The 72,089-nt window shown below is 46.9% G+C and overlaps 1 protein-coding gene across 1 annotated transcript; it reads right to left on the reverse strand.

Annotated features, from left to right (window-relative positions):
- Nucleotides 1-3,319: 3,319 nt before the first annotated feature.
- Nucleotides 3,320-29,280, reverse strand: PRDM11 (PR/SET domain 11). Its single transcript, XM_009953556.2, has 7 exons — nt 29,165-29,280; nt 28,478-28,581; nt 27,323-27,585; nt 26,267-26,334; nt 10,091-10,278; nt 6,333-6,983; nt 3,320-5,484 (listed from the first exon to the last, which is right to left on the reverse strand). The coding sequence occupies exons 1-7, from the start codon at nt 29,278-29,280 to the stop codon at nt 3,320-3,322; spliced, it is 3,555 nt and encodes a 1,184-aa protein (XP_009951858.1).
- Between the last annotated feature and the right edge of the window lie 42,809 nt (nt 29,281-72,089).

The following is a 72,089-nucleotide window of genomic DNA, read 5'->3' on the forward strand; positions in this document are numbered from 1 at the left end:
ATTAGAGGAATCATTTCTGAACGACCCTCTGACAGCTCTTACCTTGCCGACGAGGCAAGGCACCATTTTCTCCCCAGTGGCAAAAGTAAAGAGGCTCAGAGCAGGAGTTGTAAACAGACATCTCAGGCAGCTCAGCAAAGCCCTGGGGGAGCTCTCCTGCCTGCAAAGGTGTCTGGAGAGTGCCTGCAAGTGTCCCTTTCCTCCATGTAGGCCAGGCACACTGATGGGGTTCTGTTGCAGAGCCACATGCCAAGGAGCTTTCACTGCTTCAAACAGAAAGGCAGGGGATATCGCCCCCCACCCCCCCAAGAGCTATGGAGATGAGCAAAGGAAAGAGAAAATGAAAGAAAAATAAAAGGGGAGGAGGGAAACTGTCTTCACAGTCTCTCCAACAGCCACAGCAGCTTGCATCAAATATCTTTGTTACTTTTGCTTCTGCTGCCATGTGCATGCTCGACAAGGAAGACTCTCCCTGCCCTGCCCATTCCCCTCCAGTGAATCAATTCACTGCTTGTCTCTAACACCTACGTTCATCTTGCCCATCTCCAGGTCAGAGACGAACAGAGCAGCAATTCTTCTATCTTTTTTATCTTTTTTTTTTTTTTTTTTAATATCTCCTCAAGTGTTAACTAAGGAGGGAGCCTGCCACCGCCCTGGCAGGGAGTGGCCGCGAGGGCTCTGTGGCAGCACTCCAAGCAGAGCTGACTCGCCAGGCCCAGAGGGCTATGAGCATCTTGGGCGGAGAGATCCCTGTTCGGACGCTCAGGCAAACAACTGCCCAAGTCTGCACAACTGGCGGAGGGTTTCCAGTTTAATTTTTACTCCTCTAGATGAACGAGTCAATTTGATCACATCACCTATTGGGAAAGACAGGAAAAAAATGCAAACAGAGCCGGTTTTTTGCTTGCTAGTTGTTGCACATGGGTGCCCCTGCGCTGTGACGGCGCAATGCCCTGACATAGCTCACGACGTTTCCGCGAGGACCGCAGGGAGAAGCGCCTGGTGCCTGCGTCCCCGCTGGCACCCTGAGCCAGCCCGTGGCCTGTGCATGCCATCTGAGGTAAGGCGGCGGGGATGGGGAGTACATGCCACGGGGGATATGCCACCTGCCCAGCCCTTGCCGCTACATTCGCCGGGTCCATGCTACTCCCCCCAGACCCTTGAGCCGAAAAGCCCCGTTTTACAGTGAAGGGGGCAGAGTCAAGACGCAAGGACTGGCCACCACTAGTGCTTTGGACTCTGACCAACACTGGTCTAGCTATTCCCATGGGGTCTGAAAGCTGAGCCAGTACATAGCGGCTTGGCTGCACTCCTCTGCCTGGTGCTGGCTGCGCAGTTCTGCTGAGGGCCAAGCAGTTAGTTACAGGAGGTGAGCCAGACCTAGGCAGAAGTGCGTGTTTTCCTGGGGAAGACAGTGCGTGAACCCTGGCAGTGAAAGTGACTCCGAGAGAGATCGGTTCCAAACATGCTACATCTCCATTGAAAACAAACAAAAAAGTTTAAAAAATAAAATAATATTTTATATATATATATATATTTATATAAATGAAAAGCTATCAACTAGCAGCAACGATTCTAGAGATATCTTAGCACCAAGACCAAGGGCAGGGGGGTAACAGGAGAAAGGAAAGGTTCAGTGTTGCTGATACCACCATCATGTTTCCAAACAACACAGCTTGGCACAAAGCTCATCCCTCTGGGAAGTGAGAATATGTCAGCTCGGACACCTTCTGGACAACAGGTTCTCACTCCCGCGATGGTCTGGTCAAGTTGGTGCTGTCCATGCCACATCAGCAGGGCAAGGCACTAGCATCTGTGGAGTTTTTGCACCTTGTTTGTGGTTTTTTTTTTTTTTTTGTTTGGTTGGTTGGGTTTTTTTGCTTTTCTAACCTGAAGTGATATTGTGTGAATGCCTGGAGCTCATTTACTTTAAAAGAATAAAACAAAGAAGAATCCCAAGACCACAGAACAATCTTGTGATGGAAGATGCAAGTCTCCCATTCACATTTCATCTGGACTCCACAACCCTTCAAGAAAGGAAGAAATATTTTGCAGGAAGAAGCAGAGCAGCCCTTCTTCCTGCTGTCACCAGTCTGCTGTGCTGTGGAACATGTTACCTTGGTCACAAGAGAATACGTGAACCTTTGTACAACACCATCACATGAATATAATCCAAGATAATCTTGCATTGATAGCTCCTGCCAGCAAACTGCAGCAGGTTTTTCTTTCAGTCATTCCAAACAAAACAAAACAAAACAAAACAAAAACCCCACAACAATCTAGGATTATAAAGACATAGTATAAATAATGTAAATTAGAATATAATTTTTTAAGCCTTTGAATCTCCGCCCAGAGCTGGCTCTTGACTCATTGGCTGTCTTAGCTTCCACAGCAGCCCTGGTTTTGAATGAATAGTTGTGTATATATATATATATATATATATTTATCTCCTACAATATAAAAATATAAATGCAAAAATTTCCCCCTGCCTTCTCTATTTTGCTATTTTATAGTCTGCACATGACATCATGTTATAATATATGTATGATAGACAGGTACTACGGTTATCATAAAAAGAGCTGAAAGCCAAGTCTTACTCTACACCCCAAAAGCAGGGAGAACTGAGAAAGGGGCATCACAGTTTAGTGGAGGCATTTGTTTGTAAATAAGAAGAAAAACCCAAAATCATGCCCCCAGCCTTTCCCTCCTGCCAGTAATCTCTGTGAGTGAAGGAAGCTCCCACTTGAGCAAAGAGAACTGGGTGGAGGCGGAGAGCTGGGGGCAACATAAACGCACAGGATGCTCTGTTGGAAATCAGAAATCTGACGGTCGTCAACAAAAGGCTCAAATGGCTCAATAACTGAACAACAGAAAGAGAGGCAGAAATTAAAACCAAGCAGAAGAAAGCCAACCAACCAACCCCAAAACAAAACAACACAAAAAGCAACACAACAAACCGACAACACACATACAAGGGAAATCGCTGGGAGGATGAGGCTGACAAAGACCCATCGTCTAGCTTATAGATCATTAGGTTTGAACATATAGAGTATGGCCCCAGCACATGCTTCTAAAGAATGAAATGTTGCCACCTACACTGCAGCTGCCATGGTTGGAGACACCAGTAAATGTCTAAACATTGTCTCAATCTTTAAAATTCTGCTTAGCTTCTATCAGACGCACATCGTCTTAACTTTTAAATTTTCAGTGTGGGTTTTTTCTTAATATATATAATATATATATTTTATATAATATATCAAAGTTGAGAGTATAGATTAAAAAAATTATTCAACAGCTTTCTGATCTGAGGCATTCCTTCCTAAATATCGGGGTAAAACTCAGAGCCATGGTCCATGCTCTGCAACATCGGCTTCTGATCAAGAGATGACATCCTGCTCAGCATTTCAGCTGACAGCGCATAACTATTGCCCGACTTTTCCTCGAACCAACTATCTAGTGCCCTTTTGCAATCGAAGTTGGCAATGGGTGGCCCGTTGACAGCAATTGTCAAAAGATCACTGAGCTGCTCCAGCGTTAGCCGAGAGCGGTTGTTTTTGCGCACTCTCTGCAGGGCATTGCGCCCCTTCTCACAGCAGGCTGATGAGGTGGGAAGGACTTTGAGGATCTGAACTATTTTATTTAAGAGGGGGAATCTCTGTTTGTATTTACAAATGTGACTGAGCAAGTCTTTAAAACCGTTTTTGGTATAATAATCCACCTTGAGTTCTCGCCATTCCATCAGCAGACTCCCTCGGGTGTCCATCCCCTCTCTGCAAACCTCTCTGGAAAATGATGGGACAGTCTCCAGGTGTTCAAATATTTGTACCATATCCTCCTTCCCATAGCTCATGAGCTCATCAGTGCTTCTGGGCCAAGCTGCAAGGTCAAATACCTGACAGGCCTTCACAAATGTCCGGCTACGGGAATCAAACCTTTGGGCTAGGATCACCTGGGTCTTCTGGCAGATCTTTTCTCTTATCGACTGGAATTTGGCTTCAGCCACCCGTAGGTTTTTCACAGCAATGCCATTAAAGCTTTCACGGAAGTTTTCCTCAAACTCCTGCAAGTACTCCCCAGGCGAGTCTGCTAGCCGGCTGATCTCCTGGATGGCCTCCTCTATTTTATCGTCCACCTGTGACACAAGAAGGTACTCCCCTTGGAAGACGTAGGCGAGGCGCGAAAGCACAGCAATCACATCCAGCAGGAAGTAGATGAGTTTAATTGACTGGTAGTCCATCAGGAACTGCAGGAGGGCCAAGGCAATGGCAGAAGCATCTGCCCTTTGGGTCTGGCCGCTGACATCTTTGAGATGGGCCACAACCTCAAGGTAATCCTTGATTAGAGCGTTGAGCACATTCTGCTCCCCAATGATCCACTTCACTGCTCGAATGTCCCCCAAGAACTCGGTCTCCTCACACAGAGTGGCAGCAGTGACCCTCAACTCACACATGAGTCGAGGAGAGTAACGATAGAAACTGAGCAGTTGCTTCAAATTGTTTTCTAGCTCCTCCAGGCACGGCAGTTCCTTCCCACTAATTGCATCCAAAATTTCCAAGTGGGGCCTGTGCACCATAAAGGGCAGGCAGAGAAGCCAGGGCAAGGTCTTTCTGATTGTCATGAACAAGTTGGCTCTCAGGCTGGCAGTAATGTTAGCACCATCGACTCCCAAGCCAATAGTTGGCTTTTCATCCTGCAATCGTATTCCCAGGCTGGAAAAAGCCCTGTCTAACGCTTGCAGGTAACTGTCTGTTGTAGAAAAGCCCAGTTCCTGAAGAGACAGGAATTCGGTGGCCGGAGGCCCATCGCTGCTTGTGTACTGCACATAAACTGCAACTGTGTCTGCAAGCAAGTCATCGCTCTGCCCGTCCAGAATGATGCTGAGGAAGGGAGACTGTCGGATGCGTTCGACCAGGTCCTCTCGAAGAGCCCGGGCAATATGGTGGATTAAGATTTGGCAGTCTCCCTCATTCATGTATTGATCGACCACCTTGAGTTCACACTTTCTCAGTAGTTCTGCCAGAGGCCGAAAGTCATAGTAGGGTCTGCCCTCCAGGGCCAAGTGGTAGGCTGTATTGAAGAGCAGCGTCATATTTCGGCACATCTCTTCTGTCTTCTCTGGGTGCATCCTGAGCTTGTAAAGCTGCAGGCACTTCTTGTGGAGGTTGCTCTGGCTGTGAAGCTTTATCGTGTGTATCTTGAACTGCTTTGAGCCAATGATGAAGGCTGAAGTCCGAGAGGATTGCACTGTATACTGCCTACAGACATGGCACCACATTTCATTCAATGTCGGGGAGTACCGCAGAAACCAAAACTTTTTAAGCCACTCTTGCTTGAACCGCCTTATCCTCCGGCCCGTTGCAGAAGACATTTTGGAAGGCTCATCTGTAGCAGCAATCATGTCATTGGAAACTGATTCATCAGCAGAATCCACCTCTTGGTCATCATCCTCCATGATGGTGGGAACAGAGATGATACTTTCTGAAGCTGTAAGGAAAAAAAAAAAAAAAGAAAAAAATACGGTATTTGCAAGGCTGCTGAGCTAGAGAAGGACCCTGGTGACAGCAGAGCATTGCCTGATGAGCTGGACACAACCTGCCCTCTCCTGTCCACAATGTAGGGGTAGAATGGGTCACTATGGGTAGAATTTGAATCATGGCTGGGAAGGGAAAATAAATCAATGTTTCTGCATACAGATTTTGTCTCCAACATGCCACAATGGACAGCAAGAAAGGACACTACATTCTCGCCACTTGCACAATACTTGTGACCCAAATATTCCCTTTGGTGAAGGCTCCTGGCTGCTCGACAGTACGTTCCTGGAGGAAACAAAACGTATCTTCAGAAAGGAACACATGGTTGTGTTAAGGCAGTGGAGGAAACATAGAGGGCCTTCCAACAAGGGACACAGCGGGACGTCATTTCATACACAAAGAGCGCACATTTCAGCATTACCAGAGTCATTCAGACTTCCTTGGTAGCATGTGAGGCACTGCGGAGGGGCTTCCGCTGAAAGAGAATGCATCAAAAATACAGCAAACAAACTGTCTGCAATGGAATGTCTTTTTTATTGGCAGTGCATTATTGATTACAACGGCAACAGATAGAGCAAGTTGTCATACAGAGTCTTTCCCAGACAGTGTTTTCCACTGTGCCCACAGCTGAGTCAGCTCCTGGCCCACCCAGTCACAAAACCTGACAACGAACCTTCCATGGAACCACGTATTCACCTGAATACTCAGAGTAAAATGCTTTAGATGAGTACACAGCACACAGGCATCTCACTACTCTCCTTAGGCAGGGTTTGGAGAACGCTGTTACTTGGCAAGGCTTACCTGTGGGATCTGAGAACTCTTGGAGCTCGGGTACCTGGGGCGGTAGCACGGGTGGCTCGGGTAACTTCCCAGATCTCAGCATGTCTAACTCGGCCTGCAGCTCCCGGATCTTCTTCTTCAGCCGGATGCAGTTGGGGCAGAAGGAGGTGGTGGGGATTTCGTGGGAGTTGCCTTGTGCAGAGGCCAGTGACAGCTCAGTCGGGCTGTCTGCTGTGAGTGACAGGGGCTCTTCTTCCTCATCTTCAAGGATGCCCACCTCTTTGGCTGAGCTGAAAGAGGAACCATGGGGGACCTTCCATTCCCCCTCGCTCCGGTTTCTGCTGAGGTTCAGGGAGCCATGTTGCATGGCACTGCCACACCTCTCAAAGATGTCTTCAGCCTGGTATTTAGAAGCTTTTCTGATGGAAAGTGGCGTACTCGGTGCTAGCTGATTCTCTTCAAATTTGGCAGACTCCAAGGAAGCCTCCAGGACGTCTTTGAAGATGAGGTCAATCTTTTTTTTCTTGGTTTGGGGGTGAGATTCCCCTTCGTCACAACTGCGCTTGTAGGGGCTCTTCCCTTGCTTTAAGGTGGCGAGCTGCAGTGGCCCCCTCACGTCCTCTTGAATTTCCACATTCTTTTCTGACTTTTCCCTCTGCAACTTTTTGTCTCCTGGAAAGGAAAATGAGGGGTGGGGATTATCACTGGGAACCGAGCAACATCCCTCAATCTAAAACTCAAACGAAAAAGAACAAAAACGCAGGCTGAATCCCTGCAGGTCTGCATGTTGCGTTACAAACCAGGGAACTGACACAACTCAGTGGAAACCGAGGCTCGCGAGAGGAGGAGCCCCGCTAATGGGTACGTCTGCAAAAACAGAGACAGTCCTGGGTAGCCACAGCAGAGTAGGACCCACATACTTTAAAGAGAAGAGAAACTACAGGCAGTTTGTTTAACCTAAAGGTACAACCAACCTGCACTAGAAGGAGACTATGAGGTGAATGACTGGTCATGGTGGAACGGAACACCCAGAGCCCAAGCGCCGTTTTGGCTGGCTGGAAGACCTGTGTCTGTTTTGACTTGGTAAAAGGTATCAAGTGTACAGCAGTGCAGCAAGAGATTCGGACCGTTTCATGATAACCCCAGCATCTGTGCGTGCCACCGCACAACATTTGCAAGCCCCTTTACTCTCTTTCAGTTTGGAGGCTGCTCCAGAAATGCAAAGGTAAAGGAGTAAAAATAACTTGCACTCTTAAACCCCAAGGTACTCATTGTCAACTGAGCTATAACAGGTGAATGCCCTCCAAGGATGGGACATCTAGCTTGTCCTGGTAGAGTCTAAGAGTGTGGCCATTCAGTGATTTAAAAAAAAAATCAATAATAAAAGCAACCTCATACAAATTATTATTTGCTTAAAATAAAGGGAATAGCCAGATTTCCTTACCTGGAAATTCAAAAGACGATAGGTTTGGTTCAATTTCCATCATTCTTCTATCTTGTAAATAACTTCAAGCATTGATGGCTTCCCAAACAAGACGCTGCTTTATGCTGATTTTTGGTTTTGTTTGCTTTTAAATTGTATTCATGCTTTCATAAAGAGTTACGGAGCAAAAGCTACCATTCCCTCTCTAAGGAGAGCAATGCTAAGAATGCAGAAAAGATGCAAGACTCAAAACAGTTAGAGTAAGGCACTGTAAAAAGGGCTGGCCCAAATGGCAGGGATTTTGCACTGGGTTTGGGTGCTGGCTGACAAACCCAGCCACTTCTTGAGTGAAGCTGTAACAATAGATCTCATTTTCAACACATTGATGAGAACTTCTACAGGCAAAGCTTTGAGTCTCTGCCCTAGTATTTCCCCTGTTACCGACTGTAATGACCACTGGCAGAGCCAGGGATTTAGAGACCAGATTCTTCTTTTTTCTCTGTGATTTTTTCCCCCAACCAACCAAGTGGTTCAGCCCTATGGAAAAGCTAGAAATCACAAGACGATCCCTCATTTTATTGGTCTCAACTCCATTGATGAGGTGGGTCAGAGACTACTGACAGAAACAAAACCTGGTAACCATGTTCTTTTTCTGCGAGTTAATAAAGCGTGCCACTTCACTCCACAGGCTCATCTGCAGGGGATTTGAAATCTTTTAAATAGAAAGTGACTCAATAGATTTTGGTGCTGCTCCCTGACCACCTCCCAGTGCCCTCCCAGCTGAGGCTGCAATGTCTTTCACAAGCCCAGCAACAGCCCAAGAGATGCTCTGTTTTAACGATGTCTCTGTGCTTCTTTTGTGAACACAGGCTGAGCCCAGCTCACTGCAGGGTGAGCTCATCAAGACATTGGGGGGTTTCTAGGATGGTCTCCGCAGCCACGTGGGTTTCTACCTGCATATGTGGTAGGCTATGGTGGGTCCTGAGAAGCGCAGAGGTGGATCTTCACCGCACTCGCAGCACAGGGCAGGCTGTGAGTTACCATTTCAGCTCACACAAACCATGACAAACCATGACTAAAGGCATGTCTGTATGGTGGGGCAATCACTTGTGGTCTTGGTGTCCCTCCAGAGCAGCTGCTCCAAGGGCACAGTCTCTCTTGATGTACTTTCAGAAAGTACTAAACCATCTGGGCAACTAATGTGTACACGGGATGTGGCAAAATCACTGCAGCCTGTACCTAATCACTCAGTGATGTTCATCAACATAAAAAAGCACATTCATACTGATGTTAATTCAGAAGTGGGAATTGCCCAAGTACAGCCATCAAGAGGTAACACTGCAGTGCACAGTAACTCCAAGGTGATGGAGGATAACCGGCTTTTTCAGGACATCTTGTCCATCCCATGATTAAAGAGGAGACACCTTTTACCAAGTCAAGGCAGCAATAGCAGCTGTATAATAAAATACATGGGAACCTTAATTAGAAAGTTATATTTAGTGTGGCTGCCGCTCTGAGGCCCCGCCATTCTGTGGCTAGGCCTAGAAAGAAATGCCCTTAATTAACTCCAGGTCTCAACATTGTATAAGTGAACAGATGCATTAAGAATTTTTTTGCCTTCCTCTAAAGCTTCTTGTATTGCTGACATTACCCTGACCTTAAAGGACTGCTGGGTTTATTCCAACATGGCTACTCTTAGGATAATAATTTTTATCCAGGGAAGAATCAGTCTGACAAGTACACAGCCTCCTGTACGTTGTACACACACTCTAAGGTTGTGAGACTAAGGAGTCTCTAGCTGATGTCGCGCTGATCCCAAATTATCTTTCTGAAGAAAGAGGAGATAAATTAAGCGAGGAAAATGGACATACAAACACACTAAGGAAATCTCTTTCATATGCACACAAAACCAGCTGGAGCTTCCTCAAACAGGCTGCTCACAGGAGCCAGAAAAACCAGCATGTTCAGAAGTCAAACCTACTGCCTGTCTGCTGGACCATCAGCTCGGCAATCTTCAGGCCAGAAAGTCTTGTCACAGAGGAGCTCTGTGATCCCTGGGCTTTGCACCAGGCCCTTGCAGCACACACATGACACAACACAACACATGACACGACACAACACGACACGTGACACAACACAGCACAAATCTTTCTTTCATGATCTCCATGACAGTGGTTCTATTACTCTTCTCATCCACCCATGCCACACACAGCTCTCACCCAGAGGTGCTTTGCTTTAAGAAATGCATCTTTCCTCGCACATCCAGTGCATCACCTACTTCATCCACAGCACTCGGTCCAACAACTGTGGCAGCCCAAGGGGATTGGGGAAGAAGGTGGAAAGGGAGGGGACTCACCGCTTGTGAGATTTCTGTTGATGGTCTCCTGGGACATAGTATGCAGCCGCTTCATGTAATCCTCACTGTACCAGACCCGCAGCTTCTCTCCAGGGCGGATGTCACGGCAGGCACGGAAGTAAATCCTCTCACTGTGCTGGAAAGCCATCAGGTTCTGCTCTCTCTCCTCCCGGGAGATGATCACATACCTGAGGGCAAGGTGATAGAGCAGCTGTGAAGAACAAACTTCTCTCCTGTGCCCCCCCCTTGCACCAGAATGACAATCACGATGAAGCCAGAATGACCTTCAGAGAGAGCCATCAACACAGCCAGACTGGAAAGCATGGAGTTCTAAGGAATGGTGTGCAAATCACCAGAGATACAGCACAATGAGCATAGACACCCAGGGAACACTAAGCCAGTGGGTCCATTTCTGCTGGGGAAGGGATGACAACAATGTACATCCAACCTGAAGGAGTATCTCTGCCAGTAAGAGTGACACAGACTCTCACAGGCAGAAATACCTTTGCCCAGTGATGGAAACAAGGACTTCTGGACTCCCCCCCACCACTTCACATCCCAGAGCCTCCTCCCTTGCTCTCAGGAATGTCCAGAACACGGCAGGGTCCCTCTGCCTGTCTCTTTCCCCAAAACACTGTCTTCCTTTTTAGTAGATACAGATGTCCTTGCTTCTCTCCTTTCAGACCAGTAGACTTGAGATACTCAGGACAGAAATATGTGTGCAGGGATATTCGCTGACAGTCGAAAAGGAAATCAAAGACATGCCAGTACTGGAAGTTTTGCAGTTGGGCATTAAGCGGGATGTGACATAAAAATACAAACAGTCCTGCAAGTCCCAGGAAAACCCAGTATCACGTGCGGATCTCCTGGCAGTGCTGACAGAAAAATCACTTTATGGGCATGTGATTTATTTTCCTTATTTAAACCAGCTAAATTTCAGTTCATCAGAAATGTACTATTTCCCACTTCAAGAAACTGGCCCTCTGTGCAACTTGGTAAGACAGAGTTCTACAGCTAGAATCATACTATTTGCTCTCACACTCCTCATGTTCTTGCCAGAGGTCATGAAAAAGGCTTGGTAATACCGGTTCCAGCTGCTGCCAACAAGAGCCTGTAACACCCATGCAGGACCAGAAGAAGAATCTGTCGTGGTACGCAAAGACCCAAAAGCAGATCTGAATGGTTCACAGCTAAAAGCTTTTTCTTCTCTTATGCCATTTGCCTCTATTATTCAGCACTCTCTGTTGCAGTAACACTAATGAAGGTGAGCGGCAAATGGCTCCTCTGACATCTGCTGCTACTAGTCCTCGCCTAAATGTTCCCTTATAGCTCACAGGTATTTCTCTGGCTTAAGAAATCTGTCAATTTTTCCTTGAACGCTCTTCCCTTCTCCGGCCATGTGCATGCACAGACAAAGACACAAGCCAACCTGCACGTGATCACACCAACCCACACAGACGAGGTCACAAACTTGGTGAAACTTCCCACAAAACACAGAAAACAAGTCTGCAGTGTCTCAGACTGCCCGGGGCTCCAGTGATTCTGGTTTTAACGTTAAGCTACTGTGCATGTGCCTGCAATCAGCTGTATTTTTCCTAATGTGTGCTACCCAGGATGCTCTGCAATCTTCAGTAATTGTTTAAACAGCGGCTCAGGGCTCTGGCACTGCCAAACTTAGCTGAATATTGGCTTTTGTTAACTCTTATTTTATTTTTGATCACAAAATGAGGGAACTTTTAAACCACATTTGTGCAGTTGAGAAGGAACGGTTGCCTGGACCAGTGCAGTGGGAAGGAGGTCATGCCAGGGCACACAGCTAGCACTGCCAGGCTGGCAGTTCTCGGTGTCAGTGATCACTCCACAAAAGATGCATCAGGCATTCAGATGGCTGTGCGCTACACAAGCCTTGAGATGCAGCAACAGTGCTGTGGTCCATCTGATGCCCTACAGCATGGGACATCCTAGTGGATGCTCTCCCCAGTCCAAGCAAAATGCCAGGATGCTTCCCAGAGCAATGACAAGATCAGGCTGCCCCTGCGAAGGACCCTGATTATCTGCAAAGGAGCTTACAGCTCCTTAATACAACATACAGGACCCACATCCCCACAGCCAGTGGCACAGGAATTCTCAGGGCAGTGGCAGGTCAGGCTGGTGCATTCCCAGCAAACTGCATTTGACAGTGAGATTTAGAAAATTCTCTAAACCACAACTTCATGTGGGAAGGTGAGAGCCTGGTTAACTGTTCCCACCACGGCTCACTTTTATTACCAAGTATTTTATTAAGCATGAGCATGCTTCTCCTGTTTGTGCTTCTCCTGTCTCTAAACCCCTCCAAGTTTCTTCCCGAGAGCGTCCTTCAGCTCTGCTATCCGAGTCCTGCAGCTCCTGCTGCTCCTGCAGCAGTGAGGAGCTGGAAGGACAGCACAGGCAGGAGGGTGCAAGGTGCAGGAGGGCTGCAGCCCTGCATCACGATGCCCAGCTGCCCACTCCCACCCAGCATGCAGACTGCTGCAGCCCTGCAGCATGCTGCCCAACCGCCCACTCCCACCCAGTATCCTGCAGTGACCAGTGCTGACAATTTCACCAGGAAGTATGAAAAAAGCCCTTAACACAGTGGTGGAATAATCTAGTCACAACATGTTTCTTCACAGCTACTGGCAGTTAGTAACCGGCTTATGCTCTGAGAGGGAGCTTTAAATTTGTGATACTTCCCTGAAGTAATGTAAATTGGGATGAGATAGCCCACATAAATAAACCGCTTTTGAACAAGCGCTGCTCAGCCCCGGCTCCAGCAAAAGCGACTCCAGGGGCAGAACTGACACAGGTTACAAAGCATTGCCTGAAACTCCAAATTCCACCTGTCAGTCCAAGACAACTCATGCTGCTGTACACCACGGGTTAGAGGCAGGCAATTTCCCAGGCACAGGGGAAGTCGCTCCACAAAACAGCAGCCTGCTTGGCGAGGCAGGGGCACAAGCTGCCTGCTGAGGAGAGGAGAGACTGTACCCATCTGCCTTCATTGACATACCTTCCTGAGGCTGAAGCACTCATGTCCTGAGCAACCCTTCCTGCAAAGGCTGGAAAGTGCCCAGTCCCCCTCCTGATGCCAAACGCTCAAGCTGAATTGAGGCAAGAAGGCTACCTTGGTTTAGATGCCCAGGACAGGCATGGCTAGGCTGACCCAAGTTCTGTGCGCAGACAGGCATGACCCCGCTCACATAGCAGGTTTCCCAAGGGACCATGATCCCCAGAGGAAGAGCAGGGATGGGAATGCTGTTGGGACAGACCCAGCCACACAGAGCTGCTCCTGTTTCTGCAGACAGGCATTGCCACTGGCTGCAAATACGTCATTTCACGTCCTGCTTAGTCCCTGGGATAAGCCAGGCTCAAGAAGACCACAGATTCTGCCCAGGCTACTCAGGACCAGCCAGTGCACCAATGGAGACCATTTATTACCCATTTGTAGCTATTGGGGCTTGGATCAACCCCATGGCTGTTGAAGGCACAGCTCCTTGCTCCGCAGGGCCACCTTTCCCATAGCCTTTCTAGCTAGCAGCAAAAAACCACCCTCGTCTCCCTTACTTTAAGCCACAGCCCACTAAGGACACCAAGCTGCCAAGTTTTGGGATTGCCCAGTGAGCATGCGCAGAAAAACATCAAGGTAGTTTCTGGCAGCTGGGATCATTTCTCCCCACAAGGGGAAGGGAGCAGCCAGGAAGGACAGCAAGGAAGGAGAGCCCTGCAGCTGGAGGGAGGCTCAGGCTTCTGCCCCCCCACTCCCCAGGATTTGCCCTGTGCCTGCCCTCTGCCCACTGGCCCCTTCATTGCTCACCCTCCATCTGGCCCCAGGGCTGCTCTGCTGATGCCCTGGCAGGGCAAAGCATCACAGGGAAAATGCCACTGGCATTTCCCAAATGAACAGCAGGTGCAGAGCCAGGGCAGGTGATCCTGCACAAGAGAGCTGCCGCCAGCCCCAACAGACACCATGGGGTGACATACCCGCAAACCCTACCTCAGCTCTCTGACACAGAGTGCCTTCAGGAGACCCAGCACCTGTGACAAGCTTGCTACCAGTTCAGGCAAAAACTGTATGAGAGAAAGAAATGACTCAACAGCAGCTGTGTTAAAAGTGTTCTACATTTATTGCATTCTTAACAAAAATATTTTCTTAAAGAGAGAACTTTTTCAGCATATACAAGACATGGAGATACTGGGGTTAAGCACAGCAGTTTGCTTTGACACAGGCACTTACTTCAACAGCCAGTTAACACGATGGATGCAGGAGGAAGTATCCTTTGCGAGCCAGTACAGAAAAGCCACTCCACCGAGGGGTCTACACAGGGCAGGAGACATGTCCCCAGATCAGGGCCAATCTGTAATAATCCCCAGAGGAAACTAGGGGAGACATCAGGTATTTATAGTACAAGGTCCTCTCTCCTGACCAGAGCCCAGCCTTTGGGGGTTTGCATTGAAAGCTGTGCATCCTGCACCAGGATCCCTCTCTGAACGCGTCTGGGTGGGCAAACTGATGGCAACAATGATGCCAACTCCCTCCAGTGCCCAGCACCTGCAGGAGTCTCCTCCTCTGCAGACCTGAGGGTTCCCGGAAGGGCTCCCCCTGGACAACATCAGAGGAGCTAATCCTATCAGTATATCCATGGGAGAACATCAGTAGGGATCAAATATTATAAAAAAATAAAATACTTCTAATATATAGCAGCAGCACTATATTGACTCAGCCTTTAAAACGTATCACCATTTTTTCAGTTCTCTGTGATTCATAAATTAGATCCACTTCTATTAGATTTCCCAATCTTCCCTTCAACAGAAGGGAGACTGACCCTTTACAGAATACAAATGTTACAACAGAAGTAAAATGACATCCCCAGAGGAAGGTCAGTGAGCACTGCCCTGGTCTGGCACCAGCACTATGAGGAATATCCTCTGCATGAAACCAGCATGGGTCATTCCTCAGAAACGAGTTTTTTCTCCTTGACAGACCTCTACTTCCTTGAGCAAGTGCCTTTTACCACATCGCTAAAAATAAATTACTTGAATTAGAATTACAGAACAATTAAAAAGAAAACAGGAAAAGCACGTCAGGAATGCCTGACACAGCAGACAGAGTGAATTTTCCAGAAGAGAAGCTAGTGCACTGTACTTTCCAAGGACAGGCCAGACAGATTAAAGAAGATCCTTCAATAACACATAAAGCAAGCCATCCTTCTGCTATACTGCACTGCCTATGTCCAATTCCCGCTGAAGTTTATACAACTTTTTGGCCAAGTCTGTAGCCAAGACATGGCATGATGATGCACACTCATACTATCTTGACTAGTTTCCCGCAACCCACCTCCACATACAATAGGACCACCTGGAGAGCTGCAGTGTGCTAACTGCACGTGGGTAACACCTTGGCCCTTTTCCCTGCCGAAGCATATCATAATGGTCCAGATTTTTCCAGAGATGGAGGTAGCATGGCATGTGCAGATGTTCAAATCAAGAAGACAGACATGTTGTAAAAAAGCTGCCACATGTTATCACAACCTGAGATGACATTATTAAAGTCTAATTTCAGAATCGGGGCTGTACATGGGAACCTCATGCAGCACTAAAGCAATTTTGATCTTGTAACACAGTTCATTCTTGCATCCGTATGGGGAAAGAAAGCAGTACAAGACCAACATGTCTAGGATTTTAACCTACATAGCTGTGAATTTAGATTGTAAACTCTTCACGATAGGTGAACACAGTACAGATCCCACCCTAAATGCTAAGTGCAAAGTAACCGGACTGAAGTTGACAATTACAGTGATGCAAAATGAAACTGTTCTGAGGTGAGAAGCAGGACCTGTATCTTTCCTTGTTTCTGTGCAGTCTTTCATATTTTGAAGAGGGTGAGGTGGTTCAAAACTGAAGACTATAACATACAAGAAAATAATATGATATGACTCTTTTTAAATGTTGTTGTGTTATAAAATAATTGTATTTTAACTGCAATTGTGAAAGGTAGGTAGGGGTTTCAGACTGGAGTAGGTAAAGATTAACCTCTTTGCTAGCACATGCCATAGCAGTCCTCAGCAGTCTAAAACCACACAGTGCTCAGAACCCTCCTCAGCATCGTGCCTTCTTCCCTTCCCTGCATAAGCTCTGCTTTTACATCCCTCTCCCCAAACCTGTGCGTAAGTCACAGTAAGCCCTGGATTGCCCATTATTGCTGAACACAAGATAAAAATAACGAGTGATAAGAGTCTTTAGAGCCACAAGGACGTATCTCTGCACAGTGCACATACTAATTTCCAGGAAGATGATGGGAAGGCAGTAGTAGGGTAATTGTGGGTTGATTGCAAAGGGAGCTCTGCAGTATGCTGTCTCAGTAAACAGTATTTCACAGGCACAAGAAGAGATCAAGATAATGATTCCTATTGCATCTCTTTGCTTATAGAGCATTCAAAGCATGGGGAAGCCAGTGAAAACTCCTAATCTCTACGGACAGAAGATGTCCTGCTTCTCAAGCTCTACAGAAGATGTCCTGCTTCTCAGGCTCTACAGGATTTGAGATTCCTCTTAGTAGGCCAGCTGCCATAATTCACACTGCTCTGTTAGCTAGCAAGGGGGTAGACAGATTGGGGTGGCTGTTGACCTTCCTCAGAGAGTACTGATATGGATGGAGAGGCTATGTGAGCATGCAGCAGCTCAGGAAGGGGCACTCTTCTTTACTTTGTATGAAGCAGATTAAAAATGGTGTTTTCTCTTTCGTGACCTGGTAGTCCGTGCAGGAGGAGTCTGTTTTGGGGGGTTTTGGTTCGACTCTGCACTGCGCTCAGGGAGCTGTTTTGAGCAAGCTGCTTGCAGAAGAGACCCCTGCATGACACTAGGACCCTGTATCCTATGGAAAGCCTGGACCCCATCACGGATTTCCGACAGGGTCTGGCACATCTGGCCAACCTGGCTGGTGAGGTCAGCCATCCTCTGACTGATGACATGCATGCTGTCTGCCATGTCTCTGTGAATAGCCACCAGCTCCTGGCAGAACTGCCTGAACAGGTCTGTTTGTTGAGTGTGGGAATGGAGAAGCTGGCGATCGAAGCTGGAGAGGGACGGGCTCTTTGTGCGGGGGTGCGGGGGTCTGCAGGACGAGGTGGTGCGCGAGGATGGACGGTGCAGTTCCTGCCTTTGGCTGGTAGCTTCCGAGTGCTCTGATGAGGAAGAAGTGCAGAGGAAGGAGGGCCCGGAGAGCTGGTTGACTCCTGCACTGGCCCTCTGCAGCGATGAGAAGTGGTGTTCCTGAGAAGTGCCTGGCATCTCTTCGTCTTCGTCAGCTTAAACAGAAAAGGAAGCATGAATTATTAATGCGAAATCCCGCACAACTCTGACTTCTGTTTCATGGTATCTCAAAGCACACGGAAAAGGTGGTTTTCCCTCCCCTCAGTCTGCCAGTTGAGACAAGCCTGTAGCTCTTGATGCATAACTCAACATGCACGTGCTGCAATGTTAGCATCTCAGTGACAAGCTTAGCCGTAAGAGGCTTGAAGAGTGGGCAAAACCCATCAACCGAGGAGGAATCCAAGCTTCCATGGTATCCTGTACACAGCATTGTTCATTACTAGAATATACATCCATTTCAGACAGTAGCAATGACTCCCCTTCCCCAAAACTCTTAGTAGCTAGAACACTCCAACATTTGGAGGGCCTTTAGTCCAGTCTCAGAACATCCTGACACATTCAGTTCCTCGTGCCAAAACCCTGCTCCCATGTAATTTCTTGCATCCTCTGCACTGAGAAAAGCACAAAGTATTTGCTGGTCATAAAGTCTGTACAGCAAAACCACTATGTGGCTTGGCATCACTAAGCCAACTAGGCAGTCAGGGGTAGCAGCAACAGGACACTATATTAATCAGGCAAGTATACTTGATGCAAAACCAAAGCAAAACACCATGGGAAAGTTCTCATTAGTCCTATAAATATCTAGAGATGTGCCAGTTCACAGGTACATCAAGAGTAAGAAAAGATGATACTTGCAACTGCCCACTATCTCCTTGCACAAGCTGTATTTATTTTACCTCTGAAATAGTGTAACTGGCTTCCAAGATAGATGCAAAGAATGACCAAGTCCCGCTTTGTCGGTTCTTGAAGACTTTTGTCCTTGCTTTCCCACTAACATCACTTCAGATATGAGGTAAGACCTAATGTGGTAGACCAGTGCCACCCATGAAGCATTAGCTGGCTCACTTCCCAAGAAGTTCCCCTCTTTCTCTCCTCTGTATCCCTAGAAGCTCACAGACCAAGAAGCTGCACCTCCACACAAGCAAACCGCATGCACACAACTGGGGAAAGAACCTGCAAAAAGCAGCTGAACCTGTGGGTTCAGCACTGGAAGGTGTCTGAGATATTGTGGTGTAAGAAGATTAACTTAGAAAGCAGGGCCAGTAGTTTCTTAAAAAGCAGTAAAGAAGGGAGTCATTATCATCTACCTTTTTCACATTTCCATTCACCTTTTTCAGCTTTTGTGCTAAGCCTTCAGACCACTAGTGAGAAATCATTAATGGCCTGCCCTTAGAGCATAAACACCGGTGATCACTGAGCCCCCCCAACAGTCCTCTTGGAAGATGGTTACCATGCAGTGATCCATTAGTGACTGGCACATGATCCTCAGGTTGACAGCATCGCTGTTTCATTAGGGTGCATGCAAGACTCCTAGTCCTTTACAAGCACTTTTTCCACAGACTGGAGGTAGTTGCACAACTACAGATGTTCCCTCACTTGCAGGATTAGTTCAGACTTACGACCCATTAAGAAAGTAGAATCTGAACAACATCTACCCTTAGAAGACAGTATGGAAACAGACTAAATAGATAATAATCTTAACTTGGAAACAGCTTTCCCTGAATCCATCTCAACATCCCATGATCACCAGAGCAGGCTGTCTTGAAACCAAACACGGCAGTAGGACCTGGCTTGAGAGGCAACCCAGTGTCTCAGAAAAGACACAATGCTCTTCTGGTGTCAAACGGAGATATGCAAGAATAAGACAAAGAGGTGTTAAGGCAATGATACTTACAGCTTGTTGACAGGCTGTCAACCACGTCCAGATCCGCTCTCCGGAAGCCGTGCATCTGGCGTGACGAATGCAGTGTCGACTCGATGGCTCTCTCGTGGGCGGTCAGGACAATGGCCGAGGGCCGCCCCGTGCTGCCAGGGCTGGAGAGGGACCTCTGCATGAATGCCAGTTTGTCCTTGGTCCTTCTCTTCATGTCGTCCCATCTGTGTTTAATGTCTTTTACAGACCTGGGGACCTGGCTGACTGATGTGATCTGCCTGGCTATGCCTTCCCAGATCTTGTCCCTGTCAGCATGGGACAGACGCATTGTCTCCCTCCCAAACAGCATGGCTTCATTTCGGGTCACCTCCGTGACCAGAATGTCCAGTTCTTCCTTGGAAAACTTGGGCTTCCTCTTTCGTTCAGCCATGTTCCTTGGGTTGAACATCCCACAAAGCACAATTGGGTAAAAGGAAATCAGCGCAAAGCATGCCCCTGCATCCAACCACTTGGCCAGTGCAGCACTGGGGCAGAGGAGTTCGGTGGGATCCAGCTCCCCCCACCCGCAACAACCTCTCAGTTTTCCTCAACTGCACCAGGAAAAGGCAGCCGTTTTGTTTTTAAGAGGCAATTTTCAAGCTTAAGAAAAAAAACACCAAGCAACACTAGTGTGAAGGAGCCTCCTCAGCTTTACAGTTAAAATTAAATTTTACACTTCATCTGATGCCCTGGCTTACATACGAGAATTTCAGTATAGCCTTGCATCACTTGCTGCAGTTTGTGCACAGAAAAAAGTGTGAGAACTCACAATCACGTTGATAAACTAGCTTCTAAGGTGGCATTGCTCAAAAATGGGATCTTGAGAAAATTTAGAGGTCTAAAACGTAACTTACTGTTCTGCCTGGCACAACATGCAATGGAAACTTTGACACCACCCTTTCTGTTAAAACTTGCATGATGTCACGCAAAGGCTACCCCAAATTGGATTTTTTTCAAGGGAAGAAGATTTCAACTAAACTCACAGCCAATTTCTGCAACTTGCTTTTCCTAAGGAAAAGTCTTTTCTTCAGCACCAGGGGTACCACACGTCCAGCATTCTACTTCACAGCAAGCTCTTGTTTCAGCCAGAAATGGTTGCTATTTCCTATTGTTCTCAAAAGGAATGAGGCCACCCACTTCTTTTTCCTGGCTAGGCTTTGCTGTCACTGCCACTGACAGGAGCCTGCACCCAGTTTCTGGTGCTTCAAATGAACAACTCGCAGCCTCAGCCCATTGAGAAGAAGCAGCAGCCATCCTGAGGACGAGCAGTCCAAAGGGTGTGTGCATTAATTTTTACATCCACAGTCAAAGGAAACTTTAAAAATAAGGAAAACATTACTCCTAACTACGGCTTTTATTTTGGGGGAAAAAAACGCAGAAGGCAGCAGATGTATTCAATAGGCAAGGAGAAACCAGACTGTGTGAACATGCATAAACAAGGTGGGATTGCAGACAGGCGAATAATCTGCAGCCTGGGCAAGGGACACCTGTGTATAAGCATGCAGAACAGCACGGAAGAGATCAGAGGCCACGGAGGAGCAGAACTGCTGGGAAAACTTGGTCTATGCCTTGATTTGAATTACAGCAGAGCAAAGTACAACGCCAAAATGGTTATTCTAGTGCTACACATGACAAAAGACTGCTTTTACACTTCTTCAAACAATAAAAAGCAGGCATGTCAGGAATTTTTTTGAAAGGGGTCAACCTTTTTGCCATTCACATCATATAGTTCTCAATATTTTAAAAGGAAGTTCTCAGAAATCTACATCAGCACAGAGTTACAATGGAGAACGTGACACTCATCTGAAGTAGACTACTTCAGTGTTAATATAAATTGTTCCAAAAAGCTGTCACTACAAGCCTAGAAAATTAATGTTTAAAAAGGATATTAAGATGTAACATACAAAAGATAAGACATCTTAATGGTTAGGACACCTAACAACTGTAACTCTGAAGTGACACCATGGGAGGGAAAACCTATTTGCTTCCCGATGTGTTACTTTTCTTTCTCCTTCTGGTGCCAAACTAAATGAAACCAAAGATGCTAGCATCTTTGTTAGTTGTACCTATTATTAGTATCTTCACAATGTTAAGGGAATAAACTCTCCTCTTTCAAAAAATTACGTTTAATCCTAAAATCTTGGCTGAATGCCCTATCTCTCACAGGCAGACTTCCGCCACCCCAAAACACTTGCTGAAAAGTTGGTACAAGCAAAGGCCTCAGCATTTTTCCCACTCGCCCCATGTTTATGATGGCCCTGCTGCTGGCACCTCCCCAGAAATGGGTGCCTTCCAGCGCTGCCGTGGCCCAGCAGGAGAGAGGTGGTTTGGGATGCACTTATGTGAAAGGTGCTTGCAGGCTGCAGACTAAGGAAAACCTACAGAAAGGCAGAGTGACCCTTGTCAGATGTTGTTCTAGATTCTCCTTAGTGCTGTTACACTGTTGTCTAATGAATCTCACCAATACAGCTGCCCTCCATCGGAGTAAGTGTCAGAAGCTGTTAACCTTGATCAAAGCTGGAAAACCAGTAGGAAATGCTGCTCAAATCCAGGCCACACACACTGAGAGCTGGGAGCTAAGTGCACAGACGCATTTCACCGAAACAAACGTAAATGCATCTTTCAGACACAGTTTTGGTGGAGCTTCATTTATGGAGGGATAGGAGTGTTTAGGGAAGATGGTAATGAAGCGATGGGAGAGTCAGCAAAGCACTTGCTACACTGACCTCAGGGAAAAAAAAAAAAAACAGCAAACAAACCAAACTTAAAAGAAAAAAGTTCTCCCAGCTGAACACTAGAAGGGAGGAAAAGGCTATGTGGAACATTGAGCAAGGGAACATACACGGTTTGATTTTTACCACATTCAGCAAAACCGGGCTTCATGTATATTCTCCAAGGTACCCAGGACTGCACAGTATCATCAGTGCCTCCACAAACCTGCACAGACAAGCTGCTCTGGTGAAAAGGAGTAACAGTATTTTGCAAAGTGCTCCTGGGTAGGGGTGAGCTTGCAGAACAGAAGTCCCTCCAGAGCTGCTGGCAGAATCAGGAAACCTGTGCTGCCCCCTCTTCTCTGCTGAACCCCCTCTTCTTTGCTGTCACCAGCAAAGCCGCACCGATGGGCAATTAGAGCCCTTTCTACTCTTCCTAGACAGGGTGTCCCATCAAATGCACTTAGGACAACCTGTGGTAGAGCTGGATGTTCAGATTTTGGGGTTTACACTCATTTCCTCCAGCATGACTTGGGTCAAAACTATTTAAGATAGCTTAAGTATTCCAACAGTGAACTCACTACACAAAAAGTAATGAGTTCTGGGCAGTTTTAATCACTAATTCAATTAATGTTACATTCCCAACAGGCACATTAACCATCTCCTTACAAAAATGCAGACAGTATACTGTCAGAGATATCTTTTTCCCCTCATGTATTTCCTCTAGCACACAGGATGTCCCTAGGATCAGTCACTGATATTTGGAAGTACTTTCTGGGGATACTGTGTGTGTTTTAGCAAGCTCCAGAGGAGCCACAGCTGTGGGTCTGCAAATTCACACCTCAGCCCAGGTCAATCTGAAAGTGCAAGGAAGTACAGCTATTTGTTTAAAAATACATGTGACATTGTAAAATATGCGAACAGTGGGCACTTAATGATCACCCCACAAAGATATAACCAACTCCACTTTTCCTGGCCTCTAAGAAACACACATCTAACTTTTCCCAAGGCTCTGAAGTAGTTTTTTTCACAGGGATCACAGTCCTGCAGTACTTCAGGATCCCTTTGCTCTGCATAAATTTCAGTCTGTAACAGGTAAGCATTTGCTCCACTTGCTGGAAGGTAACAGAGACCAGTTTATGAAGTTCAACAAAATGACTTGTGCATAGGCTGGTGGCTTTACTCCCACTGAACCCATGGGCAGACACAGTAACCCTGACTTTTTAAAATTTTTGATTTTTAAAAGGTCCTGTAAGGTTGAAACAGCAGCTCAGTACTTAAAAGATCAACTGATCTAAATTGGTCCTGCTTTGAGCAGGCCATTGGAGCACCTGACCAGAGCTCCCTTCCAAGCTCTATTATCATATGAAGATCAAATCGCAGACATCTCCATTATAAGAGATACAGGAAGACTTACAGAACAGTCTTGCTCCCCATGACCTCTTTGTTACTATGTCTGGAGGGGAAAGGGGGCAGAGAGAAAGGCAAAGGAGAAAGAAGTGAGGCAGTCTTGCACCAGCCTTTTCACATGAGCTGAGGGAAAGGATGAATTTGAATTGTGCCAAAAGCCTGAGAACTCAGGTACCCACATGGAAGAAGGGATACAGACTGTAAATGCCCAAACTAGCCTGGAAACCCCACGCATGAGGCACTTCACTCCAACAATTCAGTTAGGCACCATCGGTTTGCTGGTACTTCCTATCCTGCACCTCAGTCTGGACCAAGTGATACATATGCAGAGGGATGTTTCCTGGACTTTCTGAATTACTTTTATGTTTTGGTCAGATCTGTTTTTTTTTTCCCCCAGAGGTACCCAACAACCAAGTAACAGAATTTCCTCAGAAGTAACCAGGAACAATGACTGGTTCTGCACAATCCTTCAGAAGCCCTAAGAACTCCCATCAGCAGCGGTTTATGGCTCGTGTCCGAGAAAGTACCAATTTCGCTTGCAGTTAGCTGCAATCTGTGGTAATTGGTCACTCTGAGCCCTCAGAAAAATAAAAACAGAGGAAGAGGTTTGCACACATCCCTGCAGGTCAAAGCCATGGCATTTCATAAAGTATTGGAAACAACAGCGCATTACTCTGGAGAGAGATGAAGGGTGCATTATTCTTGTGCCAGCAGCCAGCTTAGAAGAACGTGCTCCCAGCATCAGGAGTTTGTCTTGATTGACTGATTGAGGAAGGAAAGGGCAAGAGGATGTTATCATTGCCATGCCATCTGCTACTCTTTGTACTCCTTCCTGTCATCCACTGCCCAGGGTAAACAGTCACTTGAATTTAAACCAGCAAGTGCTGCAGTGTACACATTGTCCTCAGTGGGAACATGAAAATGGACTCGGTTGTGGCAGTCAAACAAAAACAATAGCCAGATCTACAAGAAGAGAGAGGAGTCAGCCCAAGCTGCCCTCCCCATGACATACCCACCTACCCAGAGGGTGAGTAGATCTGCTTTGCAAAGCACTCCATCTGTGAGTGATGGCAAAGAGCACCATCTGAAAAACAAAAAGAGCGCTGTCTACAGCGTCCTGGAAGTACAGTTTCTGTGGGTAATCTCTGTGACAGGTAATGTCCTAGCACAGGATATTGAGTGCACCTCTGTTTGAGAGCTGCTAACAAACTAAACGAAGGCTTTTTGAGGACCACTATCTCCCCTTGAACTGTCAGTCAGACTCTGTACAATACTGCTGCTAGAAGCAATTTTCAACAGTAAACCCAGAAAGATCAGTAAGACTGGCACAGCCCGCACAGGACCTTTAATACACCCTATCCCAGAAGAGTTGCAAACATCCCCTTTCCACAAAACTGTAACTGCCTTGCCTTTCGTAGCTGTTCAGAATGGCCCAGACCACACTGGTCTCAAGACTTAACCACGGCAAATTCAAGTTTACACAAGAACATTCAGTTCTTTAGTGCTGGGACCGTGAGTAGTGCCCATTTAAACCCAGACATCAAGCTTATGTTCATGGCAGTAGGAAGAAGAGTTCATCGTAGGATTTTTGCTTTCCAAGACTGTTTTCTCCCAGCTTCACTGTCATCCAGATCACATAAAGATCCAGATCTAAGCAGAAAAATCTCACTCTGATTTTTGAACTTCGCATTTTTTACCTCAAGATATATGTCTCCCTACCTATCTGTCCACTGTACCACCACTTCTTTTTGGAGTGACAACTGCAGCCTCAGCCCAGGTCTAGCGTTTTCTCTCATCGAGTAATGAACAACTGTAACGGCTGGAATTCTTGCAGAAAAATGAGAGCCTTTGCTGAATTTAATGAAGATAAGTGTCAAAGCAGCTGCTATCCACGTGAAGACTCAAATGGAGCAAAAGTGGTGCAACCAGATTTGACCAGCTAGGTCAGTATTGCATCTACCTGTGCTTCATGCTCTCTCTTCCCTTAGTGAGTGATAAGTGAAAATCCTAAACATCCAGGACAACAAACCAGTTAATACCCATGCTGCTTTACTCTTGTATGATATGGCTTCTGGACAACAACCACTTCCAAAATTCACCTGGAAAAGCAGGACTGGTCCAAACATGGGACAGGCCTCACTCTGCAGCAATGCCCCATTCTGGTGACTCATCATATGTATGAGGCACTTCAGTGCTTTGCCTCCACCTCAGGAGGCTGCAAGAGTGATCTACATTTTGCAGATGTATAGCAATACTTGAAGCACTGCATCATGGTTAAACACGTTCCCTCACGGCTGCAGTTAACAAACCAGAGCCAGCCCCACTCCTGGCTCAGTTCTACCTGGTATCTGGGTTCTGCTTTGTTGAGCTCTGGGGCCGGCAGAGGGAGTGCAAGCACAGGCATCATTTCTGAGTCCAGAGCTGCAGCAACTCACTCCGTATTTCTCCTGACACAGTAAAGCTGACACTACCAATGACAGCCACCACAGACAATTGTTTCAAGTGAAGCCCAGAAAGAAAACAAAACAAAAAAAAAAGCACCTCTTTCAATGTCTGTCAAATGGGAAAGGACAAAAAACCCCGAACAGAATCAAGTTACCTTGGGGATAATGAAAAGCATTTTGCAAATATTTGAACACAAACTAACAAAAAAAAAATTTAAAAAAAAAAAAAAATGGAGTGAGACGTGTCAGGGTTTGTAAGAGTGGATAAATAGGATCATCTTTATCATTTGTCCTAATTCCAGAAAATAGCCATCTTCCATACACACATTCTTGTTTTAGTCCCCTTCATTGAATCTGACTCCAAAGGATTCTTATCACAATAAATACTTAAAGAGCACAAGCACATCCTCTACAGAAGGGTTTGCAGCATTTTGGTTTGTTTTTCTGTCACATAAGTCAACAAGGAGTGTTTGATGACCTCTGTCTGGAAGACAGAGTCCCAAAAGGGAAGGCAGAAGAGAACTGGACTCACCTCATCCAGTTTGCTTTGGTTTCATCCGTCCCATCAATGGATTTGTAGCGGTTGTTCTTATCAACAATCTGCGGAAGAAAACAGATGCAGCATGTCAATTAGCTGGTCCAGACAGGAGAATGTCTACACATTTCAAATCACTGCTTCAGTTTTAGCCTTAAGTCAGGACATGAAACTCTACGCCGTGAATCTCATCTCTCCTAGTACCACAAGCTGCTGCCCTGTGGTATGTGTGTGGAGGCTACTCGGAACTGACAAAGAGGCATTTTCCTACGTACAAATATCTGTAACACAGAACCAGAAATGCAGCTGACAAAATTGTAAACAGTCCTGAGATATAAAAGATTAACTTCCCTTTCAGGACAGGGCTGAGACAAACATTTATTTTACAGACAGAAAAGCGTGAGCAGCACTTCATATGAGCAGCTCTCAATCTTTCCCCCACCTATAACTCAAGTCCCACACCTCATTTCTCATAATAATTAATATCCATCGACCTAGTGACATCTCTATCTCATAGGCTAACCAAAGCCTGTAGTACTATGGGAAAAAACCCCACAGGTTTTGGTGCTGCAGTCTGCACATAGATCAGTTCCTGATGGACTGGATCTCCTCTTTCCTGGCCTCTTGGGCCACCTGCTCTGCTCAAGCAGGCTGGGAAGGAGTGCTGCAGGCCCATGAGGGAGCTCTGCAATGTTTAGATACCGTCCTTCCTCTATCTTCAAAATGATGACCAGAACAGAAATAAGTACTGGAGGAGCCCTAGAGGTTGAGTGGGGATGGAAGAATACAGCAAGGAAGAGAGAAGCAAGTTCTGTTTCCTACAGCTGTGAACTGAACTCGGGTGCCATGGCACCTGGTCTCCTTTCACGTATCTAAACCCTTAAGCTGCTAATAATTATGGCAGGTTGATGTTCACCTACTGCCCATGTGGGTCAATGGATGATCTTCAGAGAAGGGGAAGATGGCTAAGGTCTCACTCCACAGGCCCCTGAGTTCCCCAGCTCTGAGCTGCATGGCCAAGGCATCACTTTGCTGGAGAGACACATCACTCACCAGCCACGAGAAGAATCCTGCAGACTTGTCCTGGCTAGAGATCTGCCCTTCGTACGGCCCGAAGATGTGACCTTTGGGGATCACCTCGTTCATACAGCGCACGTCGTTCTCCCCATTGGGCTCCTTCACCACCTCCATTCCAGGCGGGATGGTCAGCGCTGCCCGGTCAGGGATGCCAACAGGCACTGGGGTGTCAGACACGAACACTGGGGGGCCGTGGTTTGGGCACTCATCCACGAAGTACTCCTGGCAGGACTCGCAGACTGATGGTGTGAGGGGAGCAGGGGTTAGGTTGGTCAAACATGATGCCTGTCCAGGCTCACGCACCTCATAGGACGCACAGCACTCAGGACTGCACACCCCTGCTCCCCATCCTCCCTCCAGCCCGGCTGAGCCCTTTCCCCAAAGCCCAGCCTCTACACATGCAGATGCTTCACCGACTGCTCACTTGTTTCACGACACATCTCTCAACAAGGACTCTGCCCCAACCCACGCCTGCCCAACTAACGCCTGTGCTTGTGTGAGCCCTGGTGCCCTACACAGATCTGCTGCTGACAGCTACATGCACAGGGAAAGGCCCTGTCACCGTCTGTAGAGACAGAGGCTGGGTTAGCATCCCTGGTCAGCAGCAATGTCCTCAAGCCGAAAGGTTTGATCCCACACACACCAGAGAGGAACTAAAACAAACATCCCTGAAAACAAATACCCTCATCATACAGCCTTCATTCTGTGCTTGGGAGAGAGACAGCATCCCCAGGCACCCATCCTGTGGCCAGACAGGGACTCAGGCCTACAATTTGGTATTCTGTAGGTACGCCAAATATAGGGGTAAGGAGTTGTCATCTGCATAATGCTCCCTTTGCAGTTTCAGAATTCAAGCCTTTTGGTTTTACAGACTCTTGGGGTTTTCCCATGCGCACTTTCATGGTTCCAGCACACTTTCCACCTATCTCCCTACCACTGTATAGCCCCATGGAGAGGTTGCTTTTGTGCAACAGCTTCCCTATCAAATGCATCAGTCTCTTCATAAGAGCACACAAATTTCTCCCTTGTTTTTTACTTCCCTGCTTCCCACCCCAAACAGGCAGGCACGAACTAGGAGAGACCAAAGTCTATACAAAAAAGTTGCTTTTCCCTCACTCACAAAACACTTACACCAGAAATCCACTTGCTGAAAGCTCTTGGTCATGATCAAATCCCGCTTCCCTTTCAGTTTCTTGGGCTCCACTTCCATGGACTGTGGGTCCGGTCTTCCAGAGCTGGGGAGGGAACAACAGAAAGATGATGTTAACCTACCAAGACGTTGGGACTGCACACAAAGAGTGGCAGAGGCAATGGGGCCTGACCAACTCTCTTAATCCCCAAACCTGCAGCAGAGAAATGATTCAACGTGCCATCCAACCTGCCAAAAGCTGGTCCCTGAGATGGCTAAGGTTAAAGCCTACAGCAGGTAGTGGCTTCAGCTCTAACACTTCCATGCATGGCATTCACTTGGCACATCCCACAATGGGCAGGAGAGTGGCGGAGGGGACTCCCACTAGCAAAGATGCAGCACCATTCTGCTACAGCCTGGGAAACGTGCTGCTTAAAGGCAAGCATCACCCTCAACACATGCCAGCACTGCAAGGCCTGATGCAAACTGGCAGTTACAGTAGACATGTGCCTAGCACGTGAGCAGGTGACCACCTCTGTCACAGACCTCAAGGCAGACCTCACAAGGGAGTGTTTTAATGACTAAGAAGTTAAAATATATCCCTCAAAGCCAACTTTAAGCTGGGGAGGGGGGGGAAGAGGTGGAGATAGGGTGGCTAAAGTACATCAGACCGAAGCTCAATCACATACCAAGGCTGTCCATATTCCTGGTCCCTGTGTGGAGAGCAGGCCTCTGTTTTTATCGTCACCATCTCCCCTAAGGAAGCCTGGGTCTGGATCAAACAGTCCTTCAAGTTTTCACTCATGTTCTGAAAAAAAAATGAAGGAAGGGAGAAGAAAAATGAGCAGCCAGGAAATCACAACCTTCCTCCTCCGGGCCAGGAGGCAGCAGCAGAGCAGGCTCCCTCCCTGCACCAAGAGCTGCCATCATGCACCAGGGCACCTACGTGTGCATGTAGATGGAAACCACTTCCCGCACTGGGGAGGAAAAAGCAGTTCAGTCGCAGGTCAGGTAAAGGGCATGAGACACCATGGAGCAACCTAAGGCATGGGGAATCTGAAGTATGCTCTACAGCACCCATTAAAAATGTTGCGCGAGAATTTAAAACTGATGGGTGGGACGTGTTATGATAGCATGGAGCACCACTACCTCAGAGCAGGTCTTTGGGGACAGAATGACAAGAAAGAGGAATACAGGTCACAGCATGAACCAGGATCTGCTTATGAATATAACGTATGCCAGCCTCCATCCAGGAGCAGAGCGCACCCCTGCAGATGGAGCCTTCCACATGCTCTGGACACCTCCGACAAACAGTTAAGTGCCTACAGCAACCTGCTGGACTCCACCAAAATTGCCTAAGTCAGGCTCTTAATATTCCTGTCCCTTGTGATGACCGGAGCTGAGCTACCACCACCCTTCTGGCACGCAAGCTGCTGTAGTGAAAATGCTTCTCCCTCAGCTCAACGCAAGAGCCAGGAACCACTTAATGATGTCTAAGGACAGCAAGGTCCAAATTGATAACACTTCCCTCCTCCCCTCATCATGGGATGGAGCTGAAGAGAAAATACTGATAAGGCAAGTGATGATAATTTGGAAATGGTTTAATTAATGTTAGTATTTTTGGAAGGGCCACTAAGCTTCAGAGCATCCCAGCTTGAGACAAGGAATAAAGCAGAGTACCGTTCATCTCTTCATTGCATTCGTCTTAAAATTTCCTCCAAAGCACACAAACCGGCTGCTCCCAGGCAACATACCGGATCGGACAGACTTCAACTGCTCCCCACAAAGTCCCCTGTGATCCCCCTTCCCATGTCCATTGCCCGATGGCACACTCTGTTACAGTGCATACTCGCAGACCCCAACAGAGGAGCCTCAGCAGCTGAACAGACCTCTTCTGCCAAGGGAGCTGGTGGAAGAGCCCAACACCATTGTGACTTGGCTCTGGGCATCCCAAAATTCATGTTCTGAGGTCACAAACCCCTGAAGACAGGAATTTTCTTATTCCACACATGCTTGTATGGGATCAAGCACCATGGAAGTCCAGTCTGCATTTGTGCCCTGTTCACAGCAAGAGTCCCAGAATCCCAGAATGGTCAGGGTTGGAAGGGACTTCTGCAGATCATCTAGTCCAAGAAGGAACGCTATTCCCAGCCTCTGGTTTCTCTTTGTGCCAGGGGACAAATGATTAATTTTTCCAGTCTGAAAGATCTTTATCATGCCAGTATCAAGGAAGCATTAGTTAATACTCATATAGTGCTCTGAAAGCAAAGCCTCAAAAGTAAAGTAAGTACTAGACACATGCAAACACACACACTTTTAAACCTTTACAAGATGCCCAAAACAAGATGCATTTTCTTTCAGAACTGCCACAGCCAGTCAGAAGGAAAGCAATAACAAGGGCAAGGAAGGGCTCATTATTTTGGCAGGCTGAGCCCCTGGTTTGCGCTCTGCAGAGCGAGAGGGAAGCTCTCCAGTCCTGTCCCTATGCTGGTGCCGCAGGCAGGGGCCACCTGCCCTTCCCAGAGGAGAAGGAAAAGTCTTTCCTGAAACGTCTGCAGTAAAGCAGCTCTGGAGGGAAAAAGCAGCAGCTGGAGGAGAGGAAAAAAAGGTAGAAGACAAGGAGAAACAGGTGCTGACCCAGAGCTGGTTAGCTGTGGGGCAGGAGAGGCAGATGCTGGCTGTGGGGCTGATGCTCTTGGTCAGAAAACCCACCCATTTTGGAAGCCTGGCAGACAGGACAGCTGGAGTTGAAACACCCACATCCCCCAAGGCTTCAGCAGGAGGAGATGCAGACATCTGCCTCTGAAGAGAAAGTGGCTTTTCGTTTGCCACTCTTGCCTCAGGGAGACTCCTCCATTACGGAGCGGGAGAGACCCTGTGACGGTACAGTCTGACCTCCTGCGCAAGGCAGGCCACCATGCTTCCTTCAGCAAACTCCTGGTTAAACTACAGCATACCTCCAACAAGAAAAAGAAAAGAAATCCAGTGTTTATTGCATTGTACAGTACATTTTGCAGCCCTCCCCTCTCATGGTCCTCCCTGAACTCTCTCCAAACTTATCAGCAACATTCCTGCGCAGCACTGGCCACAGCACTCCTGTGCTGACAGGAGCAGCACCTTGCACCAAGATAACAGCCTCCCTGCCCCTCCTCAGGATTTCCATGTTTGCGTTCAAGTACTGCGTTTACTTTCTAGCCACCATGCCCAGCTGGGGTGCTGTTTTCGGTGAACCACCATGCTGCTGTAAGAGCCCTGGCTCCCACAACAGCTCCCAGGCCACCACACACCCCTGCCAGGCCTACCTGCTCTGCAACTAGGTGCCCGCTCCTAAGACATTCACACAACTCCTTGTTGTCTCGGCCAGCATACATGCAATCATAACTCCACCACCAACTTGCCTCTTTCAATGACTTGTGATGTGCCCAGGCTTTGTGTTGCCACACACATAACCCAAATTAACTTTGTGTTTTCTTCTAGTACAATGACAAACTTAGGATCATAGAATCATTTAGGCTGGAAAAGACCTTAAAGATAATTGAGTCCAACTGTAAACCTAACACTGCCCAGTCCACCACGTCCCTAAGCGCCATGCCTACAGGTCTTTCAAATACCTCCAGGGATGGTGATCCTACCACTTTCCTGAAGAGCCTGTTCCAATGCTTGATAAACCATTCAGTGAAGAAATTTTTCCTAATGTTCAATCAAGACCTGCCCTGGTGCAACTTGAGGCAGTTTCCTCTTGTCCTGTCCCTTGTTACTTGGCAGAAGAGACCGACGCCCACCTCTTGGTTAGCATCAAGCCAAAAAAAAAAAAAAAAAAAAAAAAAAAATCAATTTCCACCTGACACTATTAGAAATACACTACCAGCAATGGCTCTCCTTTTGTTGTCACACTGTGACCTTTCATTTAGTCAGGTTTTCATTTATTCATAGAATGGTTTGGGCTGGAAGGGACCTTTAAAGGTCACCTAGCCCAACTACCCTGCACTCAGTAGGGACATCTTTAGCTAGATCAGGTTGCTCAGAGCCCCATTCAACCTGATCCTGAGTGTTTCCAGGGTGGCCAGAAAGTCCCTCTCTGGGCAACCTGTGCCAGTGCCTCACCACCCTTACTGTAAAATGTTTCTTCCCTGTATCTAGTCTAAATTTACCCTCTTAGTTTAAAACTGTTACTCCTCATCCTATTGCAACAGGCCCTGCTAAAAAGCCTGTCCCCATCTTTCTTACAAACCCCCTTTAAGTATGGATCAATCCAATCCCTATCAGTCTTACATTATTTTACTAGAAGCCAACATCAGACTGCAGGTTGCCTAGTATTCTAGTTTGCCCAGATTAGGCTTCATATTAGCTTACTTGTTTATGAATAACACACAACATTATTTGCAGTCTAATTCATTACTTTTTTTTTTTTTTAAATTAGCATTTATGGCTTACAGAGTGCTGCTTAGCCAGCCCTTTTAAAATCCCTGGATGCAAGTTAGCCAGAACAGCAAACTTAAAAATGTACTGCTATAGTAGCTGCTGTTTGGTAATTTCCCAAGCTACTGCTGCAACAGAGAGCATTACACTGCTGCTGTAACTGGTACCATCAGCTAGCTTTTCTGCCAGCTACATGAAAAAAAATTTGACATTTTTCCATTTCCAGGCATCAGTAGATGACTGTGCTTTTAGGATTCTGATGTTTTTAAAGCTGATTTTAATTTTTCCTAATTTCACTGCCCATTAGTTTCTCTTTCTTGCCCTTTTTCTTCCCCCTTTAGTCTTCCACAACTACAAGAGTCCAGTTCACATTCTGCACTTTTCACTCCCTCCATTTCATTGGCTTGGGTTTTTTATTGGCAATTCTTATAGTTGTGTTTGTTCTAACACTTAAATATGAAGATCCTCTGAAGAGTTCAAATGATGTGGAGAAGCACCATGTAAGCATAAACAGAGCGGGCTCCTTGGTTACTGCTGAAGTACTCCCAGGGTGTACTTGTACTTGGCTTCCTGTGTGTATGTCCCTGTGCCCATTAGGACAGTCAGACCTCCTAATGTCAGTGTGCACATAGCCCACTGCAAAGTCCCAGCAGCAGGTCAGAGAGGACAATTCAAGGGTGAGAGGGATGCTGTGAAGATCCAGGTGCTGTTTGCACACAACATCAAGTCCTTTGGACACCAAAGCAAGTCATGATATGAGACACAATGCTCCTCGGCAGGCCCAGGACACCAGCGTGACTGCTACAAATCCCAAGAGGCATCCCTGGCTTCACAGGCAGTGCCACATAACGTCTCCTGTTTTCTTTACAAAGTAGGCAAGGACCTGTCACATTTCTGCATGACACATGTTAAGATCTCCAGTGGCTTTACCATGTTGCTTACAGTCAGGGAAGTAGAAAACACAAGAACATCTGACCTGTTAATCTCTAATGCAGGAAAAAAACATCCAAATGGGGTTAAGCATGAACAAACCTGTGAATTCCTGTCCTCAAGTATGCTGCCTTTATCACTGCGCCTCTCGTAGTTATTAGTTAACAGCCACAGACTCTTATCTGCATGGATTTGCCTCCAAAACAGAGCTTTAATTTTACATTTTACTGGCATGTTTCCCAGATTGGGACATTCTTGCATGTGAAACAGACATATAGGAACCCATCCCCTCCTCAGCACACAGCTCCTTCACTCAGTTTCTCACTGCTGGCCTTCTGGAGGTCATCCCCTCTTCTTTTAAGAAAGATCTTGCGTAGCTTGTACCATGTTTTAAAGTGCAGGCCAATGGTGAAAGATGGACTTGAATTCATATGCTTTTTCTACAGTTGCATATTACTGCCAGAAATAGTAATCCAGAACAGTCAGCTACTGACGAGCCAAGAGGGGGGAATAAAGCACAGCATTCAAGGCTCCGAGCTCCCCCTGCAAACAGCCATCCAAGACCCAGGCTGTTTTCCCCGAGGTGAATTCACTTACCAAGGTCCTCAGCCATACTAACCATTTCAGGTCACTTTATAAAGAACCAACAGGCTATACAGCTCACACTCACAACCAATGCAAACACCGAGAGATCCCACAAAGAGGGAGAACCTGTTTGCTCAGAGGAGGACCACTGTCCACAGACAAACACTAACCCCCGGCTCCACTGGGAAAATTGCTTTCACCTCGACAGTTGGCAGAGTGCTGGCTTAACCTTCCCTCCCGAAGTACGACACTCCTGCAGGCGAAGCTGTCCTCCACCCAGCAGTGCAGCAGAGCAGTGTCCCGGCACAGTGAAAGCTGGTGGCAGAGCAAGACTTAACGACCTGCCTCCCAGCTCGATGCAAGGTCAGGGCTCTTCCCCAACAATCACAGAGCAGGGCTGAATGCAGCCTGCACAGCTGGAGACAAGCTGAGGCAGTCAAAAATTCAAACTTAATTAGTGAAAATTATAGGGCAGGCATGATGTAGGATTTGAGCAGTATGGGTTGCAACTAGGACTTGTTTAAATCATTGCCAATTGCTCCACTAGAGTCATAGAATCATAGAGTGTATTGGGTTAGAAGGCACCTCTAAATGTCATCTAGTCCAACCCCCCCCTACGATAAGCAGGGACATCTCTAACTAGATCAGGTTGCCCAGAGCCCCATGAAGCCTGACCTTGAATGTCTCCAGGGATGGGGCTTACACTACCTCTCTGGGCAACGTGTGTCTGGTGAACCACGACTTTTTCCTAACGTCCAACCTAAATCTACCCTTTTCTATCTTAAAACCATTATCCCTTGTCCAATTGCTACAAACCCTTGTGAACAATTTTTCCGCTGCCTTCTTATAGGCCCCTTTCAGGTACTGGAAGGCCGCTCTATGGTCATCCCGGAGCCTTCTCTTCTCCAGGCTGAACAACCCCAACTCTCTCAGTCTGTCTTCATAGGGGAGGTGCTCCAGCCCTCTGATCATATTTGTGGCCGACCTCTGGACACACGCCAAAGGTCCACGTCCTTGTGCTGGGGGCTCCAGAGCTGGATGCAGTACTCCAGGTGAGGCCTCACCAGGCAGAGTAGAGAGGCAGAATCACATCTCTTGATCTGTTGGCCACACTTCTTTTGATGCAGCCCAGGATACTATGTCAGTAGCCATAAATTCACCAGAAGAGAAGTATGAAATATTTTATTTGAGTTTTGAATTCTGACAACACTGAAGAAGGTCAGTACTACAAAAAAGATACCTGGAAGCACCACTAGTTTTGCTGCAGCTTTCTGAAGAAGCTTGGAGAGCAAGCTTCAAAACCACAAGACTTAAACCCGTTTTACAGCAGGGAGGGCTGAGCTCCCAGCACTGAGTTCCCAGCTGTTTCAATGACTTGCTCAAGACCAGCAACTGACACAACAAACAGCATCGGGGTGTCAGGACACCAAGTTCCCAGTGTTCCCAGTGTTATCTGAACTGCAGATAGGTTGGGGACAGGGAAATTCCCATTTGCCAATCTGGAACACCCTCCTGTCATTTCAAGTGGACGCGAGATGCGTTCACACCATCACTGTTACATGGTTCATTGGCAAAACATGCATTCAAAACCTGCGGTGGTCTACTGCATGACAGACGTGTCTCAGAGGGAGGATAAGGAAAAGAACCTCTGAAATAATCCTTGAACTAGTCTTAAGTTTGTCCTACAGTGGCTTCTGGTGAAGGTGGAAGATACTGCTGACTTTACAAGGTTTGACACAAAAATCTGTATTACGGTCAGTTGGGAGCATTTGCTCTGTGTTGATCTCAGAGTAGGCATCTAGTGTCATGGATCAGCACAAACCTCGGCAAACCAGGTATTATTTGAGCAGGGACTCAACACTTAATCGTCAGCAGTGGGATGCTGACAATATAGAGCTCCCATGCAGCCTAAAATCCTCTGAAACAGCATAGCATGCCACAGAGCCAAGGCAGCTACTTATTGCAGCTGAAAGAATACGTAAGTGACTTGCACTTTTAAAATACATTAAAAGTAATTCCCTTAAACTGGCAACTTCTCATTTTTGCTGTATTCAGCTCCCTGCATTGATCTTACAGATTCACCATTTAAGGGTAGAAAGGAGAATTAGGTCCACCTGACTGATCCCCTGGTACGCCACATGCCCTTACCTTTAGCCTACAAACAGGATAAAAATCTCCATCCCAGTCTAGCAAGGGGAAGAGAACAGTTCATCAGAAGTTAATTTCAGTTGTTAATCCCCCATCACAGACAAGCTGTATGTGAATCTCTCCAGTTCTGGGCACCAGTCAGCAGTTCTTTCAAACAGCCCTGCAACTCAGTGCGAAAGGCTGAAATGCCTGGCACATTGGAACGCTGCTTCAAGCAAACGGAAGTGCTTCCCAGGTTAATGGCTGCAACAAACCTCACCATCTTTGGTCAGGATTGCCAGTTGCACTTCTTTGCCTTTGGCTTCTTCAATATAAATATATACCTACATTTATAAAGTTAAAACAAACAGACACAAAACTCCAGTACTAAACCAAGATCCTATTCCACCAACATTTTTCTCCCCAAGGACAGAACAAGACTACAACCAAGTGGCAGATGTAAGCCTTGTTCCCTAAGGCATTACTGAAAGGTGTTTGGATAGCAAGAATGATAAGCACTGAATAAAAACCCATACATAGCAAAGCCCTGGATATGTACCCCTGCAATGCCTTCTCAGCTTTCCAACAATTTTTGCCATTCTTTGTATAACTCTTCCAATTTTCTCTACATTACTTCTAGATGCTGGCACCAGAAAGCCATGCTGATGTAAGACTGAGTCTGATGTAAATACAAGAGTTGCAAGCATAAAAGTACCTGCTCACTCTGATTCATTACCTCCCAAAATCATGGTCATATTTACCAGCCAGGATCTGGCACAGAAAGCTCCCTGGAGCTGCCTGCCCATTCCAACCCCCATGTTTTCACATGGGACTGCTCTGGACACAGTCTCCTTTCGCAGATCGTATTCAGGACATGCCTTTCCAGGTTCATAACTCTCCACTTGTCTGCATGAAAATGATTTTGTTTCAATGGCTCCATTTACCAAACAACTGCACTACTCTGTTCTGCCCCTATCAATAACTACAGTTCACAAAACTTGTTTAACCTACACATTTTGCCACCGGTGAGTCATGCTTTCTTCTGCTTCACTGAGTAAGCGTGAAGCAGAATTGGCTTCTCCCTTCCCCTCATTTGAAGGGAAGGGTCATTGAGTCTATCTCTTTGAAAATGCAGTCTCCACATACTACGTTGCAGAGACTCTTCTGTAAAATGATCAAGCGTAGCTTAAAATAGCTGGATTATTTGCTCTCTTTGTCTAAGGTGGTAACGTCAGACCCTGGATCTCTTGATGCTGAAAAAACATTTTCTACGTTCATCTTAAAGTTAATCCACAAACAGTTGATTTATTAGTCTGCTAATATTATCCTTTAGCTTGGAGTATCCTTCATCTTCCTTACCATTTATACTGCCACTTCAGTTTATGTATTGGATGCTGACTCTCTATCAATCACTACCTTCACCTCCTAAGCCACTTGTATTTTATTGATGTTCTTTGGCATTAGATACTAATTGGGTTCTCATGCACCGAGTTAACTGCCTCATATACTCAAATATATCACATCTACAGATCTTTACTTAAACCAACAGTAAGCTTCTCAAGGAACAAAATCAGACCGGTTTGAGAAGTACAAGACACTTTCCATAACATGAAGTTTACTTTGTATTTACCCAGGACTGATGTCATGCTACTCAACCTATCGTTTCCTGGGCCATCCACTTCGTGATTTTCAGAACTGTCCCAACATGATCACTCTTCCAGTCTCCTGGATTTGCTATGATCCACCAAGACTGATTAAAAATTAACATCAGCAAGCTAGAGACTTACTCTCATTTATCTAGTACTCACTTTGTTTCAAGGGAACGTGCTTTTTCCTGAGCACAGCTGTCAGCAAAACTTTGCTTATCCACAGGACCGATGCTACACAACTCCTGTGGGTCCCTGGATCCCTACTTACAAGGCTCAATTTTTTGATAACCAGCTTATCCCTTCCTTACTGCTGGCCCAGATGGCAGTCCCAATGGCAATCAAGCGCACACAGCTCAACAAAGGGAAGTTATGTTTGGGTCTCGAAAAGTTAAGTTTTTCATCATGCAGATGCTTTTATAGAAAAGAGAGATGTAAATTTACTGCCCAAATGTCCTTCTACTCTCAACCATGGACAGACAAAAAGGCTGGAGTGAGGAAGCCCTTTGTAGGCATGCAGCAGGCTGGGCTACCGCAGCGCTCCTGCTCTTCTGCTGTGCTGGGAGAGGGAGAAGTCACTGGAGTGCCTTTAATGTTTTATAAGGCACGCACAGGAAATTCAAGATGCCCTGGTCGGGTCCTGCCAGCCTTGCTGTGCGCCTGGGACCTTGCCACAGAGCACTCAGCACCCACCAGCATCGCCCAGCTGCCTATCCAGAGGACCCTTGCACTTGTGCAGGTTGGCCAGACTAAAAATTTCCGTGGGTGGGCGATACCAGTGATTCATGTATTTGAACACTGACGGAGGTAAAAAGGGAAAGGGAAGGAGTGGGGGTGGGCAGGAAGCAAACCCCAGACACTACCTTCTAAATAGCAGATGTGGCTATACTGGCTAGTAAACTTCCACTTCAATTTCCAACCCACAGAGATGGGAAATGATTCATGAAAAATCAACAGGATAAAATTAGTTGGAAGGCAGAGAGATAATTCATGCAACCCAACCGCTGAAGTGCCAGCACTACCAGCACTGCCTGGCATTTCAGCCTCCGGTGCCCTTCAGTGACTGGCACCTGGCCAGCAATCAGCTCCACATATATTTCCTTAGTGTCTAAATTAGCCACTCTGGAGAGTACATCCATCTTTTAACAAGACAGCCTTTCACTCAACACTTTTCTAGAAGTTCCAGCTTTTTTTTTTTTTTTTTTTTTTTTTTAAGAAAAAGACTACTTGCAGTACTCCGTCTTTTTCTTCCACTGGTGGAAGAAGGAATTAAGAGGACAGGACAGGATTGACTGATGGGACAGACAGGCTTGCACGCCCATCTGTAAGCCATGGCCGAGCTATGCACGAAATTCAAACTGCCCCACTGAGGCAGGATGTTCAGTGCATTTCACCAGAGTACCCTTTTCCTGCAGAAAGCCAACACACTCAACAGTGACAATTGAGTGCTGGTCTGGCTCTATACACACTGGTAGATTTTTGTAAGACTGCCCTTGAATTCTGTCACTTAAAAAGCACAAACCAACAAACACAATCTCACCCTTGATACAGTCACATGAAAGTTTCTTGAGCAGATGGCATTACTTACAAATCGCAACCCAAAGCTCTTTATCCCAAAGGCAGATGAGAAACCCCCACCCCTTCAAGAGCTCTCTGGACTTCAGTAGGCACCTGGTTATTGAACACTGCCCCTTCCCACCACCCAACCCAAAAGCTTCAGGAATCAAACAAAGTGTAAAGCCTCTGCAGAACCAGTATCTCTAGGCAGGCAGTCTCAGCTGCAAAGGGATCCCCATTCAATTGGGACCTGTGGGTACAGATGCAAAATCCTGCTTTGGTACCATTTATCCAGTTGGTGCCTGTTCACTTCTGCTGAAGGACATTACATGATGGTTCCTCTATGTTTGCTACAGTGGTTTCACTCTACTTTGGCTTCAAGACATGGCAAGCAGCTCCCTTCTTCTCACTTGTTCAGCAAAAAATGAAAGAATTTTTAGGGGGCAAAACCAGAAGGTAGGAGCAAATTAAATTTTCATTTGTTCCTAAAATTCTAACAAACTAGCTTAGTTTCTTTAAAAGCACTAACAAACACACAGAATGAGAACAAATCAACTATTCCACAAACTGCAGAGGAAGCAAAAGCAAGAGCCATATTTATTTCTCATTTGTACCCTCTTGCAGGACATTAGGGAGATAAGATCTCATAGTACAACAGACATTATTCAGGGCTGGTAAATCTGTCTACAGGTTAGGGGCTCATGTTACACAGCTTGGATGAATACTGGCTGAGCATAGGTCACACCGACCCCCTTTCCTCGGGGCTGGCAGCAGTCCAGATACTCCCAGTGTCAGATCTGCCAAGAAACCAGATATCCGTGAGCCGAATTCACCACCACCACCACCATTTGATCTGCACATTCCCTTCCACACAGAGAGAGGGGTGTTCAGACCCTGTATATCCTAATGCAGCGAACTACAGAAACATTTCCAGCAGAGGCCAAGCACTTCTGGTCTGCTCCTTCAAGCCCCGCTCCTCAAGTGTGTCTTCTACATAACGGTATTGGGTTGCAAAGAAATACCTGGTCCTCTACACTACAGACGTTTTTAAAAAGCTGATTAGCAGAAGCTTGGAAAGAGTTCAAGAACTCATTCAATTCCAGTCTAAAAAGAAGAGGGAGCACATCATCATAGTGACTCCACGTATGCAAGTCACTGAGGGACTGCAACTGTTCACCAACTACCCCAAAAGAACTCAAAAGCAACTTTTTAACACCTGACTACAGAGTAAGACCTAGTGGAAAAAAAAACCAAACAAACACACAACCAACCACCAGTTAAGTCCATCAGACCCAAAGAGGATACGTTAGCATATGATTTAGTTGGTGCTAGCTCTCAACACGTCCAGGAGAGACACTAAGTGGATCCACCTTTCCAGAGGCACCGCCTTTGCAACAACAATGCAGTGCTGGCTGGTGGGATTCTGCACAGAGTGTCAGGTACCACTGCACCCATCCAGTGGTCTTTCACTACATCATTTAGGAAAAATTTCTCAAGTAACAGAGCAACTTACACACACCATACAGAAGAAAGTTCTCTTCCCAATCACAAAGGGAAAAGAAATTAACTAATTAAAATACTTCTGTTCTTCAAAGCTGATTGATCTCATTTGAGGTCAAAAAAGATAATCTGCATGCCTAGATGTGTACACACAACAACTCTAGAACATATTTTATTGTTCACAGAAGTATGTTCACATGTCATCAGTACTGATTTTTCCTTCAGTCAGTTTCCAAATGTTTTCATTATTTTCCTCTGAAGGCATAAAAGGACTGGACCCTGCAAACTCTGGCATATTTAACATTCACATTAGCCTTTCCAAGCAAAAGGTCTCAAATTCAAAGCAAGCAGCCGACCATATGAAGTACTCCAGCAGTATCTGAACAAAAGAAATTAAAAATTTAAAAAAAAAAAAAAAAAGAAACAAGCAAATCCAACAGCAAACCCCCCTGATATACACAGACATGAGGAAGTTAAAGTTTATCCAAATGAAAGGTGAAAAGAGGAACATGCTAGTGGTGGAAAGGTAACCCCAACCAAACCTACGACATCTTTCAAGGAAGATGCTATGTACACTTAGTCTGCTCAGTTGTTTGAGTCTGCAGCTGAAGGACCACATTTAACTCCTCTCAGCATATTATGATACAGATTATGTGGTATATTTTCAAAACAAAGCTTCACTGTACTGAAAAGGAATGTACCAGACAATATTTCACATTGGTTATTGGCCTGGAAACAGCTGATGTCCCTGATCAGCATCAGCTCCAATTACAGGCCTTCAACACTCTGAGACACTTGGAGAGGGTGTTTGTGGGGGGCTGTGGGAGCTGCATGCCCTGATCCGCACATCCCCAGCACGCAGTTATGACCAGCTCAGTGACTGGCCAAGGATGCTCAATGCATCGGTTCCATGAGGCAGAAGCACCACTGGCTCTCAGGGGGAGCTAATTAAAGCCATTCGAGAGCTGCCACATGAGATAATCCCCCAGGTCACCTCCCATGCACTTTCACCACTCTGTCCTCATACATCGCTCCTGATAGCCACGGTCAAGCTTCCACCGGCAAAAGCCAGCCCCCAGCCAACAGTGGCATAGGCAGGTCAGCTGAGCCGCCAGGAGTGCCAGCCCTGGCAGGGCTCGACACCAACACTCATTTCAGAACGGCAGTCCCTCCTCCAGGACAAGTCACTGCAGCTGAAGTAAAACTAGCTTTGCTGAAAAGCCAAAGCCTACGGACGAGAGAAGAAAGTGAGCAGAGAAACAAAGCCATTTATCACAGTGTGTTCAAATTGGACGACTTTGCCTCCGATACCCTTCTGATGGGCCCCTTAGTGATGGCCGTCCGTGACCAAGGGGCTGCACTGAAACGGTCTTCTGCAGTACACATTACTGATCTCTCTCTGGAGGCTGCCAGTTTCTGCAGCTTAAACCTTAAATTATATGTATAATGTTTTTACCATCTGACTGCAGAGAAAACATTCCACGCCTGAAACGCACGAGTGCTGCCACATTGCCTGGTAGAGAGAGGAGGCCTTTGAACAACAGCTCTCCAGAATACGAGCTATCTTGCTCGCATATCTTGCTCGCACAAACAGACAAATGACCAGGAACCACAATAGCAAAGGTTTAAGTGTCAATATTTTTAATTGCTTGACTGTCTCTCAGCAGGAACATAGGTTCTTGCAATTATGTACACAGTTAAGGACAGAAGGAGGAAAAATGCCAGTGCTAGTACCACATTCACTGACTCTAGCTGAAGTCTGAAGCCTACATGGTGAGGACAGTGACTAGACCCTTAAAAACCCACACTGTAAATGTTATTCTAGATGCCAAGTCAAAATTTACCCCCTTCACCTCTGCTTTTTCCCCTTCTTGCTCTCAATCCTCCCCATCTTTTCTATTGGTAATGTAGTACCTATCACGCAGTGAGCATTTTAAAGAAAAACTTCTCTAACATGGGATGCTTGAGTTGTCCTCCTCACCAGGTTTTTTCTCCATCCACCTTGGCTGCTCCCACATCGCAAAGAAACCAGGGAATTGCTCTGTGTTTTCCACCACTCTTTGTTTGGTCTCTTTTACCTGCAGACTTCCTCCCCTTCCAAAGCACTTTTCTCTTACCTCTCTGAAGATGCCACGCAGGGCGACATGAACCTGTCTCTCACCTTGTCCTCTGGTTTTTGGGGTTTTTTTTCGGAGTTTGGACTTGCTGCTGGAATCCACTTGCATGGGCAAGTTTACGTAGCAGGGATTCCTGAAAAGCAACACTTCACTATGCAGCTTTAGAAGACCATTGCTGTGGAAGCTTTATTTAAAAACACCTTCAGTAGCAGAGAGGAGGTCACAGGGAGAACAGAAGAGCCTGTGAAATTAAAGCCTTCTTTATTCCACCACTGCAGGGAGGTCAGTGCAAGAGGAGGCACAAGTATCTGCAGCTGCACAGGAGCTCTACTCCAAGAAACTTCACCCCCTACACGAGATCTTCAGGTAGGAGAGCTGTGCAGAAGCACTTGTGATGAAATTCGCCACAAGCACAACAAGAGGCGAGACGTGGAACAACAAAGGTAGCATCCTGCAGCAGGGCCGCCCAGCACCAAGCCGGGAGGATTTCTGCCACTTGCTCCATGCCAGTGGATGCTGTGCGTGCCAACCCTCCTTCACCAGCTACACCTATGCCTCCAGCAGCTCTCAGCCGTGGGGTATGAAGGACCTGCGCTCAGGTGAGAGCCCTGGTCAGGGAGCTCAACACTGATGCAAGAAGACATGTCGAGCACACCTGGATGTGCGTCCAACTGACTCCAGATTCCTAAAATGCCCGAAAGCTGCAATCCAAACTGAGGAGTAAAAGTGATGTTTGCTTGTTTTGGCTTCCTCAGGAAAGCCAGCTGTTCATAGGTCTCAGATACACATGTTCCCAATGCAAAGTAGGCATCAAAAGTCCCCACCTGCACTCATGCCACTGGAAACAAGTCATCACTTCTTACAGCTACACGGCCTTCTATCTTCAGACCAAGTTTCAGCAACTTGTTTCTTCCTTCTGGAGGTCCCCCAGTTAATCTAAAGTGTTATTATTTGATTGTCAAACAAAAAAAACAAAACCCAAAACATTTGTCTTTGGGATGATGTTTAGTTTCTCCATGCAAATTTTCACACACACTCCAACAACGCAGGATTGGCAATGACAGTTTTAAATATGCTACTCCAAAATGTCATGAATATTAGGCAGTATTTTAACAGCCCCAGAACTGGTTAGTAGCACTTATAGCCAAACCAGCAAGACAGAGGCCCTGCTACCAGCAATTTTAAGAATAAAGAGACAGGTAAAAGCATGTACGTCTCTTGCATAAATGCATATGGGGGGAAAAAACCTCAAAACCCACAGCTTTGCTTGGGAACTAACCAGCATGAGACAGAAGGTACAAAAGGAAAAAAGAACATTAAAAAAAAAAAAAAACACAGAAGGATAAAGTGTACATGGCACTTTCTATAAAAAGACCAAAGACCTCTCTTGCCTGGGCTTGTCATTTTTCTCCTCAATATATGTGCTTGTCTCCAACTCTGGACTCAGGGCAGCAGCTTACACTGACCGCAATGCTCGTGGCCACCCAATCGCAGAGCCAGCCTGCTGTAGCAGGGAGCCCTCCTGCTTCGGGCTCCTCCTGCGGTGCCCATGGACACAACACTTCCCCTCTCTGACCCATTTCGAGCAGGTCCATCACTTTCCAGCAAGGAATAGGAGCAAACCACCTGCCCTCACCCCATCCCAATAAGACCAACCTTGCCTCAGTACATCAAAAATAAGGTTTCAGGCAAGTCCTTGCTTTTGTACTTATTATTTAAAAACAGGTATTACCCTCACAATAATCCTCCCCCTGAAATTGTCAAAAAAGTACAAGTAATTGCTACTAGCGACCAGTAAGGCTCACAATGAGAGTCTCCCATAAACTGGCCCAGAAAGCACTGTGCTTCACCCACAAAGACGTTAGTGGAGAACCAGGCCATTCTCCTGAGCCAAACAAGCTCTGCACCAAAGCCAGCACTGAGCTGGGAGCCACAGGACCTCCCTCACACCCCACAGCCAGCCCAAAGAAGCTGCAGCTTTCGACACGACTCCCAGGCAGGGGGGAACAGCAGCTTCCCCTGGTCCTGCTACCCCACACTGCAGTGGGATTGGTCAACTCAGCATCTCCAGCCAACTTCCAGCATCTCCAGTGGCTCCCTTGGGTCCTTCCCAGTAAGCGGTTCCAGCTCGCCAGCCTTTCCTTCGCTAACACGGCCCTTCCGCCAGCCACACCAATAGCCCCGACACCTGAACTCACACGTTTCAAGAGCCTGACGTCGCTCAGCCCTGAGCCAAACAATTATTTTTAGAGCCAGGAGCACCTTTGGTAGGAGCACCCCTTGCAAGAAGCAAATGTGCATCATCCAAATACTTTCGTTTCCGATCGCAGTTTGTGCTTGAAAACAAAAAAATGCACCGTCCTCAGCGGAGATGCACACCTATTGCAGGGTTTACACACAATACATTAGAAACTTGAAAGAGTCATTTCCCTTTCCACTTCTGTTGCTTATAACCTGGGCGATTGCATGAATAGAAATTTAGGGGGACACGAAGCCAAATCCAGTCTCACTGGGCAGGACTGGTTTGGGGGGAGACTACTGGGTATTTGGGACTCTTTTCACCGCTCAACAAAACATGGTGCACACCTGCAGTGCTGGAAAACAAACCCTTACGGTCAGGATGGTGTTTGGTTTTTGGTTTTTTGGGTTTTTTTTTCTAGGCTGGTTCTGCCAGTTCTTCCATTAATGACAAGCATTAATCACTGGGAAAAGAGGAAGCACTACCTTGCCAACAGTTTTGCCCACAGGCCAGCTTTTTTTTTTACCTTACTCCCGAGATCTGGAGGCACCTTCCTTTTCCCTTCGGAACAAGCCAAGGCATATACGAATTGGGTTTACAAATGTATTTATATATGTGTGATACATATATATATATATATACACAAAAAAATATGCTCTTCTGGAGCATTTGCAAAGAAGTCAGAAAGAATCAATAACTAAAAAAAAAAAAAAAAAAAAAATTACAGGAGGCAGGAAAGCTAAAAAAATATATGCACTTGGTGTAGCTTTTCCACGTGGGTCAACAAAGCATCCAGGCTAAGCGGTGCAATGGACCGGGGGGTCGTTGCAAGGCGTGATGCCTGCAAGCAAGGCGCAGCGCCCCGCACCGAAGCCCGGGAGCGACGGGAACCCCGCGTTAAAGGTCGCCCGGTCCCACCGCACAAGCGCCGCAACCCCGCCATTGCAGCGTCCCCCGCCGTCGCCCCCAGGGAGCGCCCCGCGCCGCCCCGCCCCCGCGTTCCAATGTGGCGCGCGCCCGCCCGCCCCCGCCACCGATTGGCCGCCAGCCGCGTCACTCGACGGCACCGCTAACGGCCGCGAGGAGGCGGGGGGGGGGGGGACGATGAGGCGAAGGGCGGGAGCGGCGCGGCGGGGAGCGGCGGGGACGGGCCGGGCCCAGTGTCGCCCGCCCCGTAGGGGAAAGTGGGCGAAGACGGGGGGGAGGGGGGCGCTACCTGTGCCCGCGGGCCGTCGCTGCCGCCCCGCCCGGTGCGGGCACCCCTCAGCCGGGCAACCCCTCAGCCGGACTTTCCCCCCCTCCCCCAGGCTGGGCCGGATTTCGCCCCCCACCACCCTCCGCAGCCATTTTCGTGGCCACCTTGGCTACCAGCGGGGCTGACTCACCTCGGCGCTGCGGGCGCGGGGGGCCCGCCTCGGCGTCGGGGGGCCCACTCCGCCCAGGGAGGGGGGGAGGGAGGCGGGGGGAGAGCCGGGCTGGCTGCGCCCTCCCTCCCCGCCGGCCCCGCTGGCTAGTCCCAGGCGAGGACGGGTCCCGGGGCCGGGCCGGGCTCGGCGGAGGCGGCGGCTCCCTCCCTCCCGGCCGTGACCACCATCTTATTAGCACAGGAAATGACATGGAGAACGGAAGAGAGGGGCGTTGGGGGCCGAGCCCGGGGACCCCCCGAACCGGGGGGAGGCGCCGCCAGCCCGCCAGGCCCGGCCCGGCCCGGCCCGGCCCGCAAGGGCTCTCCCGGGGCCGTGGCGCTCCCGCCTTCCCTCCAAATACCCGAGGTGGAAAGAGAGGAGGGAGAAAAAAATTAATAAAAAACAAACGCAAAAAGCCGCACAAAGCAGGGGAAAAAACCCAAACAAACAAACAAACCAGAAAAAGCCGAGCAAAGCCAAACCGCCCCCGTTTCCCACCTCCTGCTCCGGAGCCTGCGAGTTCCGCGCGGACCCGGCGGCCATCTGTGCCGCGGCCGGCCAGGGTCTCGGGGGGGGCTCTTAAAGACAAAAACCGCCCGGGCGGCCCTCAGGCATAGCGCGGGGGGAGCCGCCGGACGAGGGGGCCCGGCCCGGCGGAGCCGCTGGGCTACCCCCCGGGTGCTGCCGCGGCCACCACCTGCCGCCGCCCGGCACCCGCCGCGGAGCGGGATCCAGCCGCCATCCGCCTCTGGGGGACGGCGGTGAGACGTGCCCCCCGCCCGGGAACGAGTCTCGAGGCTCCTCCGCGGGGCCCGGGAAGAGCCTGAGCGGCCCCGGGACGGGCCCCTCTCCTGCCACCGGTGCGCGCCTCTTATCGCCCGTTAGGAGCCTCGTGCCCTTCTGCCAGCACGGAGTGGATGTGGAGACGCGGTGTTTCCCTGGCGCTGGGAGCTCGATCGTATTTCAAATTACCCCCCAAAAAAGCAACCCACCCAACAGCAGCGGCAACAACAACAACAAACCCTACCCTCAAGCTCTGTGCAGAAATTACGGGCAACATGACGGCTGAAAAAAAGTAGGCATAATTTAATAAACAGAGGAAGCATGTCTCACCAATAAAACAAATTCTAAATAAAACCATCTGCGAGCATTACATTTGAAACAATGCAAACTGTTTAGCTGCTTTGCCAAAAGAGGCACAGCAGGGGCTAAAGAGAGGGGTGGATAAATAGCCATAATTTTCCAGTTCCCTTGGTTGACAATGGGCTTGTACGCGAACAGGGCTGTGGTGACAATGTGCATGCTTGGATACTTGCAACCGCTTCTCTTTTTCTGCAGCCTCGAGAAACACCCTTTTCTGCAGTCCCAAGAAAGAAAATTCTTTCCTAATATCCTCCACCCTGAGGTGCCTACTATACAAGGATGGTGTGGAGCGGGGAAAAATCAGTGAGGGCAGAAAGTAAAAAAGGACATAGCCCAAGCAAAACAGAGGCCCGCTTCTGCTGTCCTTGAGCTGCTTCTGCTGCCGTCACAGAAAGTTTGGGGGTGGCAGGACTTGAGGATTGGGTCTTGATGTATCACTGAAGTTGGCAAAAGATAGTTTGTCTGTCAAAACAACGAGGAAGATAATCGACTCGGGTTCAAAACAAGCTTGCTTTGCAAAGGCAGCCAGTGTGGCACAGATGATTATTCAGAAGTTCAAATAAGTATCATCTGTCAGATCTCCAGCTGTGGAATGGTTTTTGTTCCCCATTTATAACCTCTGCGGGGAGGATTCCTACTCAGAGGGTAAGCGTGCTCTGTAATTTTACCCCTTCCAGTAATTGCAGATAGATGGACTTTGAGTCACTTGCACTTGCCTGGGAAAGACATACCATAAGCTGTCAGCACCTTCAGACTCCTCAGAAGTATTAGAGATCCTAATGGAGGGAGCTGCCCTAGTTTGCAGTTTATGTCTGTGTGCTGAAATGTGTGAGAACACTAAACTGGCAGCAAGTACGACAATGGGCTTGTAAATATGATTGATGAATGAACAGAGAGAAAAAATAATAATTAAAAACCCAATAAGAATCATGGTAGTAGTACAAATGCACACTGAATGCCATGCTAATTTGGAGTAATAATTTTGTTGTAGCTGTTGTGGTCTAAGGCTGTAAGAGCAGGCTCAAAGGGAGGCATAAAGCTTTTATTTATAAATAAAATTAAATATGTAAGTACAATATAAATAACAGCTATTATGTCTCCTTGCAAACACAGGCATGCTAATTTGTTGGGAGGGAGTTGCCTTGTCTTAATGTGTGCCTGTTGTCTCTATATGTTTAGTAGTCAGGTGTTTGTGTTGCATGGCAAGGTTTTGGTAGCGGGGGGGGGTGCGGCTACAGGGGTGACTTCTGTAAGAAGATACCAGAAGCTTCCCCCATGGTCGTTGAAGCCAATGCCAGCTGGCCACTGGCCAAGGCTGAGCCCATCAGCACCTCTGAGGTAACGTATTTTAAGAAGGGGAAAAAGTCATTGCACAGGAGCAATTGCAGCAGGAGAGAGAGGAGAGAGGAGTGAGAATATGCAAGAGAAAGAACTCAGCAGACACCAAGGTCAGTGAAGAAGGAGGGGAGGAGGTGCTCCAGGTGCCAGAGCAGAGATTCCCCTGCAGCCCATGGTGAAGACCATGATGAGGCAGGCTGTCCTGCTGCAGTCCATGGAGGTGGAGCAGATATCTGCCTGGACCCCATGGAGGACACCATGCTGGAGCAGGTGGAAGTGCATGAAGGAGGCTGTGACCCTGTGGGAAGCCTGCACTGGAGGAGGCTCCTGGCAGGACCTGTGGCCCTGTAGGGAGAGGAGCCCACACTGGAGCAGGTTTGCTGGCAGGACTTGTGACCTTATGGGGAACCCATGCGGGAGCAGTCCGTTCCTTAAGGACTGCACGTCGTGGAAAGGACCTGCGCTGGAGCAGTTTGTGAAGGACTGCAGCCCATGGGAAGGACTCACATTGGAGAAGTTTGTGGACGACTGTCTCCCATGGGAGGGACCCCACACTGGAGTAGGGGAAGTGTGTGAGGAGTCCTCCCCCTGAGGAGGAAGGAGAGGCAGAGACAACTTGTGATGAATTGACTGCAATCCCTGTTCCCCACCCCCCCCCGGCTCAGGGGGAGGAAGTAGAGAAAATTGGGGGTGAAGTTGAGCCCTGGAAGAAAGGAGGGGTGGGGGAAGGTGTTTTAAGATTTAATTTTTATTTCTCGTTATCCTTCTCTGATTTGATTGGTAATAATTAAGCTAATTTTCCCAAGCCGAGTCTGTTTTGCCCGTGACAGTAATTGATGAGCGATATCCTTGCCTTTATCTTGACCCACAAGCCTTTCATTATATTTACTCTCTGCTGTCCAGCTGTGGAGTGACAGAGCAGCTTTGGTGGGCACCTGGCATCCAGCCAGGGTCAGCCCACCACATCAGGCAGTAAGATCCTTGTGAAGAATATTTTGTGCCTTTTCTGTCTAGAAACTATTTACAGAAGGGACAAACTTGTGTCTTCAAAAATCTTACCTTTCGGGCTTGAAGAGGCTCCCCCTTCCTCAGCAAACTGCCCCCTCACTTACTAAGAACACCCATGATTAATTTTTTTTTTAATGAGTGCCTCAGCACTTTTTGCTTGCATTCAGCCCCCACTCCATCACCCACAGCAATTCCACTCTGTCTGCTGGGCTCTCAGAAAAAACTTCAGAAACAGCAACATCAGTTAGGAATGAGGTAATTAGGTGTTGACTTTCCAGTATTAGACTGTCAATTCTTTTCCTTCATGAAATGCTGGATAGTCTCCCAGAGAGGCAAAAGGGTTTTTCTACTGACACTTGAGTTTTTAGCCAATGCTATAAAAAATAATGTGTGCAAAAGTGGATAAAACAGAATCCAGCTTGTCAACAGCTACGCTTAAATGGTCTTCAGAGCTCAAGATGCTGGGAGTCAGCAGGTACCTCTGCCAGCTCCAAAGTCCGACCCCTGCAGCAGAAGCGACTGAATGTAGTTTGCGCAATGAACATGTCAGTTCCTAAAAACGCCCAGTGGCTCAGGTGCAACGCTGAGAAGAGGGTGGAAGTCAGGACCCGTGCTGGAGGTGGGGTGTAGAGGGCCTGCCTCGCCTGGGGATGCCTGGCTGTCTTCAATAGGGCGTCCAAGGCAAGGTAGAAAAGCGTTTGGGTTCTTCTGCAAGCCAATGTGTACAGCAGCCATCACGTTACTGAATATTCTCTCATTTGTCAGCATCCTACATAACCACATCAATACCAAGAGGGTGGTATCTGCTTCCTGGGCTTTGAGGACCGAGTTGCTTGGGGACAGACTGTCTCTTCCTCCCGGAAAGGTTGCTCATTTGCAAGCAGAAAGAAAAATCCTACTGCCGTTACCCAGATAACACCTTTCCTGCACACAGAAAAGATTCCAATCTGCAGGACCATCGCACTGATGCTCTCAATCAGTGTGACGTTAGCTGGTGGTAAAGTCTGTTAACCAGCTTTTACTGTTAAAAAGACTGGTGAGAAGCCATGCCAAAGTTAGGGACGTTACTTTTCCACACTGGTGGGTTGTTTGAATGGGAATATAGATTTTTTCCCTTTGAAAATCTGAAAATGTCCCACAAAAGAAAAGAAAAAGGAAATTACATGACTGAGAAGGAAGCTCAGCCAAAAGCCCATAGTTACAAATGGGAGGGTGGGACAGGCCTCGAGAGAGGCACGGGGGAAGAGCTCTTTGAAGAGCATGTAACTGTGCAGAGCTGCAGCTTGTGTTTATTTCTGCTATACAATGGAAGCAGCGATGACCTTTACACAGAAGTGGTGTGTCTTTTTCCCTGTTGTGTTGTATGGGTCTTTCACCATTATCGGTAGAAGAACATGAATGCTTTAGTAATGCAGTGCTCTCCATGAATTTTGTGGATGTCGCTGGGTTAAGCCTGATGAACCATCTCCCAAGGAGGCAGATAAACGTTGCTGAGTTCGTCTGGAAAGCAAGAAACTTCTGGGTGCAACCTTCTCTTCTCACTTCTCTGGGCCCTGGCAGTTGTGGCACCGTTTGCTGAGCTCATCTCGAGAGCTAACCTGAGCCTGCTCAACCCTGGCCACAGCAGTTCTAGTGCGACTAAGAAAGGAGGAAAAGGCACTGTTAGGGACAGTGGGGAGGGTGGGGTGATCCTCCATGGGGTTTAGATCAGTGTACGGAGCCAGGGAGCCCTCCCTGGGAACACCATAGAGCATACAGGATTTGAGGGTATGGTCTGATGATAAAGATGCTATGATGCAGCAGGTAGGTAGAGCCACTCCAGCAGGCATGGTCCCTAAGGCTGGTACCTCTGAGCTGGCTGCTAACCCAGCAGAGAATTATCCAGGCAATTGCCAACACCAGTGAAAGGAGGTGGTGCGGCCGTGCTGTGGGGAGCAGAGAAGGAAAGCTGGACCTCTCCAATGGCAACAGCAATCCCCTGGATCAGCCTCGGCATCTGACATCCTCACCTCCAAGGCAGTGCTTAGGATTCGTGCTCTGGGGTGGGTGGGTGCTGCGATGGCTGCCCAGCCCTGGCCATGCTGACAAGGCTGTTTGTAGGCCATGAACTGGAGCAGAGCGCTGAACTGAGTTAAAAATAATCCACCAAAAAAAGAAGAAAGGTGCTTAGTTATCATAGTATTGGTGTATGCATGTGGATTGCCTCTTGCCCAGATCAGTGCTCGTGTCTCAGGCTGTGGGGCAGGCAGTGGGAATGAGCACTCAAACTGTAGCCAGAAAACCAGAGATTAGATCAACTGCCCAAGACCAGTCCTGAAATCTTTTGGACTAGATGAGGCACATACAAATAGTGCCTTTTTCAAACACTAGGGTTTGAGAATTTGCGCTGGTGTGTTTTCAATGAGTAGTCAGAACTGCTTTTCTGTATGAAATGGCTTCTCCGTAGCTGGCCCAAAGACTGGAAAGCGAGGAATGTCTCTACTCACAGGCACTTCAAAACTCCGTTGTTTGTTTCTAGGCATCTGTCACATGTTTTGGCAGTCCACAGGAATGCGCACTTCTGTATATCACAAGCAGCTACCCTGTCTTGAGCCAAATAACTTGTGTTTAACCATAAAGCCATCTTTAAGAAAGACACTGAATTCTGGTCTGAAGAAATCAAGAGATAAAGAATTTCTCTTTCCCTTTGTCCTCACCCTCCTCATTGTGAATGTGGGCTTGGATTCTCTGCGTGAATTTGGCTGCATCCACCTTCTAGCTACTGGTTCTTTCTATGCTTTTCTTTATACTTCAGTACATTCTTGATATTTTCTTCTTGGGAAAATATTATCTATGCTGCAGTCTAGTCAACTCAAAATATGTCTTTCTAGATAAGTTAACAAATTGATCTCTGTAAACCTCTCAACAAAAGATATTTTTGCCAGTCCTTATATTGTTTTCCTGGTTTTCCTGTGAACCCTGCTCAGTTTTTCAACATCCCATTTAAAATGTGGCTGCCTGAACTGCCACTGCCCATCTAGGGTCCACCTAACCAATAATGCACACACATATACAAATTTCTTCGTTACAGCTATGCTTTCAGGATCACCGTAGTGTTTTGTCATCTCATGACACTGCAAGTTCTCCATGAACCATTTGTCCTTTTACCCTTTCCAGAGTTGCTGTTACCCAGGGGGTTCCCATCGCTCTGTGGTAATGGCCTGTGCCTGCAACACTGTGCATGGCACTGCCCGCAAAACCCCTTTATGGGAATGGGCCCATGCTTCTGACATCAAGCACACACAGATCAGATAGTGTAACACATCCTCTTACCTAGTTTGCTAATCTTGATGTCACCTGTGAATTTTATCAGCAGTACTTTCATATTTAACTTTCTGGTTACTGACTAAAGTACTGAATAGGTTAGAAGTAAATACTCATTCTTAGAAAGTCCTGCCACATCACTGTCTTTGCTGGGGATTCTCCACCGGCAATTTAGATTTGAGATCTGAAAGCTACCAGTTCGTAATCTAGTTAATAGGTGCCTTATTAATATAAACTGTGCTATTGATTGATTAAAATGTCATCAACACTAAGTTACCAGGTTTCTGTAATGCTGATAATACACGGTTTATTCTTAGCCCAGGGGTACAAACTCCTTGCATTGGCTTCTAAGCTGGAGAGAAAATAATTCTTTTCTCACACACAGCTAGGTGAGTTTTGTCTGTTCAGGATACGCTGAATATAAGTACATACCCCAGCTGCTTCTTCTGAAGGTGGCTCCCTGCCCCTGCGTGGCTGCAGGGCCAGCTGGGTGCTGGGGCCCTTCGACAGCCCGCTGAGCCAATGCTTGCTTCCCTCCAGCTGCACCCCAAGCAGTACGACCCCAGTTCCCTCTGTCCCGTGGGACCAGCACATCATTGAGAAAATAGCTGGGAACACTTTCAGCTCCCTCCTGACATCCACAGCATCGTCTGTGGCATGCAGGGAACTCCAGATGCGGCTGCATCATTTTCTCAGCTGCATATCCTCTCCTAGGGTTATTTATCAGTTTGTTACTCGTTGTTTATTTATTGCATTACCTTTGAGGCTGAGCTCCTGAGCAGGGAGCACAGTTTGAGAGAGGTTGTCGTTGCTCCAGCCCAAGTCTTGCAGTATGTGTTGTAGTTTTGTTCTGCACCGACATTTGCTGAACCCTCCAACTACTCTGTTTACCAGGGAGCCGCAGCTACTCCCTGCTGCTTTTGGAAAGGCTGGGGGACCCCCTTTGCTTCGTGCTTCATCATGAGAGGATGGCCCTTGTCAGGCAACTCTTAGAGCTTGAGTTTGAGACAGCCAGACATAGTGCCTCCTGCACACATCATTTATTAATATTTCATTTTACTGGGGCCGGCAGGAGGGTTGCACCTCCAGAAATGCTAACATGGTATGTTACAGGCAGGCTGTGCTACAGTTATCTGCTAGCTGATGTTATCCTTAACAGGTTATTTTGCTCAAATAAGTTAGTTCAACTGCACAACCAGAGCGGAGAGCTCCAAAGCAAATAGTTCCAGTAGATTTTCTCAGGCGGAGCCTCCACCATTCACTGCTGCACCGGTGTATTATGTTACAGGCTCTACATCATGATCTATAAATCTCAGGATTCTCTCTTCCAAATTAGAGACATGTAGATCAAATTTAGCTCTGAATTAAAGTTTTATTTAAAGTAACCAAATTCATCTACATAAAATAAATACTTCTGCGTGGTTTTTAATTCCTAGAGGAAAAAGAAGATTTTGGTAGTAAGTAATTTGTCACCTGTTTTTTTGCAGTCCAAACCATTTCATGTTGTTCTAACACATCAGAGTCTGAAACTGATTGTGACTGGAAGCTAGTAACAAACAAAAAGCAAAATGACTGTCCAAACCTTATTATCTGCAATGAGAAGAATATTGGATATAATTATAAACCTTTGATTTTTTTTGCTAATCTCAGCTGTTGATGACAGCATAATTGAAGATAATCAAATTGCTTTGTAAAGAGAGCGTTGAGTTAAAAGGCAACACATTGCACTTAACTATAGTATTGAAGAATGTGAGGGGAAAACAACCTTTAATTTTGCATTAAAAATAAGATCTGAAGAAAAACAGTGGTAGGGAACTACAGTGTTGCCAACTCTCGTGACACTTGGTATTTTCCTTAAAGCTTCTGATTACATGGGTTTCTCAGCTTTCATTTTAAAAATAGTGCTTTCTTGTCCTCTGGCTAAGAGGTTGCAGAAAGCCTGAGCTTACGTACAAAATATTTAAAGACTCCTAAGCCAGAAGCAAATAGAAGGCAACCACCTTTTTATTATTACTTTAAATGTCATGATTTTAAAGCTAATTCTGGCTGCTCAGTGGCTGGCTTTCTTTTTCTAAACTCTGCAGGCTGCCAGTGCTACTGCCCAATGACAGTGTGTTTAAGTCGAGAAACATCTTTTTGTGTTCTGCGTTTGAGTAGCACCTGAGTCATCTTACAGTCTCTACATCTTCCATTAATACAGGTAATAATAACGATTAATACAAGTAATAAAATGACTGTGATGCAGGGTATTTTTAAAGCAAAACACAGTACTTTATTAAAAGCACGAACACTACAAGTGGTCAAGGTGAGGAACGCCATCAAAAAAGTCCCACTGAACTGAAAACAGTGTTTCCGTGGGTAAGACTTGCATGTATAAGGCATTTCAAAAAATGCCTTTTTTTAAAAAAAATGAGACAATATCATTTTCTCATTTTCTTTACCTTTTTTTAGCACATAAGCTTCATTTTTAGGTGGGGCTAAAATATCATGGTTTTGCCCAGTGAAAACTTTAGTTTCCCCCAAAGCCTGAATGCTATTTTCCTTTAGCCAGTAACGTTGTTAATGACTTGCTTACCAAAGAAAAGGTTGTTTGGCTAATAGAAAGTGTCAAAAGCATTTTTAATTTAAATGAAATAGATAAAAAGTGAAGATGAAATCGGTAAAAGCTTTGGATTTTTTTTTCTTTTTACTGTTTCAAAATTAAATTACCTTCAACACTTCAAAAAACTTCACCCAAATGGATTTTCATGTTTTGATTGGTTGTAAGAACATGTGAGCAAAGAAATGCCTTAAAAGTATGGGGTAGATTCAGTGGATTTTCCTACTAAGGATGTTTTTATTTTATTTTAAATTTCCACAGTTTCATCCAGACTTGTCTAAAAATTGTTTGTCACGTTTTTATAATTAGCCATTCCAGTAGGAGGAAAAAATAAGTTGCAAGTTCCCTGCCCCCCCCCAGCTTACTTTGTGAATATGATAGTACATTGTCCGTATTCCCTTCCATTGTTTCCCCAGTATGGGCATTTAGGCAACTTCCTTGTTTGTGTGGGTCTTTAATACTTAAAGAAGAATTGAGAAAATCCCAAGCCAACCCAAAAACCCTTGCAGGTATAAGTCTCTGTTGACTTCAAAACATTTTTTCAACCTATCCTGTGACAAAGGTTTTGAACACCCTTCTTGTGGACCCGCATTGCTTGGCGCATTGGCTCCCCACTGTTGCCAACCTGAAGACTGCTCACCTGGGCCAGAAAACCAACTCTGTCCCCACTGCAGAGCCAAGGCCCATGGAAAGATCCAGATATACCTGTTGGTTTCATTAGCCACAACTTTTTCATGAGGAGGCATTGCTGGTGGGCCACCTGTGAAGGGGCTCCTCCCCAGCCCCTTGCCTTCTCCCTTTCTGCCGGCTGAGGATGCGGGCACAGAGAGGGCCAAGCAGTGACGTTACAGGCACCCAAACCTGTCAGCACTCAGAGGTGCCCTGATGCCACACACAGGCGGGCACCCTTGGTGCACTCCATTGTGCCAGGGAAGGGCGGGGTTGGGAGGCTCGTCTGGCTCCGCAAGGCTGAAGTGTGACCCACAAAAACCGTTCTGGTTTGTGGTTTATTTTACAAAAAGCAGGTGTAATCATCTTGTAACTTCCATTGCTCCATGTCCATATTGTGGCCTTTCAGTACTTAAAAGGAGACTTGGAAAGATGAAGAGAGACTTTTTACTAGTACCTGTAGTGACAGGGCAAGGGGTAACTGTTTTAAACTAAAAGAGGGTAGATCTGGATTAAATACAGGGAAAAAATTCTTCACTGTGAGGGTGATGAGACACTGGAACAGCTGTCCCAGAGAAGCTGTGGATGCCCCCTCCCTGAAAGTGTCCTTGTCTTACGATCAACAAGTACTAATTTAAAACAATTTATGCAGGGGACATGCCTGGCAGTTTCTAAGCATTTTCCATTGTATCTAGCTTGTTTTCAGTGCCTTTTTAAAACATGTTTTCTCCTTTCCAATTTCTTCCTTGACATACTTATTCCAGAGACAAGTTTGTATTATTTATTTTGTCATCTAAGTTTTTTATTATTTGATAAAACTAGAAGATTTGTTAATTTCTCATAGAACGCAGAAATTCCTTTTGAGAGTAAATAACTTTTTTTGCCCTTGCAGTTGTCAGAAATATGTGGCTGCTGCTGCTGCTTTTAACTTTGGAAAATCAAGAATTAAACCAAAGGATGTCAGAAATTAGCCATTCATTTATGCAGGACCTAGACTAAAACCAATTTTCTTTTGGGCTGCTACAGAAATTTCATTACCATTTCCCTATGGACTACTCAGTTGCTGTCACTACCAATAGACAAAGCATAAAAGAGGAAATGAAATGTTAAAAGATGAGTCTGCTCACTTTATGCTCCATTAGGAACACATTAAATGACAAACAGCAACGATCATGTTTGCCAAATAATTGAAAAAAAAGAAAAGATATTTTAAACAAAACTGGGTTTTCTTCAGGCTGCCTGAAGGCTATGCAGGCAGAACAGCAGCTTTAGAGCGGGACCTTGCAAGGCTTTCCCTGGAGCTTCTCCTTCACCTGAAGCACAATAAGTAAAGCGTAGTATTCCTCCCGCAAAGATGGCATCGATTCTTCTACCTTTGCTGAATCAACAGGTGTAAACTGATTTGTGAACAAAGTTGTGTCTTTAAGGATGGAGTTTTCCCTATTTTTCCTACTCAAGCTCATTTCTGAGGAAGATATCCCTAAGGATGGAAACGAAGCCAGAGCAAAAGGGAATTTTCAGGAAGGTATTTTGGGACTGGGACAGCCTGTACCAGAGACAGAACAATGAAGTGGAGGAGATAGGAAAAAACCCACTGACAGGAGAGGGCAGGGTGTGGAAATCCAAGTATCATTGCATGGTAATACTGAACGTTGCGAAGCCCCTTTCAGCCCAACACCACTTGTGCCGCAGCTGCCCACGTGGCCAGCTGGCTTATGGTAGTGTAGCATTAACTTTTTCTACATAGCTGCAGCAAATCAAAATCACTTCTCTTAAGTTCTCTACCCTTCTGCCATTAGTTGGCGCTGTGCAAGAACTGATCAGAAGGTTTGGGCGTGTCCATGCTGCAGTCACAGCACTGCAGACAGTGCTGTGGAGTGGAGACTCCTGAGCTGGCCTGGAGCCTGCTAACTCGAGCAATGGAAACAACCTGTGGCAATGCAGAGCCCAGCATGGGCTAATAAGATATCTGGCATCTACATGGCTATCAGGACACTAACTAGTCATTTTGAAGCTAATTTCAGTACCTTTATATTACAAGACAGTAATTTCTATGCCATCTTCCTTATGAGCATTTAATATGATTTTCCACGTACCACAGGCTCTGAAGTGCTCCTTCTGGTTTTAAAACCAGGAGAATATGCACTGTATTTCAGCAGACATATAGTGCTAAAATAAGGCAGGCCTGTCCTATTTTACATTTTGTACCATTTTGTATGGTTTTCTTTGTTAGGTTTTACTACTGGAAATGAGTTCTGGGCAACCCCTTTACCCATGGGGATATAGAGCCATGATATACTTGACTTTTCTTTACTATCTGTATTTCCCCGCTTTACTGTTTTCACGAAGTTTGTGTTGTCCAGAGCTCTGTTATTGCACTGCTTCTCCAGCAAGGGGCATGGGAGATCTTCAGCTGAAGCCTGAAGCCACTTCACCGTGGCTTGCTGGGTTCTTGGCAAACCTGTTTCTTGAAGTCCAGAGAGGGCATGTTTCTGTGCGTTTCTGAGCCACCTAGAAGGACTGAATCAAATGAATGATCAAGCTACGTTGGCGGGCTGCTCTCTGATACTGCTCCCGTGCTATTGTTTACACCAGTTTGGGTCAAAGACTGGCAGATTTGGAGCAGATGTGAAAATAAAGTATTCCTCTTTCATTACTGTTTATTCATCACCCAGGCTTCCTGGGTACTTGTGGTAGCATAACACCTCACATTTTTTAAGTGTGTATCTTAAAGCACAATTTCACAGATGCTGATACTGAAGGATGGTAACTTTCCCCTCACTTTCTGAGTAGCAAGCTGACCTCTGTGGCCCCAAAGCAGCCGCAGTCCCTCTCAAAGCTGTATCAGTAGATATTGTGAAAGCCCTGGGCGTTCCCACTCTAACCAACGTTTCATGGGAGGTTTGTTTCAGTTTTTCTTTTCTTTGTGTCCTTCTAGCTCCTCAGTGATGCACTTGTGCTGGAAAATGTCATCATCAAATCCAAGGACACTTGTTGATTGCCTTCACATGTACCGTCAACAGAGTATAGTGTGTATAGCTCAAGCCTGGATGATGTTGCAGGGGTGACAGGTGATGAACAGCAAAAGGGCCGAGTGTCTCTTCAGTGTGCAGTTAGAAGCACCAGGCTGGGTGGCAGAGGAAGGCACAGCCTCAGCCTGTGTAATGAGTTTGTTGGTGTGGGGTAGGTGTTGCTGAGTGAGGACTCACCCAGGACCTGTGGAGTAAACCAGAGCCAGGCTGCTAAACTCTGAATTTCTGCTGCCAGATGTGGTATCCAAGCCATAATGTAATCACCTAAATTCTGATCCACAGTAACATGTAAGAGTCTGTGTAGTGGAAAGCAGAAGGATTTGGCCAATGGCAGAGCTGGTAGGTCCATAGTTGCGACTGGTGCTATCACTTCACAGTTCCCAGGGTAATCTCACCAGCCCTTTTCCAGGATGGGGTAGATTTCCTGTTACGATGCTTTTTCATTTATCCTATTCAAAGTTGTTTTCACCTGTCACTGGACAGAGAAGCTGAACCTGCCCTTTGCAATGCCTTGATCCTCTCTGACTTTATACTACTCTTCTCTCTCCCGTCACAGCCACATGATAAGACATGTTGGACCAACTGGCTGCTCTTCTGTAGCCCCATGGGCAACTTCCTGGAGCAATGGCTGAGAAGAGAGATCAGGCAAAAAATACTTATGGCAGAAGAATAAGGAGCATTGTGGCTGACTGAGCTTTGGCTCCCTGGGGATCAAACCGATTGCCACAGTTCAGTGGGACACATTCATCATTCTACTGGAGCCTCTGAAATGGAGGGATTTGTGTTGTTTACTGAGATTCTCATGTTGAGCACTGGCACTGCCTTAGGTTCAGTGACCACTTGCATTTCATCTTTCCGGCAAAAGCTGACAAAGCTTTTTCCCTAGGTTTGTGTTTATCTCTCTGCCTGGAGAAGCTGATATAATGGGTAGATAAGGCAGCCCTCATACCCAGGAGGGAGCAGGGAAACTGCATTCAAAGGGAAAAAAATTATTTGGAGCTTGACAAGAGCAAGTATCAAAAGAAATAGGAAGTGTACACATACATGAAAGAGAGCAATGCATGTTCCCAGACAGTGCCGCACGCACACACACACACAGAGACATGATTTCTTTGCACCCCTCCCAGTGTTTAGGAAACTTGAGGTTTTCTCTTCTCTGTGCATGTGCATTAGCATACCTCTACGTGCAACCTTTTCGAGTGTCCAGGTCTTCCTATGTTAGCAAAACTACACTCAATGTCATGGAAAAAATAAAGAGAAGACTGTCTTCTTTCTCATGTTTCAATGCACAACCTCTACCTCTTCTGTGGCGGAATCCATAACACCCATACACTACCTAAGAAACTTTGAGCAAGGAGAGGAGATGATCACTATGGATTCAAACAAACATTGGGGCAGAGGCAGGCAAGGGTTAATCTCATCTGTTTGGAGCTGCAGGATAGGCAGTGAAACCGAGGATAATCTATTTACCTGTATTTATCTTTGATTTAACCAGTGGGCCCAGTTCCAGACATTCCGGTTTATGAGGGAACGTGCAAGGTCAGATACCTGTGAGAAGGGTGTCTGGGAGAAGAAAAGGGTCACGTGAAAGGGTAAAGACCCCCAGTGTCTTGAGAAGCAGCCAATCTCAATAACCAGAGGAAGTCTTAATACTGAAGGAATTTGTGACACCAAATCTCTGGCAGTTCCCAGAGGTGCTTGTGCATGGGCTGCTCTCCAGCCAGCAGAGACTGAGCACAGTGGCATGGAATGCTTAGGCTTTGCTTGGTAATAGAAAACCAAAATCCCAACTTGTCACCGTGTCCATGTCCTTCCCAGGACACAGACTGCTTCTTCTGCTGGCTCAGATCATGCAATGCTTAAAAACATATACCATCTTCAAATTCACCTCAGAAGCATCTTAAAACAATGAGCTTTTTTGAAGAGCTGCTCTGGCAGAAAAATTGCCAGCTTTTCAGCTGCCCACATTTCCTAATAATTGCGGGCCTGGCCGGCACCTTGCACAGACACATGCAGGATTACCCAGCCATGGCACCTGCTTGGCAGGATCATGCGTGTGCACCAGAGACCATGCTTTCCCTGTGGTCATAGCAGTGCTCTGGTAGCCCATCGTTGTTGCACTGTGTGTGTTCATGCTCCCATCGTGCTGATGAAAAATATTGTTTTCCAGAGTGCAGTCTTTTCTCTGTCAGTGTAACTAAAATTTACCTGTGTAAATATGCTGACTTCTTCATTATTTACCAGCCTGCCAGACAGTGGGAGCCGAGAAGTTTGCAGGTGCTGACTTTAGGTTCCCTTCTGGATCTCTGCTGGAGTATGGGAAAGCAGCAGGTTAGGAATGCACCTCTATGAAACCTCTTGAGATAGCAGACATACTGTTGACCGTTCTTGGTTGGTGAAAATGCTTATCAGTGAGTGTTCTATCAGTTAGTGAGTTTGTAACGCAAGACATATCAGCCCCAATGATAGGGTGTAATTTAGCCTGTTTAGTGATAGGCAGTGTTCCAGGACAAAAGCACATTTCGTAGAATCATAGAATGGTTTGTGTTGGAAGGGATCATAAAGATCATCAAGTTCTAACCACCCTGCCACAGGCAGGGACACCTTCCACTAGAGCAGTTTTCTCAAGGCCCCATCCAATCTGGCCTTGAACACTGACAGGGAGCAGGCAGCCACAGCTTCTCTGGGCAGCCTGTTCCTGTGCCTCACCACCCTCACAGGGAAGAATTTACGATTCTCCCTTCTCCAAATGGCTTCAGACACAAAGACAACCTCATGGTATCTGTAATCTCTCTTCTGTACCCCACTCTGCAATAATAACCCATCCCCATGTGCCTCTGCCTCTGCCTCACATCCCTCTTCCCACTGCTGGCCTAGTGGCCTGGGGACAGGCTGGAGAGAGCCTCCTCTCCCTCTCCCTCTCCCTCTCCCTCTCCCTCTCCCTCTCCCTCTCCCTCTCCCTCTCCCTCTCCCTCTCCCTCTCCCTCTCCCTCTCCCTCTCCCTCTCCCTCTCCCTCTCCCTCTCCCTCTCCCTCTCCCTCTCCCTCTCCCTCTCCCTCTCTTGCTGTCCCGTTTATACTTTAAAAGTGCTAACGGAATTATGAGAGAGAGAGGTCTTCAGAAAGCTTTTAGAAACCTTGAGCATTATCTAGGTGTCCTGATTTAGAAATATTTTTCTCTAATAAAAGGTATTCAATAATTTTTATTGTTAATGTAGCGTAGAGTAGAATAATGCATTAATCTCATGGGATACTGATATGCCACCTAGTTTCTTTCAGAGTACGGAAGATAAATATTTATTGGATACAACTGTTTGGGGTTTTTTTTGTGCAGGAATATGAGATAGATCATTATCTTCATTTGATAGAAGATCTATAAACATTTCAGTGTTTCTTTTGTTCCCAGAATGTTTTTATCCCTATTATCCATCTAGATAGTGTTGAGTCCTAGATTTTTCACTGCTTCTTCCGTCTCCCTTTAGATTCTCTTCATTAATTTTTTATGCGTTTGCACAGGTACTTGCAGACTCCCTTTATACATATTACTGAAATTGTCTGTCTCTGTCTGACCTCCCTTCAGTCAGGATATTTTAAAAGGAATAAATATTTTTTAGTTGCTGTAAAGCTATGGTAACTTCTGTAATCTCAAGGGAAGGTGTGCTCTTTTCTTAAACTGCCACTTTTCCCTTGTTCATAATTTGTTCCTTATAATTACTTTCCCTTGAAGGCATCACCTGTTTTTAAATTATTGGGTAAGGACTGTAGTCTGTATGCCTGTTACAAATTTAACTAGGTTTTCATCACATGTAATTTGACAGCCCCTAAACTTTCATCTCCTTGGCTAAATTAATCCATACTTCTCAGAACAAGGCTTCCCATTTCAGGGAGATAGATAGACAGTGCAGGGTGCCAAGCCAGAGCCTGACGCATTCGCCTCCAGCTGTGCAGGTCTGAAGTGTGTTGCAGGAGGAAGGGCAGAAGTGGCAGAGCCTGCCTAGTCCAGTCCACACCATGTGTCCCAGAGGAAGGCAGCAATGCTGCTGGGAGGTTTGGAGACAAGTTAACAGAGTGAGGAATAACTCTAACACTTGCTGTCACCGTGGTCATTGGGACCTGGACACTCATTGCATATGCAGCTTCTCATAGCCACCAGCTGCAGGCAGGCAGTGCTTTTATTGCTGACTTTGCAGGTGGAGGAATGACTCATAGATGGACAAAGTGATGTGGCCAAAATCACAAAGGAAGTCTGCAGCAAGATTTTTTCCCATTTCATCTGAGTCCCCAGTCTTAGGTTGCATAAACATCCTCCCTAATATGTGATCAGATATCCGTACGTGCGGGTACCCGCCACTGCCCATCCTCCAATGGAGCCAGAAATGCGCAACTACATCACAAGCCTCCTGTCCCAGCAATTAAGTAAAATTCTCTTTTCACTCCAATGGCAAGAGGATCTGTGCTTTCTCCTCCTGTCAGTACGAAGCCTAGTGAACACAATGAAGTCCTGAGTGTCTGGTTTTGTTGCAGCACTAAAATGTGGGATGATTATTATCTTGGGAAGAGAGGAGGAGGCCTAAAGAAGGTGTCTGAATTATTCAGCTTTCTGTGATGGAAAGAGAGACATTATTTTCTCATTGACAGTCACCTACTGGGATTATGATGGATTAAAATGGAAATAAATTTTGGCCTTTACAATTCCCTGTTCTTTGAGAAATAGGCTTGGATATGCTATGTTGAGAAGCTTGCTGATCTATGACCCAAACTAGCATTTGTTATGCTCAAGGACAGTTTAGCTTTCTGCCTATGGTCTGTAGGCACATGGAACTCCATGGTCTGCTCCTGTGGGGCCCTTGAAAGGAAGCAAAGGAAAACTAAGCCAAGGCTAAATTGCCTAAATTCTCTGTGCAGCTCTCTGCCCTGGCAACTGAAGATATTTAGGGGCCACAGATCAGGACTGGTGGAAAAATGTGAAACACTGTATGGAAAGAACTGAAAAATGGTCCTTTCTTTGAAGATCTAAAGAACTGTAAGGAGGAGCCAGTCTGCAGGGTGACACCATTTCCTTCTCAGGAATGGAGAGGAAGGTTATCTTTGATGTGATCCACTTTCATGAAGAATAAAGGGATTTAGAAGCAGTTTCAGTCTGCTCCTACTGAGTGAAACTCCTACAGAAGGTGGAAGAAAGGAGAGGCATTTATTGCTACCAGTGGCCTGGAGACTAATAGAGGAGGATGGGGCTCTAGCGGGAAGCAACTCATAACCCCCCCCCCAGCAGTCACAGCAATGCACTTTGCCCCATTCTGAGCAGTTTTCAGCTTGAAGAAGCTCAGAGCCATTTGCTGAGCTAGTCTGAGACGCATGAGAGTCTCTGCCACAGGTGGTCAGTCAGACTGGCTTCAGCGGGACTGTTTGCCTGCGGGGGCAAGGCTGCTCGAACAAAGCCTTGGTGTCCTGAAGGGAAGGTAGGAGATACACTGGTGCTATTTCATCCTCTGCAGCTAGAGTACATCACAGGGGCTGGCTAAAAATACCCAACAGAGGTTTGGAGCAGAGAGCAAGTTATATCTCACACATGGCCGATATGAGAAGTCAAAGCAAAATGTGATTTCTTGTTCTCGAATTCTCAGCAGACAATTAATTCTTGTGGGAAATATAATGAGCCCTTTGATGACTCACTGTTCCAGATCTTTCGTGTTATATTCAAAGTGGTCCAGGGGATTTATCCGCACAGCTACCATTAGAACTGCTGCATGAAACACAACGGCATTTCTAGTTTCCTTTGAAAATTTTAGGCCTTGATTCATCCAAAAAAATGAACCTTCCCCCAGATTGGGCAGCCCAAGGTGGGGTGGTGCTGAGGGAGGGGAAGTGCTAGCAGTGGTCCTCACCCCTGGCCCGCCTCGCCACATATGGGGCCAACCCATCTCAAGGCACCAATTCTGCCTCCCTCCGCCATGCTGGTGAGGCATGACCAGCTCTGTGCCCAGGCAAAGCACAGTGTCGGTACCAGTGGTGGAGAGGTGTGACCGGCTGCCAGCATCTCCTGCCTGGTTCCTGCAGGGTTGGCAGAAGGGAAGGTGCTGTGCCCTTGGACAGGCGACAGACCTTGTCTGCAAAGGGGCGTCTGTGTGCCTACAGCTGGTGGCCTCTCCTCTGCATCTCAGCTGCCTCTGGGAGCTCCGTTTCTTTGTATTCTTCTCTCACTTCCAGGTGGGAATGTGCCATCTCTCCTTGCTGCTATCTTAATATTTCCCTGACTGCATCTGCATCACAGCATCCCTAGCCTCTTGACTCTGCAAGCTGCAGGGTTCATTTAAGTAATTTTAACAGAGGTAATTAAGAGGCAGAGCCCCATGGGGAGCAACACACACCTTCCTCAAACTACAGGGAGGTCCTGTAAACCCTCTGCCCAAAGCACTAGCTGTCTGTGTGTATTGTGAGTGTTAGACTGTGGCAAAGGAGTGAGGGTCTCATGGTATTGAACAGGTCACACACAGGCAAACAGAGCAGCTTCTGGTCCACAAAGGATTTCTTTCCCAGCTAACCCCCTTTGCTCATCATCTCTTCCATCACTGGGTTTATCAGTTATGTGTCATATCAATCTGGCAGCCAACGGCAGTTGCGTTGCCTGGCTCCCAGAGTGGGAAGGGCTGACAGGCGTCTATTCAGAGCCTCCTGCTTGGACTTGCCTAGATTAAATCCTCTGGGCAGAGGCCACACTGACGTAAGGGCAGGGAGAACGAGGGCTGCTGCCTTGACATGTGGCACCAGGAGGATGCTGGCAAGCTGGACTGAGCCTAGACAGCAGCTGCAAAAGCATTTCAGGGAGAGATGAAGAGAGGCTGAGTTACAACACTTGTGTAAGCTATGGCTGAGCACTGGTATGGCATCCGTCAGCCTACAGGATGGCAGCGGGGGAGGGACAGCATTTGTCTGAATTGAAGGGGAACCTCCATCTGGAAATGGCAGCACTAAAGCTGGGAAGTACAGGGAAGATTTAGGAAGGAACATATGGATGCTAGATGTGTGGTTGTGAGACAGTATCATAGGGATAAGGTGGGAAGCCAAATTTCAAGTAAGACTGAAAAAGCATCAGCAAGAATGAGTGGAAAAGATAATCGCCCCCCCTGTCTTTTCTCAGGGAAATGGCCCAGAAGAGACCTACTAGGGCTGTTTCATTTTCAGTCACTGACAAAGGGAGATTGTATGCTGATGCAGTGGGTTTCCTCTGGGGAAGCTAGACAGAGGTTTTTCCATTCCCAGCCAACTCATAAAATATAATGGATGTTAGTCCTCTAAACCTCAGGGGTCCCAGGCAGCCCCTGACAGCCCTACCGTCAGGAACTGAATGCAGAGGAGGCCCCTGGACAGGCTAGGAGTTTGGAAAGAATGTGTCCTCCAACCCACACTCACAATCTCATTGGCCTTGGGTACACTTAGGGACTGCTTGTTGGTGCCTTTGCACCCCTTGCCTCCTGCTGCAGCTCAGAGGGGAGGGAGTTTGCAAGATGCAGTGTCTGCCCTGACTTGTGTTTCTTTTTTGAAGTCAATCAGTTTTCCTGTAAGATCAGGGGTGAGGATAGTGGCATTTTGCCATGTGGTGATTTCAGAAACAGATGTATATGTTTTTAGCATCAGGCAGATAACCAAAATAAATAAAGCCCTGACAAGCTCGTGATTATATATTCATCTAGCAGCTCTTAATAGCCACCACAAGATGCTTCTTTGTATCTAACAACTCTCTACTCGAGGCTCCCTCTCCTCCCTGTGCTCTTGCATCCACTCCAGCACCTTCAGTGTCTGCACAATGTCTCCCTGGGGAAAAGGAAGAGGGCACGTGTGTATGGGTGACGCGTTGGGGCAAGCATCCTTCTTCAGGGATGCCAGTTGTCCTCCCAGTGCAAGTGCCAGCACTTCTGGGCAGAGACACAATAACGCTTGGCTTTGTAACTGCTGGGCAAGGCAACAGCTTCTTCAGAGCCGGCACTGTTCCAAAGCAACATCTCAGCAAAGGGGGACTACAAATACAGCTGGCAGCACTTTGTAGTCTTGCCTGGATGACACATTTCTTTTTCTGCAGAGTTTTAGGCTTAGTAAACAGATAGAAGACAGTTAAAAAATAAGTGAGTCTTTATTAAAGATGCAAAGTACATATGTGAGGAGAAGGTAAGAACAAAAAGAGATTTATATTTTGCTCTGTTTCACCCCAAGGAGTTACAATGACTCTGCTAGTTTTCTTCATGATGCCATCCAGATCTAACAGGCTAATCTGGCCCTTAACCCAGCAGCCTGTCTCTGTTGCTTGCAGGAACAGCTGTAAGAAACAGGCTAGGGGGAGCAGGGTGTTTGCCCCATGGGCATTGATAGCCTGGTGTCTTCTTTCCTGGTTTGTGAGGGCCACACCTCAAAACCAGTGGTGGCATCCCCCAAAAGAGGGTAAGCAAACCCTTGAATGCAAGCACTTGGCTGGAAGGGTAGTGCTGGCCATCTCAGCACTGAGCTCAGCCTGTGTTTTCCCTTTGAAAGAAGAGTGAGCATCTGCTGTGGAAGAAATAGAGGATGTCCAAGAGGTGTAGGGGGTGGAGGAGGTGTGAAGGGAGTTGTCGCACCGCCTGGTGCTTTGGGGCTTGCACCTTGCCCTGGAGGAAGGTGCGCAGTTCCTCCCCATCCTCCTCGGACACTCATGCCTAGAGGAGGCATGTGCAGCCATACTGGTGCTGCAGGACTGCTCCTTCTCGCCTGCTGGGGCTGCAGGCAGTGCTGTGGGAGGCTTTCTTCCCTTGGGGGAGCCAGGCTTGCTCCTCCTGCAGTGGCACTGACAGACTGTGGTGTAAGGGGATGTGATGGGAACTGGGACCAGAGACAGAGCTGGGCCATGGGTTGTTGTGAGAGCAGAAGTAAGATACAGAAGAGGTGGGTGAAGCGTGAAGACTCTTCCTGCAGCTTGACCTTCTTCTGGTGTCTTCAGGGGCAACTGATGCTTTTTTTGGCTGTTATTAAAAGATGTTGCTATGGGAAACTCTGTGGACTCTCCTTAGAGGCAAAGCTGCTGAAGCAGAGCTGGGAGCTAATGCCACACAGGAGGAAACCCCATTCTGCTCCAGGGGCTTTCTCCCTGTTGCCACCCAGCAAGGCCCAGCTCCCTGTGAGTTGCTGATGTTCTCCAAAGGCAGACAGCCCCTCCCCCTGGCTGCTCCCTCCCTGTAGCCTACACCCAGCCCTAAAAACCCCTACCTGCTGGAAAATGACATTTGGGGTATAGCAAACCGAGCTCCTCTGCCCCTGTCACATCTGCTTTCCTACACAGTTATACTGCACAGGGACCCCTGCCTGTATATATGGGCCATGGCGCCTACAGCCCACTAGCCTTTTTTCTGCGTGTTCGCACACACACACATGCAGGCATGCATGTACACAGAGAACAGCTCATAAATTTACCTTTAAAATCCTGTGAAAGAAATCTACTTTCATCTAGAAAATTTCTAGATTTAGTTTGTAGAAGGTGCAACCAGCCCCGTGCAGTAGTGGTGGTGAGGAAAACTCCAAATCCTTGCTTTCCACCTGAAACCTACTGAGTGAAACATGGACTTTTCAGAAAAAAAAATATTAAAAAACCCCACCAAAAATGCCAAAGCCCAAGCAATTCCATCCTGAGCATAATGTGGTGAAAATATTTAGAAACTCTTGGAGATTGAGTATATCTAACACGCGTTATTACTTGTCTGGAAGTTGATGCCAGAGGCATGAGACTCAATATTCACCTCCTGCTAGTCATTATTCTCCAGTTTAAACATCTCCAGCATACAATCAGTGAGAGGAAAAAACGCCTACTGACCAGTTACACATCCACAGTGATGAATAGCAATGTATGGAAGCAAAACAACCTGAAAAGAAAAGATGGGCTGGAAATTGTTCAGGCAAACACTTTGCAGAGTGCTGTTATTCTCAGAAATGAGAAGAGGTCTGAACTGGAACTGCCGTATCCAACATTCATATGTTTTAACCATCTGCCTCTGGGCTAAAGCATAGAAGCCCAGACCTGCATCAGACATTAGGGGCTTGTCTGCTCTGATGGATGGTACCTCTTGTATTTATCTGTTTGCAGTTTATTACAGCCTGTGTGCTGTTTGACTGGGTGAGTGCCTGCTCCCTTGTGCTGGTAATTGCATTCTGGGTCCAATGGGGATCTCTGGGTGGAGGGAGAAATCACACTGATGAAGAGAGAAACTGAGTTTGCAGAATCGAGGGAAGGTACAGGTGTGCAGGAGTGGGGAGGAGGTGGGTGGGAGGGAAAGGAGCTTCAGCAGAGACGCAGGGAGCTTGCTGCATGGGCAGAGGTGGGGAGGCTGCGGAGACAAGCAGGAAGAAGATGCACCACTCAGACCTGCAAGAAGTCAGCTTTGCTTGAAGACTGCAAGGAGATGGTGTGGAGTTTGCTGCTACTTGTCACTACTGTGACCTTTACAAAGCCTCTTTCTGCATTTCTGTTTCCAGTCTCTGTCGGCACTTGTTATTTTTACCTCCAGCATTGCAGAGTGGTGGGGCCAATGCGATGGGTGAAGGTTTGTGAGACACTCTGAGTCCTTCCTGAGAAGATTCTGCAAAGGTGATGCCCGAGCTGCCGTGGTGCTGGCTGGCTGGTAGCTGGTCTTTCTACAGTCCCTCGCTGTACCTCAGCAAGCTCTCAAGAGCTGAGACACCCAGATGCAGCAGCCTTGCTGGCTTGGGGCAGGAAGCCTGGAGCTGAGAAAGGGAACCAGCTCTGTGCCTAGACACCAAACAAGCCAGGATCTGCTTATGAGACTTCTCTGGATCTCCCCAAATTGGCTTAAACGGATACATCTGCAAAACAAGACTGGAAACCCCACAAGAAGAGAAAATTTCTAATGCTTTGTGTTTCCCACCATGGAGAAGACTTGCTACCACCACACACAGTGCTTCTGGTCCTGCCCAGGTGGGTAGCGTGCAGGCTGCCAGCCCTCTAAAACATGATTCTCCTGAAGGCATTTTGCTGCAGTTCCTCCTAGACATGCTCCCACAACATTGTTTGCCTTAACTACCTCCAAAAGAGGCAAATGTTTGGAGCTGTGATCTAGTCCCAAAAGATTATTCCCCTACTTTACTTCCAGAGGATAGTGTTCCTATCTGTTGCCCTGTCCGCACCAATTTACACTGCCATTGCCTGTGGTTATATCTTTAGCCACACTCTTGCTGGGTGATGGATATAATCTATTAACCTAATCAGGGAATCTGTGCACAATTAAAACACTGAAACAAGCAGCCTGCTAAAGGGATGTGTAGCTGCCTTTCTTTCCTAACAACATGGTGACACATTATGCCACAGACAGCAAATAGCTTATTGATGGAGCAGTTGGTGGGGTTTGGGGCCAATGAACATTGCAGGACGTGTCAGGGAGAGGAAAGAGAGAAGTTCAGGCTGTCAATAGCACAGTGAGGAGAGGACCACTTTCTTGTCTGCTCTCATCTGAGCTGCCAAAACACCCAAAAAGAAAAGCAAAGGACTCCGGATAGAAACCTCATGTTTATTTCCTCAATATGGGAACCCCTCTGAGGAAGACAGTAACTTTATCCCAGGAGCAGCTGGGGAGAGCCCTTGGGACAGTATTTATGCAGCAGCGATAGCTAGACCTTCACAGGAGGGAAAATACAGTGCTCTCAAATAAAAGTCTCTGCCCTCAATTGTTCACTTCTGAACACAAAGAAGCATATGTGATACTGAGCTGAAATGCTGGATGTTGTTTCAGGAGCCATTTGGAGGAGAGAGATGAGGATTATTGACATTGATGCCTGCAACCTCACAAGCATCAGAAGACCATCAGCCTGCAGCTGGGTTGTCTGCCTTGAAAATAAATCAAGTTACACTCAAGCAGAGACAAAAGAAGGTTTCTTTACTCTTCCTGGATTTGTAGGTGACACTAAGCAGTACACGAACACTGTGTTCTTGTGTCCCAGGAAATGTCTGCGGATGTCAAGGGTCTA

Source organism: Leptosomus discolor, chromosome 3, assembly GCF_034619465.1.
Source record: "Leptosomus discolor isolate bLepDis1 chromosome 3, bLepDis1.hap2, whole genome shotgun sequence".
Classification (NCBI taxonomy): Eukaryota; Metazoa; Chordata; class Aves; order Leptosomiformes; family Leptosomidae; genus Leptosomus; species Leptosomus discolor.

Bases quoted from the DNA above. Each gene is read 5' to 3' on its own strand.
- PRDM11 (XM_009953556.2), bottom strand. From the start codon at position 29,280: ATGAGTGAAAACTTGAAGGACTGTTTGATCCAGACCCAGGCTTCCTTA. The intron at 27,586-28,477 runs GTAAGTGTTTTG...TCACACCATCAG, and splicing joins TCAGCAAGTGGATTTCTGGT to TCTGCGAGTCCTGCCAGGAG. The intron at 10,279-26,266 runs GTGAGTCCAGTT...CCTTGCCCTCAG, and splicing joins ACCAAAGCAAACTGGATGAG to GTATGTGATCATCTCCCGGG.